The sequence below is a fragment of the Columba livia genome, chromosome Z (assembly GCF_036013475.1).
Source record: "Columba livia isolate bColLiv1 breed racing homer chromosome Z, bColLiv1.pat.W.v2, whole genome shotgun sequence".
In the NCBI taxonomy this organism is placed as follows: domain Eukaryota; kingdom Metazoa; phylum Chordata; class Aves; order Columbiformes; family Columbidae; genus Columba; species Columba livia.
Genome location: NC_088642.1, coordinates 63,072,487 through 63,138,307, shown reverse-complemented (window position 1 = coordinate 63,138,307; position 65,821 = coordinate 63,072,487). Strand labels below are relative to the sequence as shown.

The 65,821-nt window shown below is 39.6% G+C and overlaps 1 long non-coding RNA gene across 1 annotated transcript; it reads right to left on the bottom strand.

Moving 5' to 3' along the window:
• Positions 1-5,074: 5,074 nt before the first annotated feature.
• Positions 5,075-58,794, bottom strand: LOC110356870 (uncharacterized). The gene is made up of 3 exons (XR_010468989.1): positions 58,656-58,794; positions 49,441-49,499; positions 5,075-5,207 (listed from the first exon to the last, which is right to left on the bottom strand). It is a non-coding gene; the product is annotated as an uncharacterized LOC110356870 (long non-coding RNA).
• Positions 58,795-65,821: the final 7,027 nt, after the last annotated feature.

Sequence of the window (65,821 nt, the reverse complement as noted above, 5' to 3'; positions counted from 1 at the left end):
CCTTGAATGTCTCCAGGGATAGGACATCTACCACCTCTCTGGGCAACATCCCAGTACCACCCTCGCTATAAAAAATTTCTTCCTCATGTTCCAGCCTGAAGTCCCCCTCTTCTTGTTTAAAACCATTAGCCCTTGTCCTATCACAACAGGCTATGCAAAAAGGTCCGTTCCCATCTTTCTTATAGGCTCATTTTAAGCACTGAAAGGCTGCAGTAAGGTCTCCCTGGAGCCTTCTCTTCTCCAAGCTAAGGAGCATATATATACAAAGAGAAGTAATCCACTCAAATTTAGTGTTAATGTATAGTCAGAGGTTGTTCTAACCAAGTATGTGTGTTAATTACTTGACAAAAGTGTTTCTGGACGCAGTCTCCTGGTGAAGCTTTTACAGCCCCTTTGGCAACACTGAACAACAGCAGTGATTGCTTTTGTGTTAAAGTGCGTGTCTAACAAAGCCAGTGCACTAAGTATAAATCTGTCCTGGCCAGGAAGGTGAGTTGCTTGAGACAAGGTGGGAACCTCCTGGGCTGAGCTGAGCTTCCTATTATGACTAAGCACGTTCTCTTTTCAATCTGTGACTTATCTCCCTAGGAACAACTTGGCTTTTGTTCGTGTCAAATGGCAGCTGACCACTGAATTCTGTGTATATAGTCTTTTGTCCTCTGTAAAAAGGGCTTTACTTTTCCTATTGCAGTCACTAGAGCTGTAAAAAAAAACAACAAACCTAACTGGACCTTTTTCTTTAAGTGCAGATTTATAAAATATTAGCGTTTAGTAGAAGTTACTCATTAAGGGTTTACTGTTTGCTCTCATGTGACAACCTCTTCTTTCCACCTTAAGAAGTCAGAGTCTCTTCAAAGCTATTTATTTTGCAAGCAGCCAAAACATTCCTGTCTACTCTTCCCCTGCTTCCATTTATTTTGATTTGTGTGTGTGTGTTGGGGGGACCTGTTATGTGTGAGTGGAGGATGCCAAGGGCTTTGTGTGTGTGTGCATGTGAGTGCATGTGAGTATATGTGCATATATACGTGTAGTTTGGGGAACAGTACTGCTAATTATTAGCCTGCAGATATTTCCTTCCAGGCATGATTTTTTTTCCCATGGAAGAAACTATAACAGGCACCCCACATCAGTGTTTCTTGGGTATTTCAAGACCAAAAAAAAAGAAAGTGTTTATGTGGTCACCTGCTGGTTGCAACTTGGGCACTTAGCTTGGGAGCTTGGGGCTGCCCAGGTGTTGTGGGATTGGGTCTTTGTTTCCAGTACCCAGCCCCACACCTAGAGACCTAGATTTGTCCATAGATGCTGACTTTTGTGTGGCTGCATTTCTACGTATTAATAATTTTCAGTACTAGCCACTAGATAGCACTAGAGAATCAAGGTAACTCTCAAACAGTGTGGGATGCAAAGATTTAAAGGAACTCGAGTACTTCCAAACCTCACAACTACTGTATTCTGTGGTTGTTGTTCAGCTCTGATCAGCAGCCTAATGGAAACTGTTCAATCAGGAGAGAGTAATTTTAACTTCTGGCATATTTAAAATGTCCACACTAATGTATTCCTAAGGAAAAAAAAACATAGAAGTAGCATGAACAGTTATCCTACTTCAGCTCTCTTTTTAATATTTCTAGTCTTTATTGAAGGCCACAAGTTTCAACAAAACGTGCATTAAATCCACAATGTTTCATTCTGGCCATCACAAAATGAATGCTTTAAAATTGAAGGAAAATGTGCCTTCAAAAATATTCATAGGGATATATACTTTCCAAAATTGTGCCCTCCAAATCATACCCTGAACAGAACCCATTTGCAGAGAGGGTAAAAAGTCATCTGTGCTTGTAACTTTCTGGATGTTTACTCCATCCTTTGTAAAAATTTTAAGCATTTTCAGTTTTCCAAGGAGAATTTAAGGTAATGAAGTAATCATTACTGACCATCTCTCTGAGAAGCTGAGAAATAAGGTTTTCAATCTCTGCTATGCAAAGCAATACAGTTACAACTTCTGCTTGCTTACTGTTAGCCTTTCTAGAAGCCACATATGAAATTTTTTTAAGGAGTTTGGGAAACGCAAAAAGGTCATAAGAGAAAGGCATGGGTTACTGCCTGCTCATGCTGTGCATTTTCATAGGTTTTGCACTCCTCTTGCATGTAAGTACTTTCGATCTGCACATCCATAAACAGTTTTTCGGTCAGTCCTGAGGAATATACACAGGTATGCATGGTGCTCTGCAAGGTAAGAAACTTGGTAATCTCTTTTGAATACTGCATTCCTGACTTTGGTTTCAAAATACTATGTAGGTGATCACAAATTCTTCTATTATTTATTAACAGACTTTTTATATCCAAATACCCATCCTACTTTGATAACATGTGTCGTGGTTGAGATGGACAAATGACATAGACCAAGTTCTTCCAGGATGAAAGTAGTACATGGCATTTATTGCCACAAGTGCATTTTTATACAGTTTTACCAGTTCATGTGTCTCTTCACTATTGGTTACAAGTTACAGCAGTAACATCTCATTGGCTATTTTTGCTATCATCAATGTTACTCTTCTATTCCCTTCTCTCTCACAAGTACATCCTTAACATCTCTGGATACTCCATCTTTCTCATGGGTAGGCCTTCATATCTTCAAGGATAATTTCTGTTCCCATGCCCTCCGTCAGGGAATCCATGGACCCACCGTAGTCCCCCACAAACATGTCTCAAGAGATTTTGGCAAGGACCTAAAATTTTAAGGTCTTGAATTCCTAGAGTAATGGCTTCCAAATACTTGTCTTAAAGGACAGATTCATAATCAACTCAGGGCATCTGGCTCTTGTGGCTTCTTCTAAAGTACGTTAAATAGACAGAAATCTAAATATGCAACTGTAGTGTGGCTTATTTGCTATAGGCATGCTTCATTTTATGTGTGGGGACTTCAAGGATTGCAGTGTTGACTGTCACTCACAGCGGACTAGGCTGACCTTGTGCGAACTCTTTCAGCCAGGAAGCTGTTGCAGAAATGACAGCCTGTTATCAAGAGATGCATTGGGCTATCTTTGAGGCTTGCTTACACAAACAGTACATCCAGAATATCGTTACCTAGCAGCTTTCCATAGAAATTCTCCTTTTTCCATCGGTATGTGACACAGGTATGTTTAAACAAGATAGGAGATTGAACAGCACTGAAAGTTGATCATCTGTTTCTATACATTTTATGTGAAGATTTTGCAGCCCTTCTTTTTCCTCCCACGCCAGTGCCTCTGCTGTAGTTTCGAGGGCTAGCTTTTTGGTGATAAGAGTCAATGATGTGAACATAGAGCTGAGTAAGGTTTGTCAATCACACTCCCAGCCTGCTTTAGGCATCCTTCACTAGTGGACAGCTATTTGCAGTTGGCGGCCCAGGGAAGTGGTTGCCTGCAGGACTGAAAGGTGAACTAGCAATATAGTGCAGATAAAGCAAGATTAGCAACTGAAATTGTACCACAAATCCTTCCAGCCTCTTTTGGCCTTATTTATTTATTGCACATATAAAACTACACTAAGCATGTCCAGACTGCTACTATAGTTCATTCTCAAATGCAGTAGAGTTTACGAAGTTTTTTCTGTGATTTGTTTTGCTCCAAGTGCCAGTGGCAGGGGAACTGTTTTTCTAAGTGCTTTGAAAACAAGTTCTAGCAAAACTGATCTTTATCAGATCCTGTTGAAAAGGCTGCACATATTGAATAATGAAACAGGCCAGTTAAATTTTAATCTCGGTTACATAAAAGATTGTTCTCAAAGTGGCACATATTGACACTGTTCTCACACCCCTTCACTTGCAGCTGGCAAGTGAAAAGGCTGAGAGAGATGCAAAACCTCTGTGTGTGTGTCTGTGCATGTGTGTATAAACAGGTTTTAGGTAGGTTATGGCAGAATCACAGGAGCCTTTCTGCAGTACCTTGGCTGTTTGGGTGTTTCATTTTTCCCGGGTGGAATGGGCAGGCACGCTGCCCTGTATACTAAGAGTTATGTAATTCAATAGCTCTTTGGGGGGAAGAGTCCTTTTGGGGACTCACTGTCAACGCACTGAGGATCTTTTTTCACGTAAATTTAGAGGAGTAGTGAGGTTATGCCCAGGTGTCCATGTGTAGCCTGAGCTGGGAACATTCCTAAGTAAAGGAAAAGGGATAAAACACACACACTTGGGCAGAAGAATGCATTTAGCTTATTATATGTGGTAAAATTTAGTTGAGTTGCCCTAGTATGATTGTAACTGTTGTATATGTATATGCTATTGGATGCTATTCTTTGTGAAGGACCTGCAGTTACTGCAAGAGGAGAAACAAGTGAAGACACACATGCATAGATAAACCAGACCACCACTCCTGAGAGCTGTAGGATTGCACCAGTGCAGCCTAGGATAAATGAGAAGACAGTCCAATGCTTTAGTTCTTTTATTTGGATTTCTGATATAATAGTATTTCTTATCTGTAGTGAAAATTGAAGCAATTTTTCTAAGTGAGTAACCTCTGATATTTAATATTCATTCTAAAGTATTTGCAAGGTTTCTTTTCTAATTAGCTTTATTTTTGAAGGACAGGAGTTTTTGTCGGGAATTAAGAAGAGTTTCTTCTGTGTTGCAAAGTCACACCCTAGGATATTTTAAGATCTAAGAACAGGCAAATTCTATAGTATGCCAAACTTAGAGGTAATTTACATACCTGTGATGCCCGTTAACCTACATCAGAGACCTTTCATATTTACACCTGTATACCTCAGATGGTAAAATGGCCTGAGGCATTTGGCTCTCTCTTTGGTTTCAAATGCTGTTCTATTAGCATTGGGTATGACTTCACTTACATGCAAGACTGCTTTTCAAATCACCATGGAGAAAATTTTCCTTGATTCACTTTTTTGCCATGGGAATTAACTATTAATCAAAATCCCAGGAACACTGCTATAGCTAAAAGTTTAGTCAAACAGGTTGCAACGGCCAGCTGCCAGGTGAAGTGCTAAGGCCAGCTGAGAATGATACATGCACAAGCCCCAGAAGCAACAGAATACACAACAACCTCAGGAGCTGCAAGGCCAAAGTTATTAACCTATTGGCTGCTGAGTCTTCGGGAAGTATCACATCCTCCTTGTTAATTGTATTCAGTCCCCAAAGACAACTGAGGCTGTCTTTGAGGCTGTGTCCTCAATGCGGTGAACTCTCAAAATGGTGGGTAATGCAGTCTTCATCTCTGAGGAAAGAAGGGAGAAAGGGTCAGAAAGGGGGAAATGGCCCTCCCTTTTGTCACAAAAGCTGTGCCTTTTATAAAAGCTTAAGCTAGGCTCAAACCCTGGCCCAGGAACACCAACCACACAATAAAATCTTGTGGTTTGTTAACCAAAAACAATTGTCAAACCCACACTTCACACATTTTAGTAGTGGTGATTAAACCAAACTTCCTCTCCATTGTGCATGTGGTCTTAAACTTGCACCAAAATTGTGTGGATAATTGTTTGCTTCAATACACTGCCCAACATTATTTAATTACAAAAATGTGCTTGGCAGGAGGGAGATGGAAGCTGAAAAAGACAGCATCCTTGTCAGCAACCCATTTGATTCCCCAAAAAAGTGGGTTGAAAGTGTGTGAAAGGCAGATGGTAAAACACTGCATAAGTGGTGTTATGTGCACTTGCAGACAACCTAGAAAGTGAGGCTGAGCAAAGGTATGTGACTGAAAACTTCAGGAACCACATGCTATGTTATCCTGTCTCAGGAAAGGTACAAGAAGGCTGGACATTGCCTTTCTGGTGCTCTATAATCACTCTTCTAGTGCTTAGAGTGTGCCTGAGTAAGGCATGGCTCAGAGAGGTCGAGACATTTCCTGCCTAAGTATTTCTGCTGACAACAGTCTGGAAAAATCATGCTCTGTCACTTAAGAATCAGTAGGGAGATCTGCTAAGCAATCTCCTTTCTGTTTTCCTTAAACAGCAAACTTTGTCATCCACACACCTTACAGACACACCAGAGATTCAGATTTGTGCATTCTGACTAACATTAAGCAGGGACACCACCAAAATAAAACAAAGGGAGGTATCTTTCATAAAGTGCAGTTACCCCAAGCAACTGTTTTCTGGTTATAGTGTTGCATTCAGATGAGAGATGAGATGAGCTGAAAGCAAGAAGCAGACAGTCTGAAACACTGACAATGTTTAAAGCCAAACTCAGTTCTAGAGAGAAGTATTACATGCTCTGTTAATAGGATCCTAAACTAGATCATGTGGGAAAATAAATACAAATTCCAGCTGGAAAGTATTCCCTCTCGATCTATATAATTATGATTTCCCTCCTAGCTTTTTCCAAAGACCTGTAATTACTACTTTAGCAGATAAACCCTGTAACTGGAAATGAGGCAACTATAGTAAGCAGCTGTCTTTGCATTCGTGATTAAGTCAAGCAGGGCAGACCTGAATCAGATTTGCAAGGCATAAATTTACCTTGTAGCCAAATAAGCTAAAAGCAACACACCCCTTACCATCTGCTCATGAAAGTTTCCAAGCAACTGTGCTGCAAACATCCTCTGGAAGTACTGTTATGGGCAAATAATTGATAAACTGTCTGCATGCTTTAAGGCAGGGGTGTCAAACTCATTTTCACTGAGTGTCACATCAGCCTCATGCTTGCCCTCAAAGGGCCAAATGTAATTTTAGGACTGTTCAAATGTAGGAGTAGTTAGTTAGGGGAAGGCAACCACGAGGCTAATGTAGCCCCAAGTAAAAATGAGTTTGACACCCCTGCTGTAAGGGGTGGCATCAGGGCTTCCTGGCCTGGCAAGTGTCCATTTTATATCCAAATATATGTTTTTGAACCAAAGTGCAGTTGTGATGCAAATCCAGCTACACAATTCCACCTGTTAAAAGTATAAATTCATGAACTTCAAGAATAAACTTGTTCAAATGCACCTGTGGAATATAAAGAAAATCCCTACTAAATACTTGTATTTATCTGGGACAAAGAGGATGTAAATTGCCAGAAAAATCTTAACATATGTTAAGGACTGTCTGCTGCTACAGACAGCATATGTGGTGGAATTCAGGAGTTTATTTCTGTTTTGATAGAGGCTTCAGGTATAAACCTGAGGAAGTCATACAGTTAAATATAGGCACAGCTACCAGTTCAGGTTATTCCAATGGATTGACTTTGCTGATATCTACCTGTCACAATGCTGTTTATTCCAGGAGATTTGGAGAGGCATTCCAGCAGGAGATGCAGGTAAACTGGAGAATGCATTGACAAGGTACATGTTACCAAATAATTGAATTTGTAGGGTAAAACTGTTGTTTCTTATGACCTGATATCCATCTTATTTATTTTTCAGTGTCGTCATTTGGAACTAATTCTCATGTGGCTCCTTCAGCTGACTGCTCTTGTGGCACAGCTTCAGCTTTAGTCTCCACCAAAAGGTGTTCAGTTTGGGCAGTCCACTACATGAGATGAATTACTATGGTCAAAGACATACCTTAGGAGTAAACTTCTGATCCAGACTGAAGTGCTAATGGAGGGAAATCCAGACAAAAATACATCTACTTGAAATAAAGTTTTGACAACACAAGTTAGCTGTTGTTAGCATCTGAGTCATGAGATTTAACTCTGTGTTTTAGTCTTGTCCTCAACATAGATGTCTCCATGCTTTACAGCCATAAAAGAAAGGAATCCTTTTTATTTCCATGTGTCTTAGGAAGGAAATATTAGATAGTGTTCAAGAAACGCCACTGAAATATACATCTCTACAACATATACAAATCTGTCTTTCCAAGATACTACTTGGCCACTGCAGTTTCACAATTCAGTCCTCAGCTTAATGTATTAAGCCACTATGATGAATCATAAACAGCATCTGAGAAGTGGCGTTCCTGGCTCTTTGCCATAGATTAGTCACCTTCTCTTTGAACTGGAATCCAGGAAAGCTGCAGTGCTGAAGTGAGGAACAACTGGAAAATCAGCAAAGCCCAAATTTTATTTAGAGATTTGTAGGTTTAAATCTATTCTACCCAGAAAGACAGAGGTGGTAAAGGAATGAGCAAGAGGACTCAGGGGAAGCGAGCAGTTGTGTTCTGTCTACAATGGGTAGAAGCAGCGCAGACGTTGACGCTGCCAAAGACTGACACTCGGTGTGTTTCTCCAGGAGGGAATGGCACCCTGTTTCTCTCAAGCCAGAGGGCTTTCCAAGTGCTGCGCTCCAGCTTGGCCCTGCCACAGGCTGGGCTTCGCATCCTGCTCAGACCATGGGCTTTGCACTTAGGCCAAGGGCAGCATTTCACAGATTGTAACTGCAGATACACGGGACAAGGGCCAGTGGATTCTACCTGGTTCATGCAATTTTTGGCTTTTTTACCCCTCCCTTCTTTTCTGAGCTTTTCAGCAGCTGCTGAGCATGGCAGTGGTAGTTTTTTAAGGACTGTTAGCTCTGTGTGTCACTTTGTCCTGATTAGCTGTGAAGATATTACTGAGGCACTGCTGGAGCAGTTTAAGAAACATCTAGTGAAGTGGAACAATCTTCACTAGATTGCTGCCTTTGTGATCAGTATCTTCTGATGTTGCGTCTTATGCCTCATTTATTTAATGGAGACATCATAGGAAGAGACTTTCTTTTTTCTCTCTGGTCTTTCTCTGTGCCTGGTCACAAAGCCACAGGTTACTCTTTTGGTTTTCACTTCAGTATTTCCAAGGTAGTAAGATATGAATCCTGAATAAAGTTTTTGGGTCAGAGGTATGAGAGACATATGAATATATATAGTATAAATGTACACTATACATTATTATATAATACATATCATGTATTTAGTGTGCGTAAAGTATATAAATACAGTATATACTATACCACGTATATTTAGTGTACATATAGAATAAGAATGAATCAACTTATACTATATAATAGTGTATATATCCCTATATAACAACATATATAGTGCATATGCATACTATTTTATATGTCTGTATGTATATACACACTGTTTTAGTTGTTTTCAGCCTCACCTGATTGCTGTTGGATGCAATATTGAGAAACATCGAGCCATATAAAGCAGAGTGCGATGTGTTGTTATAAACTCTCTTGAGCACAAAATGGGTAAGTTAGCTCTCACAGTGCTTTAAAATCAAGTATTTCTCACACACTTTCTTGTTACAAACCTCCAAACAATTTCTCCCAACTCCAAGTGTCTTCAAAGTGTTTACTTTCATGAGGTGTCTTACTAGTTTTCTTTTCACCATCATGGGGACATATTTGTGTATTATTAAAGCTATTCCCCATCTTGTCTTATTGCCCAAGTATTATATACTCTACTCCATGCAAATCTTGTTTTTTAACACACTGTGACAATTCAAAAATTATAATGATGACTTAAACCCTAGAATCTATTTTATATACTCTTTTTGCTTTGGGGGAGTGAAAGGACCACATAATAGCCTCTGCTTGCCAGACACAATGTGTGGGCCAGTTGCTTCTCTTCAAAAGGTGCTACAGCTCTGATTGGAGAAATAGGACCACTCCAGCCCATGAGGTGGTGCATGTTTGTCATCAGCAGCATTATTTTTTGATGTCAGCAGACATCCTGTCCCGTGGTTCTCCACATCGTGTGGCACAGTGGAGCAAAGGCAGGTCAGATGCCAGCAAGACACTGACTACAGAGGGCTCAATCAGGCACACCAAGGCAGAGGAGAAGCAGTATGCAGTGTGCCACGTCACCTTGCAGGACAGCTTGTCCAGAAGGGAATTGAGAACAGAGGCATTTGACTTCAAAAAGCACCATGCAGTGACTGCTGGCATTTTGGAAATGGCCAGTGACCTGTGAGTAGAGTTAAAAAGAAAGCTGAGCTTGGTTACAGATGATCTTAGCCCCAATACTCCACTCTCCATTCTGCTCAAAGACAAGAGTGACAGAAAAACACACATCAAGGAAAAGGGAGAACTTAGCATTTGTTGTCCTTGATGTGCAGCAGGATGTCAAAAGAAGCAGACCCTTTCCATGTGGCAGTGACTACTAGAGAATACAAATGATTAAATTAGTTCAGCCAAAGTGACCAGAAAAACTCCAAAACTATCTTAGCTGTAGAAACTATCACAGTATAATGTTACCCTGAGACATTTCTCAGAGATATATGGGTGGTTTTACAGTATTCTTAAAAAATAATTTTATTTAAAATGGCACTTTCTTACCTTAGAAGAGCTATGGCTCATAGGAGTCTAAATATTTTGTTATCTGTAGGACCACTGAGATTACAAAAAGTGTCTACAAAAATATAGGAAAAATCAAACACCCGCAAATAGACCACTTACAAATAGCTTTCACATTAAGTAGCCACCCACACTAGTTAGCTGAATTGCTTTCTTAGATCTTATCCCTCACCTCACCCTTCACCCCATCTAGACTATGAACCTCAGTCTTTCCATGATCCAAAATCTTGACTATTTTCCTTAGGACAGGCATGTAATACTTTTCATTCAGGAACATGTTTTTTTCCAGCACTGTAAGGGAAAGGGCTTGACCCAAATCTGTTTAGCAACAGCACCTCTGGAGCACTTACCAGAGGAGATACCAGCTCACACTTGCCTTAATGACAAAGGGTACAATGTCCTACTTTGTGCCAAAATTTTCTTTGGGTTAGCACTTTGTAGAGTGTTGTACTGCTTGTGTGGCTTTCTAAGTGCATCACTTAACGTAAAAAAGGGAATTATGACACTATATAAGTTGTTTAGCAAATTTATACTATATGAGCTATTGTAAGATGTTCAGTGGAGGAAGGAAATGCAATTCTCCCCACTTAACAGGAAATTAATAGGAAACTAATACTAAATTTGTGGTAAATAATATGGGAAAGAATGTAATACTAGAATCAAAGTGGTTCAATAAAAGCATTCAAGTGGAAGAATATAAACGTTTGTAATGACATACTGGATATAATAAAGAGTTGACGAAGGAAATCGTATTTAGTCTTGAAAATATCACCACAAGAGAAATGTCAAAATATTCAAGGAAACGTGAAGCATGATTTAAAAATGAGGGTCCTCAAAGACTTGGCTTGTCTGGGATCCTCAAAGACTTTGGGACAACTGCTGACAAACTGAGATAGGATTTGATTTTGATATGGCTGGCATAGAAAATGGAACACAGATACAGGCTAAAAATTTCATTGTAGCTGTTCTTGAGCTTTAATCCCATGGCCTTAGGCTTCAAGTAAACACACAAATATGGGTGGTGGTGGTAGGTCTAATTTTTCTTTTATTTCTTTTATTTGGGAATTTGTCATATGTTACTCGCTATCAGTGTAGCCAAACTGTCAGCCCAAGGGGCAGCTCCAGTTTGTCAGGACCTCCGGGTTTGAAAGGAGGTGGTGGGAAATGACCATCAGCACGACACCCAAACATGTCAGTGAAAAATTTCTTTCTGTTGGCTCACAGCCCGAGGCTTAATCTGGGATTGTCCATGCAGCCTGCAAAGATGCCCCAAACTGGGCAAGGGCCTTCTGAAAGACTGAAAAAACCCCTTGGTCCAGGTTCTTCAGTTCTGAGATATACAACAGCATCTATTGCTCTGCACACACTGAACCAAGAAGGCCCAAGCTCAGCAGAATAAATCCTGACCACATTGAACCCAATTGCAACAGTCTGACTGGTTTTAAGAGGTGCAGTATTTTACCTGGGAAGACTATTTCTTAGTCTCAGAAGCAGCAGGATCTCAGCAAGAGGAAAATAAAACCTCTTCAGCTGAGACACTCCAAAGAAATAGAAAGTTGTGGCAGAATTGTTCCTATATCTGCCCTGAAGATGCAATATGTAGAGCCAGGTAAGCAGCAGTCCTCAGATAAGGTGCATTTGCAATTGCAATGTGATGGTGACTTGATTATGGTTCCTGAGAACAGTAATGATCTTTTTAATGCAGTATCTGTGATGGGTTAATAATTGAAACTCAGAACTGCTGTTGCAAGGACGTGGTTTTCAGCAGTTGATTCTTATCTAGATCTTTGGCTGCTACCTGAATCTTAGCCTGTGGGCTTGATTAACTGTGCCCTGGTATCTCTCCTGTTAAAAGGGCAGTAATTACACACTCCAGGAGAAAGAAAAAAGACAAGTCAGTGGAACAGATTGGGATAGGCTCATGATATTTTGTTTCAACTACAGAACAAAAAGCAACTCTTTAAAATTGTCTCCTGAAATAAAGATGCACTTCTGTTGTTCAGGATGGAATTATGGATATGCCTATTGCAGAGAAGCAGAATAATCAATGGGATTGTATAATGAATTTCCCTATTAGTTTCTTCATGAAGGAGTCTTAATTGCTGCTAAAATAATAGGTTATTTGTGTCCAGTGCTGTAAAGATGATGAGTTTTTTTCTATCCAATAAGTTATTTCATGCAGGAGGGAATCTTACAGACCATGTATAAAAATAACTTGATCTCTGACCTTGTTTGTTGGCAGTTATATAACTTCTCCCAGATAATTATTTTGCTGCATTGATGAAAATCTATTGAGCTGTTATTTAATGCTTAGCTACTGCAATGTGCTTTTGAAAAAGAGGTCATAAAATTATTTTCTCTCTCTCACTCTCATAAAATCGAGCACAACTTTTTGTTATGAGCCTGTTTTCCTTTCTTAACTGAAGTTCTAAGTGCTTTGGAAATTTCAAGCATAAAGAAATTGCCTTCCTCTGAATCATGGAAAAATATACTTGCCTGCAGAAAATCATGATAAAAAGGTACAGGTGAAACTGAACAGCTTAAACAGAACTGTGCAGTGGTATTTAAGATTCTTTATATGAGACATCACTTCTGGGGTGGAAGACACAATTCAGCCCAAGAAAATTTTCTGGGTTTTATCCAAGAAAGCTTTGCTGTGCCTTCCACTTAAGAGTCTGAAAGTCTTGTGAAAAGAGAACTGTTGATGCTGTCTACTCTTTTCCTTACAGGCAGAAATCTTCCTGAAAGTTGCTTTGTGAGTGTATCTGTCCTTTTCTAACTGTATTTCAGAGCAGCATCACTGGCAGGGAAAGGAAACAGGGCCTCTGATTTCACAGGCACACTGCACACACATCCAGTCTCAGTGTGCAGGGTTTGAATCTGTGTTTGCAAATCTTCCTAGTTAATAATAAACTAGCACAACAACCATTAGCCAAAAACCAGCAGCTCCCACCTGGGATCATAGTGAATGTTGAGGCCATTTTCAACATGACATCAGTTTTAGACCGCTTTCTTTGCTCAACCTGCTTTCCTTGCATAGATTTAGGGACAGAGCAATTTTGGGGGTCTGATTTCGCATTAATTCCAAGGTTAAGAAGGTGCCTAAATAAAGTCCTGAGGTTCTGGAAATTTGTCTCCAACTCATGGAAGCACTTTAGCTTCACTGAACTCTCTTTGCACATTTAGGTTTACACTGGCATGGCTTGTTGGGTTTGTTGCTCTTAAATCAGCTTTAGCAGGTGATTGATCTTCTCTCCTCGCGGCTTATTTAAGTTTCTTGTGAGTCTTGTTATAGCACCCAACACAAAATGCATGAAAAAGGATAATGTGGGCATTAAAAAAAAGAGAAAATCGTGAATCAGGAAGTTGAGAGGGTCAAATGAGTCAGCAGAAAGAAACTACAGCCACGCCTACCGTGGTCTACCTTGACTTCAGTAAAGCCTTTGACACAGTCTCCCACAGCATCCTCCCAGCTAAATTGAGGAGGTGTGGTCTAGACAATAGAGTAGTGACGTGGGTTGCAAACTGGCTTAAGAGGAGAAGCCAGTGGTAGTCAATGGTGTGGAGTCTAGTTGGAGGCCAGTATCTAGTGGAGTGCCTCAGGGGTCAGTACTGGGGCTAATATTATTCAATATGTTCATTAACGATTTAGACGAGGGAATAGAGTGTACTATCAGCAAGTTTGCTGATGACACTAAGCTGGGAGGAGTGGCTGACACGCCAGAAGGCTGTGCTGCCATCCAGCAGGACCTGGACAGGCTGGAGAGTTGGGCGGGGAATAACCTGATGAAATTTAACAAGGGAAAGTGTAGAGTCCTGCATCTGGGCAGGAACAACCCCAGGTTCCAGTATAGGTTGGGAAATTACATATTAGAGAGCAGTGTAGGGGAAAGGGACCTGGGGGTCCTGGTGGACAACAGGATGACCGTGAGCCAGCACTGTGCCCTTGTGGCCAGGAAGGCCAATGGCATCCTGGGGTGTATTACAAGGGGGGTGGTTAGTAGATCGAGAGAGGTCCTCCTTCCCCTCTACTCCGCCCTGGTGAGACACCATCTGGAATATTGTGTCCAGTTCTGGGCCCCTCAGTTCAAGAAGGACAGGGAACTGCTGGAGAGGGTCCAGTGTAGGGCAACGAAGATGGTGAAGGGAGTGGAGCACCTCCCTTATGAAGAAAGGCTGAGGGAGCTGGGTCTCTTTAGTTTGGAGAAGAGGAGACTGAGGGGTGACCTTATTAATGTTTCTAAATATATAAAGGGTGAGTGCCACGAGGATGGAGCCAGGCTCTTCTCGGTGGCAAACAATGATAGGACAAGGGGTAATGGGATCAAGCTGGAACACAAGAGGTTCCACTTAAATGTGAGAAAAAATTTCTTCTCAGTGAGGGTGACAGAGCACTGGAACAGGTTGCCCAGGGAGGTTGTGGAGTCTTCTTCTCTGGAGACATTCAAAACCCACCTGGACATGTTCCTGTGCGACCTCACCTAGGCGTTCCTGCTCTGGCAGGGGGATTGGACTAGATGATCTTTTGAGGTCCCTTCCAATCCCAAACATACGTGATACTGTGATATTGTTCCTACAGATATGAACTCCATAAAACAGCTGATTTGAATTTTTAATACAGTCTTGGTTGCCAGGTAAAGTAAACAATAACATTGTGTTATACAGAAAAACCTTATGCCTTTTATCTGCAGTGTTCATTTTGCAGTTCCTAACACCTGAATTCAAGCCCTGGGATCACCTTTAGTTTCAGCAAGAACAGTATGTGGTCCAGCCTGGTTTCTGCCACTTCATATTCCTTTAACAAGAAATTCTCCTGTTGCTCCCAAGTCTTTGACTTCCCCTGAGCTGGTGAAGAAAACTGCAGATATGATTTCTGAAAAAGAACATCTGGACATACATTCACTAACACTCATAAGAAAAGTGTGCTGAATTCTGGGGATAGATGCTCTGGATGAGGAGCCCTGGCTCACAGTCACCCTCTCCATTAAGATGGGATCCCTGGTAGACAAAGACACAGCTCTGATCCCACTCAGCTGCACAGCCCTGTCTCAGAGAAGTGAAAGCATTAAGAGGGTGCAAGGACAAGCAGAAATTCTGCAGAGATATAAGGATTATAAGATTACAGATAGACAGATGGTCGTTGAAAAAGGATCATCAGGTATGCCAGGATTCAAGAGGTAGAACATGTAAATAAGAAGCAAAAAGTCTGAAGAAAGAAAGCAGAGAGCTTAATCTAAGGACTGCCTGGTGTCACTAAGTCACCAGCGTGAGGCCTGTGGATGGAGCCGGTGGCAAAGGGCAGCTCAGCAGCACTGAGAATCTGGCCTGAGGAGCTCCAGGCACTGGCTCTTCTGCCCCAGTTCACTGATGCTTGCCTCATCAGCAAAGGATGCCTTATGAGGGTGACAAGAACATTTGAATCCTACTTCTCTCACGTGAGTCAACTGAGAAACAGCTTTTTCATATTTTTAGTTGCATTTGTCTTGTCTGCAGTTTTTTCCTATGGCTAAGGGTGCCCAATGGGACTTACCCAGAAGTGAGTGGTTTGGTTTGTTTTGTTGTTTGTTTGTTTTTTGTTAGGAATCATTATTTATTTGAAAAATTCAGTGTAAAATTCAGTATTCAGTGTACTTGAATACACTGAATGTCTGAACAGAGTGACTGCTGAAAACACTTTGCTTGAAGCAAGCTGGTAATACATGACTCCAGGGTAGAAGTGATAGCAGACATACTGGGTCAACAAAAGTACATTGGGGAGTTGTTGTCTCTGACTATGTTAATATCTAGACGCGTGTAATGAGTCAAGTGGCAATAACTGCCATTTTTACTTAAAAATTGCTCTATGGAAATGCGCTTCTCCCTATTGTTGTTGTTTCTGTTTTGTTTTGTTTTCCTTCCCCCCTCCTCCCGCCTCTTTTTGTCACATAATTCTTCAGATTTCTCTCATTCTTGTTAGTGTTTTAGCAATTATCAGCTAAGCCTTTCCCAGCTTTTTTGCTGTGACTTCAGCAGTTCCTCATGATATTTTTGAAACTTGGTGATTAACAGCTATAAATAATAACTTTTCATGCTGGCCATTTTTTTTCCCATCACTTAATTTGTAACAGTTTTCTAATGGTGGGTTTATGTCACCTGTGAGGAACATACTGCATTCATACAGACTCAGGAGTTCAGATTGTTGCACCAAGAAAGATTTCATGCTTGGATTTAAAAGGTAGATTAATTCTGGTACAGTGCTTCTTGGAATTCAGCATTACCTATTCATAATGCTGTATGTTTAACCTTTTATCTTTCATTCTTCCATGCTGAAAAAGAAGATGAAAACAAGAGCTATTGGTCTTGGGTTTAGATTCTGGAAGTTAAAGAGCAACTCAGACAGGTTGCTGTTGATTTGGAGCCATAGTCCATTAGTGTAAATGTTCAGCTCCAGATCTTTCAATCTAACTTGAATGGCCTGGCCATTCTGAGAAGCTGTTTCCCACCCCTGTGTGAAAACAGAATGTCAATTGATGTGATATATCACCAAATGCAGTTCTAATGATGGCCCTGACTCAGATCATATTGCATTCAGTGGCATTTTTAGACTCTCAAAGCATGACCTCTGCAACAAATAGGTGGCAGATGAGAGTACTTCTCAGAAAGTTCCCTGCCAGGCCCTCACATATGTGTAGCTTTTCTTTCTCAGAAAATGGGGAGGTATTTAGGATTAAATCACTGCTGGAATTCCTAACAGTGATTTCTATTAGGCAACTATTGCAATGACACTGCTTTTCTTCAAGGCTTATGGCATTGACCTACAGTGTGCATTATGCAATGTTTGTTCATGCTATTGTAGTAGGTTAATTGCTATGCTGAATGCTCATTTTAGTGTAGGCTACATACATTTTTCAAGCAATCTTCTTTTGTATTTGTATTATTGTGCTCTCTACATAGCCTGTTTCAAAATTCTGTTACCTGGGCTCGCTTTTTCCTTTCCTGTCAACAACATGGATCATTTGTAGAATCAATAGTAAATTCTCCTCAGCCTTCAACTGAATGTCAAACTGTAGCTTAGGTCTACCAGACATTTTTGAGGATTGGAAAGCACGTAAAACATTGCTTTATCTGTTTTATGGCACAAATACATTAAAATGTTTATATACATATACATACACCTATGTATTTGCCTCTCTCTGAACTAATTATTCATTACAGAATCACAGAATCACAGAATCGACTGGGTTGGAAGAGACCTCAGAGATCATCGAGTCCAACCCTTGGTCCAACTCTAGTCCGTTTACTAGATCATGGCACTAAGTGCCATGTCCAATCTCAGTTTAAAAACCTCTAGGGACGGCGAGTCCACTACCTCCCTGGGCAGGCCATTCCAATGCCTGATCACTCTCTCTGTAAAGAATTTCTTTCTAATATCCAGCCTAAATTTCCCCTGGTAGAGTTTAAGCCCATGCCCCCTTGTCCTATTGCTAACTGCCTGGGAGAAGAGACCAATCCCCACCTGGCTAGAACTTCCCTTCAGGTAGTTATAGAGAGTGATGAGGTCACCTCTAAGCCTCCTCTTCTCTAGACTAAACAACCCCAGCTCCCTCAGCCTCTCCTCATAGGTCTTATGTTCAAGTCCCTTCACCAGTCGTGTTGCTCTTCTCTGGACCCGCTCCAGCACTTCAATGTCTTTCCTGAACTGAGGGGCCCAGAACTGAACACAATACTCCAGGTGTGGCCTCACCAATGCAGAGTACAGGGGAAGGATCACTTCCCTTGTCCTGCTGACCACGCTGTTTTTGATACAGGACAGGATACCGTTGGCCTTCTTGGCCACCTGGGCACACTGTTGGCTCATGTTGAGCTTCCTGTCAATTAGCACCCCCAGGTCCCTTTCTGTCTGACTGCTCTCCAGCCACTCTGCGCCCAGCCTGTAGCGCTGCAGGGGGTTGTTGTGACCAAAGTGCAGCACCCGGCATTTGGCCTTATTGAACTTCATCCCATTGGAATCAGCCCATTTTTCCAGTCTATCCAGATCCCTCTGCAGAGCCCTCCTGCCTTCCAGCAGGTCGACACTCCCTCCCAGCTTGGTGTCATCAGCAAATTTGCTGATGATGGTCTCAATCCCCTCATCTAAATCATCAATAAAGATGTTAAACAGGACGGGACCCAACACTGACCCCTGGGGAACACCACTAGTGACTGGCCGCCAGCTGGATGCAGCCCCATTCACCAGCACTCTCTGGGCCCGGCCCTCCAGCCAGTTCTTAACCCAGCGTAGAGTACACTTGTCCAAGCCATGGGCTACCAGCTTTTGCAAGAGTATGTTATGGGAGACAGTGTCAAAGGCCTTGCTGAAGTCCAGATAGACCACATCCACAGCTTTCCCCTCATCCACCAGGTGAGTCACCTGATCATAAAAGGAGATCAGGTTGGTCAGACAGGACCTGCCCCTCCTAAACCCATGCTGGCTGGGTCTGATCCCTTGTCCATCCTGAAGGTGCTGTGTGATTCCATTCAGGATGATCTGCTCCATAACCCTGCCAGGCACCGAGGTCAGGCTGACAGGCCTGTAGTTGCCAGGGTCAGCTCTGCAGCCCTTTTTGTGGACTGGGGTAACGTTGGCCAATTTCCAATCATATGGGACCTCCCCAGTGAGCCAGGACTGTTGGAAGATGATGGAGAGCGGCTTGGCAAGTTCTTCTGCTAGCTCCCTCATCACCCTAGGATGGATCCCATCTGGTCCCATAGACTTGTGAGGATCCAGATGGCTCAGTAAATCACCAACTATTTCCTCCTGGAATACAAGGGGCCTATTTGGCTTTCTATCTCTGCCAACCACCTCCAGAGATGAGTTGTCCTGAGGGCCACCTGTATTACTGGTAAAAACTGAGGCAAAGTAGGTATTAAGTACCTCAGCTTTCTCCTCATCTTTGTTAACTATATTTCCTTCAGAGTCCAACAGAGAATGGAGGTTTTCCTTGCCCCTCCTTTTGTTATTAACATATTTGAAGAAGGACTTTTTATTATCCCTGACAGAATTGGCCAAGTTAACTTCAAATTGCACTTTTGTTTCCCTGATCTTTTTTCTGCATGATCTAGCTATTTCCATAAATTCTTCATAAGTAGCCAGCCCTTTTTTCCACAGTCGGTAAAGTCTCTTTTTATTTCTGATTTCATTCAAAATCTCCCTGTTTAGCCAAGCCGGTTGTCTTCCCCGCCGGCTAGCCTTTCGGCACACTGGTATAGCCTGTTCCTGTGCACTCAAAACCACCTGCTTGAAGCATGTCCAACCCTCCTGGCCCCCCTTGTTTTTAAGCATTGTTTCCCAGGGTATGCTCTGAACTAGACTTCTGAATAGGCAAAAATCTGCCCTCCGGAAGTCCAGCGTAGAGGTTTTGTTAATGGTTCTCCCTGCATCTCTGAGTATTGAAAATTCTATTATTTCATGGTCGCTATGCCCCAGGCGGCCTCCAACCACTACATCTCCCACCAGCCCTTCTCTGTTTGTAAACAGTAGGTCTAGCGGGGTCTTGCCCCTGGTGGGCTCATTTACCAGCTGATGAAGGAAATTGTCCTCTATACACTCTAGGAACTTCCTAGACTGCCTCTTCTGTGCAGTATTGAGCTCCCAGCAGATATCCGGCAGGTTAAAGTCACCCACAAGAACAAGGGCCGTCGATTTTGAGACATCTGCCAGCTGCTTGTAGAATAATTCATCTCCTTCATCGTCCTGGTTGGGTGGTCTGTAACAGACACCCACGAGGATGTCAGCCTTGTTGGACTTCCCCCTGATTCTGGTCCACAGGCACTCAACCTTGTCACTGCTGACCTCAAGTTTAACAGAGTCGAGTGACTCTCTAACATATAAAGCCACCCCTCCACCTCTCCTACCCTGCCTATCTTTTCTGAAGAGCTTGTAGCCACACATAGCAGCACTCCAGTCATATGAGTCATCCCACCATGTTTCTGTGATGGCAACTATGTCATAGCTTTCCTGCTGCACGATGGCTTCCAGCTCCTCTTGTTTGTTGCCCATACTGCGTGCATTAGTGTACATGCACTTCAAGTGGGCTGCTGATTTCCCTCTTAATTTGGGCTTTCCATCCATAGGCTGATTTTTGGAGAGCCCAGTTTCAATCCCTTCCCCCTTCAAACCTAGTTTAAAGCCCTCCTGATCAGCCCTGCCAACTTATGGGCTATAGTCCTCTTGCTCTCCCTAGAAGGATGAAGCCCATCTGATTTGAGGAGACTGGGTACCACGGAGCTTGGCCCATGGTCAAAAAACCCAAAATTTTGACGGTGACACCAATCCTTAAGCCACCTGTTGATGAGATGGGCTTTTCTGCTCCTCTCTTTATTTAGTTCCTCATCCATCCCAGCTAGCACAGGAACTGAGGCAAATATCACTTGTGCTCCCGTCCCATGAACTGACTGACCCAGTGCTTTAAAGTCCTTTTTAATTATCTTGATACTTCTTCTGTTGATGTCCTCGCTGCCAGCTTGGACTACTAACAGGGGATAGTAGTCTGAGGGCTGAATTAGCTCTGGAAGTCTTCTATTAATGTCCCTCACCCTGGCCCCAGGAAGGCAGCAGACCTCCCTGTGGGATGGGTCTGGGCGACATATAGGGCCCTCATGCTGGGTTCTATTCCTAAAGAAATAAATTACATCTGAGAGACATGACATGGATCTTTTGTTTAGTTTTTGGGTTTTTTTTAAGTAAAAAAATGGTTCTTGTTTGCCTTTAATTTTTCTGGAAACTTGTATATATTAAGAAATTACACCTTCCTTCTTAGATCAGTCACATATTGTAGGTCAGAGCAAGAAAACACTTTCCTCTTCTCCTGGTGAATGGGGCCAACAAAGTTATTACTGGGATCTACCAGCTTGTAGGTATTCAGGACTTGACAGAAGTACTTCTTCCATGCTTTACTGTCATATGGTTTGATCATCTGTGTGGCATGGTCCTCGGGCTGCTCAGTCCCCTGAGTCAGAGAACTATGAGTATGGAAACTGTGACTTCTCATTTGTGAACAATGAAATTGCAAGGGACCAGCTGAATCAGCTGAATGCTCACAAGTCTATGGGGCCTGATGAGATTCATCTCAGAGTGCTGAAGGAGCTAGCAGGTGTTATGACAGAACCCCTCTTGACCATCTGCTGAAGGTCTTGTGAGTCTGGGGAGGTCCCTGCTGACTGGAAGCTAGACATGGTTATTCCAAGCTACAAAAAGGGCATGAGGGAAGACCCACAGCACTACAAACCTGTTAATCTAACATCCGTTCCTGGAAAAATTGTAGAGAACATTATACTGGGTACTGTTGAAAGGCATTTAAAGAACAATTAAATCATCTGGCATAGTCAGTATGGGTTCAAAAAGGGAAAGTCCTGTTGAAATTATTTGGTATCCTTCTAAGATAAGGTCACCTACCTAGTGGGTGATTGGAAGGTGATGTATGTAGTTTTTCTAGATTTTATTAAGGCCTTTGATACTGTCCCTCACAGTATTTTTCTGGGCAAGTTGTCCAGCTGTAGGATGAGAGAGTTCACAGCACACTGGCTGAAGGACAGGGCTCAAAGGGTTGTAGTGAATGGGGCTGCATCCAGATCAACCAGTCACCAGCAACGTTCCTCAGGGCTGAATATTGGGACCAGTTCTGTTCAACATATTTATCAAAAATCTGGATGCAGGACTCGAATGCTGCATTAGCAAGTTTACTGATGATACCAAACTGGGAGGTGCTGTTGACTGTCTTGAGGGGCAAGAGGTCTTGTAGAAGGATTTAGATAGATTGGAACATTGGGTAGTGATTAATGGCATCAAATTTAGCAAGTCCAAATGCCAGATTCTGCACCTAGGACAGAGTTATACTAGGCACAATTCTAAATTGGGAAGAGTGGCTGGGGAGTAGCCCTGCAGAAAGGGATCTGGGAGTCCTGGGTGACCTTAAGCTCAGTGTGAGCCAGCAGTGTGTGCCCAGGCAGCCAGGAGGGCAAACCCCATCTTGGGGTGCATCAAACACAGCACAATCAGCCAGTCAAAAGAGGGGATTATCCCTCTGTATTCAGCATTGTCATGGCCTCAACTTGAGTGCTGTGTGCAGTTCTGGACTATACAATTTAAGAAGGTTGTGAGGGTCCTTGAATGTGTCCAGGAAAGGAGAAAAAAGGTGGTGGAAAGGCAGGAAGGAATGTCCTGTGAGGAGTGTCTAAGGACTTTGGGCTTGTCTAATTTGTAGAAAAGGAGGCTGAGGGGCAATGTCATTCCTGAGGAGGTGAAATGGGGAGAAAGATGCTGATCTCTTGTCCCTGGTATCCAGTGATAGGATGTGTGAAATGGTCCAAAGCAGCACCAAGGGAGTTTTAGACTGGACATTAGGAAGCATTTTTCACTGAGAGGTTGGTCAAATACTGGAACAGGCGTCCTAGAAAGGTGGTCAATGCCCCAATCCTGACAGTGTTTGAAAAATGCCCTTAATAATATTCTTTAACTTTTGGTCAGCCTTGAATTGGTCAGGCAGCTGGACTAGATCATCATTGTAGGTCCCTTCCAACAGAAATTTCTATTCTATTCTATTCTATTCTATTCTATTCTATTCTATTCTATTCTATTCTATTCTATTCTATTCTATTCTATTCTATTCTATTCTATTCTATTCTATTCTATTCTATTCTATTCTATTCTATTCTATTCTATTCTATTCTATTCTATTCTATTCTATTCTATTCTATCCTGCTCTGCTCCGTCCTGTTCCGTTCTGTTCCGTTTTGTTCTGTTCCAAATGATGATACCTGCATGTGAATGTGCACATGCTATACAAGGACAGTACTGTTCTTCTTCTATGAACTGAATTTATTTCCTGCAGGTACTGCATTTGAAGAATTTTGAAAGGAAGATTTATTAAGTGCCAAAGCCAACAAAGACAAAAAATAATCTTTCACAAGAAACAAGCACTTTTTAAAAATCAAGCATGTAACTGGTGGCTGTTGTACTTTAGCTTAAGGCCATCACATAAATTATATTTGACAAATTAGTTATGGAAGGTTATGCACATCTGTTTGTATCAGTGCTATGAAATATTCATTTCAATGTAGCTTCTGTTTGACTGAACACAATATCCTCTTCCCATAGTTATTTCAGGGTCTTCCTTGTGTCTAGGCATACTAATAATGGTCTGTTATCTTGGTTTACAACTAATTGAGGCAAATATACAATGTTATGGTATCTTATGGTATGGTATGGTATGGTATGGTATGGTATGTTATATGTTGATGTTATGCTATATGTTGTTATTCCTCCTTTTAAAACAATGCCAATGATCTTTATAGAGAGCTTCAGATAAACTTTCAGAAAATTCAGGTGACATTGATTTGTTATTCTACATCAATTACCTTTCATGCTGAGGTTACAGACAGAACACCATTGATTTGTTTATTTAAAATGAAGTTGCAATGAATGATTCATTTCTGTTCATTTGTTTTTTCAGATTCGTCTGCAATACCTTCAGCTGAACCCTGAGTTGAACTGTCAGAAATTTGTTAAAATATAAAAATGACAGTGATCAAGTTTGAATTTAAATACATCTGTGATAAAAAAGCTGGTAGAGTATATTACAGCATAGGCATAAACAAATAAATATTCCTAAATATAAATTACTGTAGCTGTATTGACTAGGCAATCCACCCCAACATGTCCCAGGAATTCCTTTGTATTTTAATTTATCTGCACTCCCACAAAGAATGTTAAAAATCTGGAGTTGTAAATACACTAATAAATTAGAAACAACAATGATTTATTGCAAATTCATCATAGAAACCTGTCACTGCAGATTAGTCCGGAAGAATTCAAGCTGTGCCACTTTCACCTCATCTATTTGCTGGACATTTCTCTTATATTCCCTGTTGCTTAGCAGGTCCAGTAAGATACCGGCATACTGAAATGTCTTCCCTCCACCCTCCCCCATCCACCCCATAAACCAAAAAGATACCACAATGAAAATATTTGGGTGTGCAAAGTCTGGAGTTTGCAGTTTAACACATTAATCTGTGTTCTGGTCTGTACTGTTGAGAAGATGACACTCAAGACTCTGGATTCAGGGTGTTTTTCCTTATTAGGCCAAATAAGGCAGTGACTTAGTTCAGAATATGCAGTATTTCTGTGAGGCAGAAAAATATGCCAGTCATGGCTATAGGTACTTGGAATATTTCTCAACATACAACATTTTTCAGCACAGTTTAGGGTCCCTGTGTGTTGCCCACAGCATTTGGGAGCCAGAGTCAAAGCTCAAGTCACAGGAGAAAATAAGTTCAAACTGAACTGATGAGAACTTATTTGTTATCCTTCTTTCTGTTTCACACAGATGACTTGAGAAATGTGATACCGGAACTCAGGAATCAGATCCGAATAGATCTGATCAGGAAAGAGAGTTCAGTTTCTTCCCAATGCTGGTGCAGAACATACTGCTTCTTTGCCCTTCCCTGCTGTTTGGCTTGCTGCTAATCTCATGCTTGAAGGATTTTTTAATGTTCCCCTCACTACGTAAGGCCTAAGAGATGTCTTTTCTGGCCTTTCTTGTTACTTGGAAAACTGTCCAAGTATGACACACCACAGTGTTTTCTTCCTGATTCTGCTGCTAGCCTGAAAGAACAGTAATAGTAAACAGTGAACATACTTAGCTTTGAATTTTACTGATAACTAGCGGGTGATGTTAAGTCTGGCAAGCTACAAGTGTTTTTCTATTTTACTGTGAGAGTAATTCCTTAGGAAACTGCGAAAAGCTTGAATCTTCTTGCCTTGAACTGGAATTGTGTTTAACCTGAAGTATCTTAAATCATTTTTGTCCTCTGTTTCTAAGTCATGGCCTGACTCACGATTACTGAATAAAATTGCATAAAAATACCAAACTGCACCATGATATGAATCATGGCATGGCTGTTCATTTCAAATGGTAGTCCAAACAAATATCCTTCTCCAGTATTGGCTATATTGATAAGATGACATTACTATCAGTGACAATGCTCTGTGATTTATCACTCTCTGGTAACAGTGAATGGATGCTGGCTGGAGAACTGAAAGCATCTCTAAGGTTTAGGAGGTGTTAGCAGATGCTAATTTTTGGTAAGAAACAGAAAGAATAAGATAACAAATACTGTAACACTCACTTTGTGTTTGGCCCATATCTGATGATGTTACCCTCCAAAACTTTGAAAACCTCTGAGAGAACTCTGGTTAACCGTGCTCATATGATATGTTCATGCCTGATAACTTAGGTGGGATAAAGTGCATTTAAAACTAGAAAGAAAATATTTTTACCTTGATTCTGCAGGTATAACAATGTTCTGGGTTCTCACTGTTACCACAAATGAAGTATAAAATGAAGTTTTCTTCAGTGTGAGGAAAGAGCCAAACTGTTTCATGAAGTTAACTAGCAATGATGATGGTGCTTATTTGTTTCTAGGGCTTGTAAAAACTATACCCACCCACAGGCATAGTTGACCAGCGATGACTGGCTTTTGTATTCTAACTGTTCAATATGGATTCAGTACATCTTTGGTTTGAGAAAGGTGCCAAACATTTGCAAGATGGTGAAGGTGAGTTACGAAATAGCAGGTATGGTACATCCTGCCAACACTACCTAATACAGAGTGATAGTTTTTTTTTTTTTTCTAATTTGTTCGTTATTTGCCTGCCAGCTGTCTAGCTATTGCTTCCTCAGTGTGTTTATCTGGGCAAATTCAGACTGGAGTTTCCATGATACTGTCATGTAAAGACCTAATCCAGTACATCTTATATGTGTGAGTAATGCTCAACTGTATTAACAGTGCTGCTGGCAACACTGATATCACTCATGTGAACAAATCTTGGAAGAACAGATCCAGCTTTATTCTGTTAAAAATGGAGATGTAGGTAAAAACTCACCAGGAGAGCAGATTTGCCACCTACTGTAAACTGTGAGGTGGTACAAGGAGAGAGAAACAGTCTCAGTGCCCTGTCACCAGCTGCCAGTTCTCAAAACTTGTTGTGACCTCTGTCACCTTGAAGATGGATATTCTTTTGCCTTAGACCATTTTCCTGGAAGGTGCTTAATAAATGTCACTAGATGCAAGTGATGACTCTATGATAAAGGCAGTAGTGTGATACCAAATCATCAGCAGAGGAACTCTCCCCTTAGGCTCTACCAAAAGACTTCCTAGTCCAAAACTCGGCAGTATTTGAACTTCTTTTCTCTCTCCAGCCAGCATCCACCCACCTACTTTAGATGTGATGTGCTTATCTGAAGCGTATGAGTAGTTCCCCCTTTGTGGAGAGGACTGGAGGCCTAGTTTGTCCAGATTACTAATTCTTTTTTGGAATATTTGCTCTATTTCCTAGTATCTGGGATCGCTGACTGGGAAAGAGAAGGCATGAAAGCAGCCCTTGATGAGGAACCTGCTTGACTTGTTCTTGGCAGCCTGTGTGTGAACTCACCATCCAGTCAGTGGCTCTGGGGGAGACACTCTCCGAAGTGTGTAGAAGAGTGAGGACACAGCTTCCACACTTCTCTCAAGGACTTTCTGCAGGCATCTGGCTTTCTCTATCCCAGACTCCTGAGACAATGGCACAGCCCCTTGGGCATCTGTTTTAAAGCACAAAAGCCTTTGTGTAGGAGCTTACAAAAGAATGCAGAAATCTTTGAGCCAAGAACTGAGATCACCATGTGTATTCAAAATGACAACAGAAAATGGCCATCTCTAGGGGCAATCATGACTTAAAAATACACTTGAGCAGCATAGTGTGGGAATCAGCTTTTGGCTGCAAGTATGTAGCACCCCCTAAGTGTCCTAATGCTTGGGCACTGTTCTATTAATATGGATTTTAGGCAGCTACTATCTGGTCACACACACAGGAATAAAGTAGTCGGGCTGTGAAAGTTTGCTTCATTTTGATAGAGTATCTGCCAGAACTTTTACTCTGCTCTAGACTTGATGGTCAGTCAAAACAAAATTTGTTAACTCCTTCTAATCTTGGAGTTTTATGAAACGATGGTGACTTGATTCACATGCTTAGTTCCTGCTTGTAGGTATTAACACTTCTCTGCTCCTCTTAAATTTAAACTACCATTGACATTTCTAGGAATTTGTCTGTGAGAATGCTAGAAACATTTGGTGAATGGATGCATAAGAATACTTGGACAAATTTGAGTTAGACATCCAAACATTAAGTAAATTATTAAATATATAACAAGTTGTAGTTGTCAGCGCACTAATCTGAGTCCCTAAAACGTATTAGAATGGGAGATAACAGAACTAAAAACTTTTGCAACATAGCTCCTTTCAGTCACCACAGAGAAAACAGAGCCATAAATAAGTCAGAATAAGAAAATGTATTTTTGAGTATGTTATATTTTGGATCAGTAGTGTTATCTAGTTGCTACCAATTAAAAAAATACCACTAATTAAAAAAAATCATGTGAGGAAATAAAGGGCCAAATAACCTCACAGATTTTTAAACTCAAAGCAGATGTTGGGAAGAATATGCAAATGAAAGGGGACAATTTTTCTCAAGCAGAAAAATAATTGGGAAGTAGCATTGTCTGTGATATGTTCATACAACTTCTGACAAAACCCAAATTATTCATTTAGACTACACAGACCAATTAAGGACAATGAAAGATTCCATGTGTTTTTGTCATATTCTTAATCTAGAGTGTATGGTGAAGTGGCATGTTTATGTGTGAAATGTACACATAGGACCTGCAAGGCTGCCTGCATGTTAGGGCAGATGCAAGTTTTGAGTGGAAAACTCATTAATTTTTTTAATACAGCTGCTTCTGAACATGGTTACAATAGCTTAACATTGCTTTAAAATGAGATTGGATAGGCCTTTTAGTGCTTTGAGCTATTTTATTCCACTGTATCTCAAACTCCACTGTATGTTTTCCTCCTGCTTTTCCTATTAATATTTATGTGAAGTATGAGTTCACAAAAATACTTGGATCTTGGTGATCCAAGGCTATTTAGGTATCCTTATATTAAAAATAAAAAGGTTACTCATCTGAAAATATTCTTAAGGTGATACATATATCTGTATGTATATCTACATATCTGTAGACAGACTAATGAACACACCATGTGCATCATACAATGCAGTCTGATGGATCATTTCAATACAACTTAAAATGCTTGTGAGTTGTGAGTCTAGGGTAGGTCCAAAAGTAATTCCATGGAAATGAATGCAGAAAATCTAGATTTCTGATGTGATGGCTTAAATGCAAGATATTTTCATGCAAATTATATTGCAACAGCAGTTGTTTTTTGATCTCAATAAATCTTTTGACTAATTCTGGTTTGATAATTTTATACAAACCCTCAAAAAAATCAGTGAAGGTTGGCAAGAGGTACTGCAGGAATATTTACCAGCTTTCATCAACATAAGTAAGGCTTCGTGAAAAAAGGAAGCATTTTTCAGAATAGGTTGTGCTCAGGAAAAAGACTGTTGAGATAATGAAAAGAAGAGCTTATATGGATTGGACTGAAAAATAATAGTGTCTTAAGAACAGTGGTACATGGACTTGGTGAATAAATGTGATCAAGGTCAATGATCAAGTTTCAAACATGAGCTTGTTTTGTTTTTCTTTTCGTTTCATCTTTGTGTTTGAAATTGACTTTAGACTTTTTTGAATTTACTATAGAAAGCTGACACATATTCCACAAAATGGCCTGACATTACCCAAACTGAAAGCTTCACTTGTAAATATTCACAAAAAATATTTTCATTGGAAGTATAGTGCTAAATATGTGGTATTATGGTAGGCTTTACTAATTGTACATCAGGTGATTTCTCACTTGAACCAAGGTTGTGAGGGAATGGAAGCAAAATGAACAACGGAGAGCAAAACATTGGAGGGGTATTTAAGCAATACGAATGAAGGGAAAAACATATGGTTTTTAAAGATTTATTTCAATGAATTTAGAGTTATTCCATTGAAACCAGATTTGCTTCTTAAGGGGAACCAGGTCAGGTCCTAATCAGTTTGCTGATAGAGTTCATTTAATTTCTGATATTACCAATGAAAGAATCAGAACACCGTTGTATGTATGTTAGGGATCGTCAGCAACTCAATCAACTCTAACTATTTTCTTTTCTCTCATACAAAGAAAAATTCAGTGCACCTAACATAGAAAAGGTGTGTTTTGACCTTTGGTTATTTGTATACTCTTACATAAAACTTAAAATAGATGGGTTTCTTAGTCCTGAAAACCTGTTTGGAGTCCCAGTTCTGACTTCCCTATTCAACTGAGCACTGAAGTAAATACTTTAAAAAAACAATGGTTCATTGCATGTATAGGACTTTAGGTCAGCTACGTATAAGTCTCTGCTAAATAGGACTGTATTTTAATTAGATCAATGTTGGGAATAGTTTGGATAGTTTGTTTCCATCACAAATACAATGAAAATGCTTGCGGCTCCAAGGGACAAAAGCTCTCCAATGTCTTTTGATCCTGGAATGTGTCAAGTGATGGTCTGGGGAAGATACATGCATGGGTCAAGTGAGGATGCAAATGGATGAAGTGGTCAAAATGCTCTATATCTGCCCAAAAGTGAAAGAACAAGAAGGCAACTAATTGGGGCAAGGGCCCGCACAAGCAGGGTGTGAACGGATGTTTTTTCTCTATGCTACATGTACTGCCACCAGATCAACAGCATGTCCCCTCAGGGTTTTCTTTTTTGTGTTTTGTTTTGTTGTTGTTGTTGTTTGTTTGTTTTTGGTTTTGTTTTCTTTTTTTCTCTCTCTGAAGCTGGTGTGAATGTCATTGAGTACTCCACCCCACTCATTTTGATAGTTCTGTTTGGCACCATTACCTCCTCTAAGCTGAGAAACCAGAATGCTACAATTTTTCCTATTTCTTTTTATAGGTCCTTTCTATCACTCCTTATTTCTTTTAAGATGTCTGATAGGTAAATTAGGCTTTTAAAGTTGCTTGCCCTGAATAATAAAAACATTAGGGGGCGGTTACAAGACACCAAACAGTCTCCATTACTTAGAACATGCTAAAGATTTTCTTGAATTTTATGAGGTTTTAATTTTTTTTTAATTTTATTTTTTGTTAGTGCTTTTCTGTATTACTGCATAGAAACAGACAGTTCAATAACTGCAATAGTGGGGAGATCTGTTGCCTCATTTTTTAAAATAGCTATTGACCATGAAACATTCGAACAGCAATATTACAAAGATGAGAGAACATAAGAATGAGCAACTTTCAGGTTTTTGTTATGTCACGTCAGAAAAGTTAATATATTACTACTTCCTCAATATTATTGCATTTTATGTGCATATTTTGCACATTAAGTGCACAAAATATAGACTTGTGAAATTTTTTTCTTCTCAAACTCTGATAATATATGTGGCTTATCACAATTTTGAAAAATTAAATAACACGTGGGAATACAAAGATCTGTGAAAGCCTAAAGTGTCTTAATTAGTGGTTTTGGGTTTTGGTTGGTTGTTGTTGTTGTTGGTTGGTTGGTTGGTTTGTTGTTTTTTGGTTGGTTGGTTGGTTGATTGGCGTTTGTTTGTTTGTTTGTTTGTTTTCTGGATGGAACAACCTTGTTAGCATGAATCTAAAACTTCTTACATTCACTAAGCCAGAGACAAAGGGTTAACAAACAAAACCTTCTTGTCTGGCATATTCTCACTATCATAAGCTTTCTAGCTTCCTTTAGTTTGTTTTTTTTGAGCCAGGTTGATTTACATATGGTTTTCTATTTAAATCGAGTTTTCTGTAAATTAACGTCACATGTAAATGAAGCCTAATTATTCTTAGTAGTTCTATCATGACATCTGCACCAGAGTAATGTAAGCATGCCAAGACAAATCTTCTAAAAGTGCAGAAACAAGTATAAAGTAAAAACATACTCAAATTGAAATAGATTGCTTGCAATAATATGACAAAATTTAATTGCAGTGTGACTTTACTGGGCAAAATGATAACAGATTATGTGACTATTTTTTTTTGTTGCTGTGTTTTGTTTTGTTTTGTTTTGTTTTAAATCAATGTAAGGTACTCACTGCAAATTCCATAGTGATCAGTTGAGTAGCAAGACATACAAGGAAAATTTGGCTTAAACACTATCTTCACCATAAGGTGGATTTAATTCAAACTAGGAAAAATGATATCACTGATAATTATTTTTTTTTAAAAAAAAGTAAAAAAGAAAAAAAAAAAGAGATAAAATAAAAAGGAAAAAACAAACCAAAACAAAACAAATGAAACAAATAAACAAAAACAAAAATCACCAGGGAAATTTGATTTCCCAGAGATATTTACACCAGATGAATCATTTTGGCTGCAAGGCAGTCTATATCAGGACTCCATCTCAGCTTCCTTTTCCTCATTATTGCATGCCAAAATCCAAACTCAGTTGTGCACAGATTTCATCGCCCTAGCTACCTGCAGCTGTTGGTTGTGACTGTGAGTCACTGAGGCTGCTGGCTGCAGCAATTTCTTTGTTGTGTGGCCACTGTGAGCATTGGCTGCTCAGGCTCCCATCTCACTCAGAGCACCCCAATGACAAGACAGCTGCCAAATAACTTCCTGTGTACTTTGGACAGAAATCTCAGTCTAAAAGTCCTTCTCGGTGCCTCGTTTCTGTTTGTCTTGTCACTACAGCAACAGGGAATTGTATTTTTACAGTTCTATTATGTATTGTGTCTTTTCCTGCTGATGACTTAGTGTCCTACTGATGACCTCAAGCTTGTAAATTTTTAGTTGCAGACTGGCATAATGGAACACAGTGACCTGTTTCGTTGAAAATAATTGAATATTTTCCTGACATTAAAAAAAAAAAATCAAAAATTGACGAAAAAAGAACTAAAAATGACCTCTGTATGGGAGAGAAGGGGAAAATGGAGAAATATGCTTGTATTTGCATCCGAGATCTGCTGCCTTTATCTCAAACAGAAGATTCTTAGAGGCATCTCTTGCCATGAACTACAGAATGATCAGGTTTTAAAATATTTTTAAGCAGAGCAAATAGCTAGTTACTGAATCATCTATTTTCTGAAATATCAGTTAGCAGATTGGATTTGCAGAAATGGTATTTTACTGTTAACAAGTTAAAAAGTCACTCATTGGCCAGTGTCCCATGTGCCAAGTGGGGGAGTTGTGTTGGTGTTACTCTCACTGATTTATAAAATCTCTATTACTGCAGATCTGTGGAGATTTACAGCCCTGTTATGCAAGAGGCCCTGCACTCTATGAAAGACTAGATGACAGAAAACAAAAAAAAACCAACCCTCCAGATACTATACTTAGCACATTTTTTTACACATAAAAATACAAACAAGTTACTGAAACAAATTGAAATAAGGATGGGCATTTAAGTGCTAAGCTGCAGACTGCAAAATCAAAGCAAAAGAAAAATTACGTAGATGAGCTAAACTAAATTAACTTCAGAACTTTCTGCAGGATGTTTAAAAATTTTATATGTGAAATAAGCATTTAAAATAAATACAAATTTCATGCTGCAAGGATGAAAGTGCTATGGGGGCATCTAATTTCTTCTGGCCTTTCCCGACAATGCTCTGCTGTGTGGGTGAAGAACTACAAGAGAAAAGAGTATGTGCTCCATCTGGAAGCGAGTGGGCTGCACAAAGAGCAAGGCTGTGTTACTACTGGTATTTGAGTTGCATTATTGTATGAAGCACAATGCTGCTTTGCACAGGGAGACATGTTGACAAGCTTAGAAATTAGCATCATGTAAGTCTGAATCAGGTTCTCTTCTAATACATGCATGCTCATTTCTGTAGAAGACAACAGTAACCCCTTATTTTCTTCTTTTATATATGCATGCAAATTGTATGGTGATGGAGATGATATAGCTGGGGTATTTAACATCAGGTTTTAGTGTACCAGCAAAGCAGCACTGAAACATAGCTACCATTTAATAACCATACAAATAAGCAAAAAATAGTCTGCAGCCTCTGGCTGTGGAAAATTTGGCCTGTATATTAGAAGCAATTTCACTGCTGTTAAATGTAGAACGCATGCCACACATTAGCTAATTTACTCCAATATTTAATTACTGTAAGAGGGCCCAGCTACTAAAAACATACTGCTGGCCTTGCAAATTTAAAACAAGCAATTCAACTGACTAGTATCTGCTGCTGATTCCGTGTTGCTGTGGGAAGACCTGATCTCAGTGTTTTAAGTTAATATATCTGAAATTCCAGTTTTGTTAACAGGCTAACTACAGTGTTATTGCCAATGTGCTATGGTAAAATCTGGAGCTACTGTTAGCTCTGTATTTTGTACTTCACTGTAGCAGCTATTCTACAAATAGACAACTAGAGTAAGGCTGACTGTTACATTCAATCTTGTGACATGGTAATTTTTTACATGTTTTTGTGAAACTGTTAGGCACGATACTTTCATTGTCATTTTGGCTTCACAAACTACTTGAAAAACAAAGCTAGGGTTTTGAGGTAATTAATAACAGGTCTACAGGGCGGGCTGTAGAGTACACTTGTCCTTTTCCAGCAAGCCTCTTGACACAGAGAGAAGAACAGCACAAAGTGTGCTGAGCTTACATTTGGGTTCAGAACATCGACACACTGTAAGTATCATACCATAACATCCCCGTGGAAATATATTCCCAGCCTGCAGAGGAACAGAGGACAAAAAGCAGCTCCACAGTTTTGACTGGGTTAATGCCATACATGCCAGATAGTAAGGCATGCTGAGGTGAAACATAGTGAACACAGTGGTTGCTGCCTCTCATACCTTCTGCAGAGGAGATCTGCCAGAGTTTAGTTCCCGCTTGTGAATAAGGGCAATCTGTATGAAAAGTGGTGAAAATCTTCCTATGCATTAAACTAATTTCCATGCCAATTGAAGGCAGAATTATTAGGATGTAGTTAATAGCTCTTCTCTTTTAACAAATGCTAATGTTGATTTATTGGGAGAAGTAGAATGGCAGAAAAGCATCTTTTATTTTTTTTCTGTAGATTTCCCCTGAGAAAAACCTGGTAGATAATAAATGCGCAATGTATTTTCCAGACAGATTAGACTGTGTGGTAAAGTAAGAGCTTTTCAATTTTTTTGAATGTTATTTCTTTATAACTTTTATCTCCTGCTGTGAGGGCATCAGGGACCTCTTTTAAAAAATAATAGAAATGAAGTTCGAAAATAATGATCCTTCACAGCCATGTGGCATAACCTTTGAATTAAGAGGCATTTGAGAAGAGCTGGGACTGGTATTTAGTACAGGCTGCTGAAGGAGTAGGAAATTTCAATAGTCACAGTTTAAAGACATCCTGAATGTTAAAAACGTAATGTGATATAAGATTGTATCTATTTTCTGCCACTGTCAGCTGGACTCAGGAGCTAGACTCGAGAAGAATTGTGGATCATACTGTTACGACTATGAGCAGACTCTGCGTGTCCTGTTTTCTTTATGATGAACCTCAGAATTGGGGCTTACAAAATACACTCAGCTTTTTGGCATAATGAAATAGGAACTTTAAGACTTCATTCTTAGTGTTTCAAATTTCCATCTTAATGCTTTGGGCTGACAGCCAATGCAATGACAGTTTTTATATATTGTGTAGCTTGTTCTGTAAAGTACTCAGTTGCACTCTCTTTTTTTTTAAAATCACACAATCTCCAAGCAAGGCACAAACTGTTCAATAACATCTCTTAAACACCGGTCTTTGGCAAAGAGGAGAAATACACAGCACCTCTCTTGAATGACTAGAAAACATTGAGTCAACATGAATAATTCATTCCTCACTGAGCACAAGATAAAATAAAAACCTGTACATCATACCTAGTCAAAGCAGCTTGATGGAAATCTCCCTTCTTCTGTGACTTGAGCAGGACTTACCAGGACAGCAGCAACAGACTGTGGTGAAATACACTCTGACAACCTTTTCCCTTCCAGCCTTCCTTTTATATCTAAGTCATGACAAAAGACAGCAAACAGGTATTTCTTCACATCAGTTGCTGTTAGAGAAATAACCTTATTTTCCCAACAGTGGCTAGGCTGCCCGTTAACCTGCCAGTAAGGTGCAGAGATTTCTAATGGTAGTTGTCTCCCTATTCATGGTGAGGGAACCTATCAGATGAGGAAAGTTTTCAGTGAAGACGGGAAAATTATTTTAAGCTATTGGCTATGCTGTGCTATTACTAAACAACTGTGTGATTGATGGACCTGCAGGTGACAGCACAAGCTACTGGCAGCAGCAGCAAAGGATTGAGGGGGACTGAAGAGTTCTGAATTCAGCCCAGGTTATGAAATGCAGGCCCTCATCTGAGATGCATCTGTCACCAGCACTTTCTGCTTGTCCTTATCCTCTTTGGATGCTAATGCTTTCCACAGATAGCAATTCATTCAAATGCTGGCCCTCACCCAGCTCTCTTGCTCCTCTAAATTTTGTTAAAGGTGCTGTATCTTCCTCTTCTTTGATCCTTGTATGTAAAACCACAGATAATTTTAACCACTTATTTAATCCAGAGGAACTAATTAGAGGCTCCACTTTCAGCCGTTAAAGTTGGCCTAGGTGTTTACTGGAGTTTCACACACTCTGTCCTCTAACCTAGAAAGCAGTGATGTTATTCGTATACAAAGCATTACCAGACAAAGATGACAAAATATCTATCATGTGTGAGGATGTTTCGTTTTCAGTTCCTCTAAACATATGAACTAGACTGACGAGTAAATAAGGAGTTTTGTTAGCAACAGGGATAGTTCTTGCTCTGTCTTCAGCATTGTGCTACTATACCACTGTTTAGAATTGGTATTTCCCTTTGGGTAGGAACTGAACAGCCATCAGAACCACTGCAAAAGGGAAAGCTGCAGCTGCTGGCTGAGAAATTGCAAGGTCCCTCCCACAGCAGGCACACCTCCACAAACTGCTTTGACATGAGACATTCCCATGGACTGCACCTCTTCATGAACTGCTCCAGTGTGGGTCCCCCATGGCACCACAAGACCTGTCAGCAAACCTTCTCCAGCATGGGGTTCCCTCTCCATAGGTCCACAGGTCCTGCCAGGAGCCTGCTCCAGTCTGGGCTTTCCATGGGGTCACAGACTCCTTCAGGCATCCACCTCCACTGGCATGTGGTCTTCCACGAGCTACAGATGGATCTCTGCTTCTCCATGGATGTCCATGGGCTGCAGGGGGTCAGCTGGCTGCACCATGGTCTGCACCACAGGCTACAGGGGAATCTCTGCTCCAGTGCCTGGAGTATCTCCTGCCCCTCCTGCTCCACTGACTTTGGTTGTTTCTCTCACATATTCTCACTCCTTCAACTCTCTCACTTCTTCAACTGCAGTTGCTGTCATGTAGCAACTTTTTCCTCTCCTTAAATATCTTAGTGCAGAGGCGCTACCACCGTCGCTTGCCTTGGCCTGCAGTGGGTCTGTCTTGGAACCAGCTGGAACTGGCTCTATCAGACACAGGAGAAGCTCCTATTAACTTGTCACAGAAGCCACCCTTGTAGACCCCCTACTACCAAAACTTGCCATGCAAATCCAATACAGGGTGGTATAATAGCTCCCTCTTTCTTCCACTACCCCAAGCAGGCTATGTGTCACATGAATGGGGAGAGAAGGGGAGACTGCTCCTGGTACAGTAGAGTCAGAAAAAGTGAATGAGCTCAGGCAGGATTATCAGGCTGCAGAGGGCATGCACCACCCCCTAGAATTACTGCCAATGTTAGAGAGACAAGAGGCTTCTGCTACTGGAAGAGCCCTCCATCTCCCACCACACTGTCAGCCTCCACTGCAGAAGGGCTGGCTGGATTAGGGAGGGTGAAATCAATCATTTGGGCAGCTGAGATTTCTCCACTGGTGGTTCTTTATGTCTGTCCCCAGTGCTTGTGTCTGTCCCAAGACAGGGAACTGCAGGGCCAATGCCAACTCTCTTCTCTCAACAATTTGTCACCAAGAAAAATTATCCAACTTTAAAAAACCCACAGGCTTTCCTGAGCCATCTGTGACCTTTTCCTCAGTCTAGATAACTACTATATAAAAGTTAGGGATGTAGGGGGACGTTTGACTTCAGATATAGTCCTGTGGCTGAACATGCTGACCGAAGGAGGTCAGAATATGGTGCGTTCAGGAGCACCTGCTTTGCTGACAGTGACTCCGTAAGAAGCCATGAATACTTAGGTTTGTGTTTCACCTGAAATGCTGGGTCTGTATTTGGTGTATGTGGGTTTCCATAGCAAGATGAAGAAACTCTGCAAATGCAAACTCTGTGACTGTTCACAAGGCTGAAGTATGAGGACTAGGTTGCAATCTGCAGGGTGAAGTGAGTCTGTGTTGAAATGCAGCCACAACCACAATGTACTGCTCACATCTTTTCTGCAGCTTCTAGTATTGGTTCACTTGGAAGAGTCTCACTAAAAAAGTAGTGCTGTTGACTTCATAAGACTTCTGATGAGAATGAAGGCTTGAGTTTGATCTCAGTTCACTCTTCCATCATCTGGTAGTAAACTAAGTTTAATTTATGACATCAGATGTGCAGTTTTAAAGTCTGAGTTGTCTTCAAGTGATTACCTTCAGATTACCCCTGAGCACATGACTGAGTTTGCAGTTGTCCTGAAGTGGCCCAGAGTCTGGAACTGGGGCTCTGCTTTGCAGATAATCCCTTTGCAATCATAATGACTTGGGTCACACTCTTTTAAATGCTGTTCAGTAAACTATGCCTGCATATGATGTCATAGATCCTTGGACAGCAAATCTAGAATGGTGTTAGTGCTCAGACAACCTCCCTACAATGCTAGTGAAGACTGAAAGAGGTGAAGTGAAAGGTGCTTTTTTTTCTCCTACTCTTACTCTGTAAACAGCTATGTCCTGCTATTCATGACTCCAGATGAATCCTCTGAGCACATCCCCTCCAAGTAAAGGAAAAATAACATGCATTTTCACTGTACTATTGCCCAAACAGCCAATTGATCATGACTTTTACCTTATATGACCTGACTTCCATGAATTTTGACAGTATGACTTCTCTTCACTAGTAAACAGCTACCTGGTGTTATTTTGGAGCTCAAATCCCAGAGAGCATGTTTGCTTAAAAATAGATGATCTATGCAACAACATATGGGCAGGTCATTACAAGGGGTTCCCATCATCTAAATGTGCCTTTCCGCACAGTGAATTAAGGCTTGGCTTGCAGCTTTGCTTCTCAACTCCCCTGGGAGCTTCAGTTCAAATCTGGGCTAAAACTTTAACTGACCTGAGATGACCTATTTCCAGCTAATTCTGCTTCTCAGTCCTCGAACAACTGGTGCTTCCCAAGTAACATTGAACCTTGGCTGGCTGGTTGAGGAGCATGTGAGGTTCATACCCCCTTTGCAGGTACTCCAGAGCATTCTGCTGGGCATCTATCCAACTGCAGACAAGTCTGCTGGCTGCAGAGGCAGGGAGAAAGGTAGGGACAATCGAAGGGAAGGAGGGAAGGAAGGGAGGACATGACAGGTAGCTGTCCCCAGGAGCATGAAAGTCTACCCTGTGCTGTTGATACACATCCAGCTGTACTTGCTTTCTGCAAACCATTCTATAAAATGTTTCTTCCTGGCGGTTGTGGTGGCATTGTCCCAGACAAACATACTTCAGAAACTTCTTGTGCCACGGGCAAACAGTTTTTTTGATTTTATTTTGAACAAATTGTCAGTCTTCCAATAGCAGGGAAAGTGGCTAGAACAAGATGAAGATGTTGGTACTGTACAATTTTAAATGTGGTCCTAAAGAAAGTTAAATCTAGAATTATGCTGATAAAGGATTCAGACCTGAATTTAAAAGCTCTTTCTAACATTAATGTTTTTTTAATTTGCTTTTTGAAAACCTGTCTTAGAGTTTCAGTTTTTCATAACCTTCTATTTATTATGCTTTGTCTGACTACCTGTTATACAGGACTGTAGTCTTGTAATTTAAAACTTGGAAATACTGGTTTTACGACTATATCCAACAGAGCTGAATAGGACCAAAGCTACAATAACTAAAGCCTAATCATTCAAGAGAATAAAGTCTATACTACAGGACTACTATAGTAAAACTCTCTTTCATGTCTTGGTCGTGGAAAATTTGTGTCAAGTTTTTCTTACAGCTGGACTGCAAATCTCATCTAGAAAGATGAGGAACTCAGACCTCTAAAGCTTTAAAATATTTTTGCAGAATATGTTGCTAATATTACTTACAGAATTAAAAAAACCCCACAACAACAAACAAACCAAAAAACAAACCAAAAAAACACACACAAAAAAACCCACACAAGGTTTATTTATTTTTTTACCCAAACACCAAAATAATATCATATGTCTTAAAAATGATAAACTGATATTCCTCCCAGGTTTTGAAGAAAATATATAAGGCAGTGGAAAATTCTTCACAGTTTCTCACAGTTAAAGCATCTACTTGCTCTCCATTTTTCAATATGAAGGTGCTTGTTTTCAGTGGCATATATAATGCCTACAATTTGTAAAATCTGTGAGTGCTGTTTTGTCTCTCTTTGTACAATTAAGAAACAGAATATTGCAAGATTGTCAGATTTTTTTACCCTGCCACAAGTGAGAAGTTATTTTGTTCCATAAGCATGTAAGAGATCGAGGCATCTCTCAGTGATGGGAGACAGCAATGTGAAGCATAAAGAACATGATCATGTGCGTTTATCTGAACACAGTCTATAATTTAATTGTCAGGTATTAAATTTGGATACAGTTCTCGCTGCCTGTATTTAAGCAACTACAGAGGAGCAGGTCCTTTGAACTTGGTTCTCATATCTAAGGATGGTACCATGACAGTCTCCCAGGAGCAAAACTGCTATGTGGAACAGTGATGAAAGCGTTCTCCAGCATCTTCTAGGTTACTGTTGCTATTTTAAATTAAGCCTATGCTTCAGGCATGTTATTTCTAGACAGGGATCTTTTTGTTTTATCTTTTTAACATGTTTTAGGGTGGAAAAGTAAAAGCTCATTGACAAAACTTATTACTGACCCATTTTGTAATAGCATCATAGTGTGTTATGGTATGTAAATACATTTTAAAAACATACCAAGGATTCATGCTTAAACTGGTTCAGTAGACATGTGAATCCTGAAAAATTTTTCTCCTACAGTCTGTGAACAAGTTGGTACAGCTTTTCTCAAAACATATTGCAACTTGCTAATTACTGTGTCTCATTTCCTCAAAGCAGTAGTAGCTCCCGGAAGGATGAATAGCACTGGCATTGAAGACTGAGTCATGGAGAAATCACAGACCATCTAACAGTTTCAGGTAATCTGTGCTTGCACGGACTCTCTCAAGTTCCGGCATTATTCTTTCACCAGTTGACCCAGCCAATCATGAAATAGTCTTCTGTTGGCTTTTTAAAGAATCTATGGGATGTTCTCCACTTCCTCTAGGAATGAAGAAGTGCTAGGCATACTTCTAGGACTGGACATGGCTAAGACAACTCCAGAAAGTCCACAACAATACTCCAAAATGCAGACGTATGACAGTTTTGCTCTAAAAAGCCCACTTTGGAGTCTTAGTGGTTTAGAGTTAGATAAGGGTAGTGCTATGCATGTATCCTGGAGCTATTTAATTGAAATACTAATGTATTTCAAAACTGAAACACAAATAACTCATCAGGATGCTAATATGTAGCTTGAACTGACTTGAAATAACTTGTATATGTTTTTATGCACTTTTTCCATGTCTCGACTGCTAAGATGTCAGGAGACTTATTAAACTACAAAGCCAGATGTCTCTTCTGGGTTTGTGGTAGGTGGGTTAATTAGTCTCGGAGATCAAACAAGGAGACAGTTATTTAAATATAATCTTTTCATATATTGCTTTGTATCAGTGAATGTTTCCACTAAAGGTCATATGTCTTTTTCATTCCACACACAGTAGAATTATTTTCTGGGGGAGGTTAATCAAGCTAGAATTATAATTTAGGTACAGTTAAGGTGGTATACATACTCTGTTAGCTAGCGTATGACGAAAGATGACTACTGTATACCTGAGGAAATCCAACAAGGCATTAAATATGCAAGTAGTTCTACTTGTTTCAGTGGGGTTGCTGATGTGCCTAAAGAGAGAAGCTGATGTGAATATATTACTGGCCTAAGGTTACTGTTATCACACACCCGAGACTGCAGAAAATGCTGCATGTGTATTTTCAGGTTGACAATTTTCATTTTCCAGTGTTTACCATGAAGTGGAACATTTTTTAATATAACTGGGATGGGATTAAGGGAGAGCTAAGTTTGCAGAGAGATAAATGAGATTGCACTAGTCAGCATAAGGGTCAGTATTTTCCAAGATCTTTTACTGCATATACCTAGTCTTTGAAAAAAAGGGGTCTAAAATGAATATTATGTATATCACTCCAAGGTAAGGTACAAAACAGGGAAAATGAGAAGAAACATTTTAATATTCCATTTTTTTTTTTTCTGGTCTGTTACTTAAAGATTCCTGTAATATAATAATAATCAGACTAATACGGAGTTTAGACTTCTGCCACAAGCATTCTGTGCAAGGTTATCATTACAATGTTCTGACACTGGAAACCTTCTGAAAAGACCCAATTGCTCTAAATCAAATGGTTGCTTAAACATGAGTCAGAATCTCCTTTCAGCTTAGTTTTCTTATACGAATTTTAGACACTGAGTTTTAAGTGAGTTTTTACAGCAAATATTGCTGAGAATATCACAAGAACATGAATGGAAGTAACCAGAAGACTTAAGCATCATGTATTTACTTAAGAAAGACATAAGTCCTCAGTTGTGAAAATTGTAAGATAGATTTAATTCTGTCAGTGGGAGTTAATAACTAGGTCCTGTTTATAATTATTTTCTTTTCTTCTTTGTGTGTTTAAGAGTGAAACACCAAAGCTTAGAACTAATCTCTGTCTCTGGATTCTGCAAGTTAATTGTGAAGAGTAGGTTAAAGAACCACCTGTAGGAGAAGCATTAAACTAAGCTTACAGTCTATCTCTAGTAAAAAATGCTGCACAAAGAGTAAGTGCACAAAGAGTAAGCCAGAGTATTCTTTAATTTTATTTCCTGTTTCCTATAGGAAAGCAGCTGAACACCAGTCACGCTATAGGAAACTATGATGAGAAAAAACACCCTAAATTTAAAATAGTTTCTGACTGGGAAATGTCATAATTCTTTTGACTATTCAAGATACTTCAGGTGGTTAAGTAACAACTGATATTTAAATACTCACCAGCTTTTGCAAAATAACTTCAATGACTTTAGCTTTTTGTTACCTCAATTCAGCAAGAACATCCCTACCACATACTTGGTCATCTGGTATTTGTTATGCTAAAATGAAGACATTCCTTAGAAAAGTACCTTTCTGCTCTTGGATAGTGCTCTAAAGTAAAACTGAAACAAAATAAAACAGAAAGTCACAATTGGCTTGTAAGATATTTCAGCACTAGGCTTACTGTCTTCTGGCAGGAATGGCAGAAGAAGACTAAAGGAAGATCCAGCTCAGTATGGTGATATGTTCAGTGGGAGGAGAAGCACTGGTGCAAAGGAAGATGGCATAACCATGAACCAATTTGGCAGCTTTTATCAATGCATTCTTTGTCCTAGGTGCTTATAGCTATTAATGTCGCTAATGGCATTAGGTGATGTGGATTGATGCATTCAGTGATACAGTGGAGAAAATCTTGGTTTAAAACACCAAAAGAGAGATTGAACTGCACTACACTGTTTTCCAAGTGACCTAGTTGTAGCTAAGGCCAGTAACCTTAACTAAGGCCATTGCTGAGGAAATAATACACTCATATTTTACATATGAATCCCTTATGCATTCCCTTTTTGCAAAGTTAAGGGAAGAGCAGAAGGTACAGTAAGCTGTGAACTTGTTGTCTTTTCTTGAAATATTCTCTAGGCAGAAAAATTGCTTTCCATAGCCTTTTTTTTCTTGAGCCAAAATAAAATTTATAAGTTAAAAAGTTTATTTCTTTTGTAGTTAAGTTGATCTTACAGTAGCACAAAAAAAAAAAAAAAAGAGATGATACACGCTTTTACATGGAAGTCACTAGGATAAATTGAAGTATTTGGGGAAGAATGTATTTTGCCATTGAAAGCCAAACTTCAAGATATTAGGCTTTACTCCACACTGGATGCAAACCCATGGTATTGGCAGGTATAACCATTTAAGAAGTCATCTTTATTTGTTTTCTTGACAGCCTTTACATGGGATTTTGCCAGCCATATCATGCTTAGTGAAGGATCTGGGGAAACAGCCAGAATTCAGAGGCCAAACATATCTGTTTGGCCAGGTAAACTTCACCTTCAATAAGATTTGTGTGAATTTTTATTAACTGTACTTATATGGTACGTAGTTTAAATTTACATTAATATAGCCCATGGCAGAACTTGGGTCCAAATGGCCAACATGAATAAACAAAGTGATTGTATTTTAATAGAGAAGATTTTGTCCCATGCTTACTTTAAGCAACCAGTGGATATTATATTGCCTTACATAAGTTGCTTGTCCCTTTTGTGGATGCTAATTGTCAATGTAGGGGTTATTGTAATTGTTTCAGTACATTTAACTTTCATGTAATGTCCAATGTCTGCATATTTTATTGCACAAGGGAATTTGAAATCTGTTGCTGGCTATGAGGACATAGAACATCTTGAAGTTTGAGAATGTTCATAATTTTCATGAGGCATATCTGAGAACTACAGAATGTTAGGAATTGGAAGGAACCTCAAAAGATCATCTAGTCCATTCCCTCTGCCGGAGCAGGAACACCTAGATGAGGTTACACAGGAGTGTATCTAGGTGGGTTTTGAATGTCTCCAGAGAAGGAGACTCCACAACCCCCCTGGGCAGCCTGTTCCTGTGTTCTGTCACCCTCACTGAGAAGAAGTTTCTTCTCATATTTAAGTGGAACCTCCTATGAAAGGTCTGAGGTCTATAACAAGAAAAACTTTAGAGTTCTATTTTCATTCCACTCTGGAGGTTTAATTCATGTCATGGTGACATCAGTAATGCATCAGTAATGGTGTAGGTCACTCCTCTTTACACCTCCAGTGTAAAGTTATATAAACAATACAGGTATATGTATCAACACTTTGGACGCTACTAACTCTTAGGTTTATGAGCAGGTATCTCACTGTGGTTTAATTCTCTATAAAACAAGCATGATATGTATTTCTTACAAGGAAAATAAAAATGTGTACAAAATCTAAAAGGCTGAAATAATTTTCTTGTTACAAGCCTCACTGACATAGAGTGGCTACTTATACTGCAATCCTCACCTGCTCATGACTGCATGATCCTCCTCTTATTTTCAGTAAATTTAACTGTGCTCTGGTGTTTCAGACTAGGTCTTCCTCTGAGTTCAGCTGATTACTTCCTTCTTTTTAGAGAACCGCAAGCCCAAAAATCTTCTGTCTCTAGATGTTAAGTTGAATTCTACATGCAAATTAATTTGTTCTACTTTTTTTACTAGTCTAGTCTGTGCCTTACACTACATTCAATTCATAATTAGCTCTACACATTGTAAATTATGTTTATCCTTTCCCTCACTGAGGTCCACCAGCCTGAACTATGTTTGCCCAGCTCTCACTTGTTACCCAGGTTAAGATTTGCAAAATGCATTTCTCAAGAGAACAAAACAATAGCAAACTATCAGTATATAAGGCCAGGAAAGGGTCAAGATTTTACTGTGATACTGTGAAAAGTCCACTGTTCACAGACCAATACAACGTCAGTGAAAAGCCTCAAAATGCATTTTCCCCAGTGCACTGTGTATCACAGTATTACAGTATGTTTGGGATTGGAAGGGACCTCAAAAGATCATCTAGTCCAATCCCCCTGCTGGAGCAGGAACGCCTAGGTGAGGTCGCACAGGAACATGTCCAGGTGGGTTTTGAATGTCTCCAGAGAAGGAGACTCCACAACCTCCCTGGGCAGCCTGTTCCAGTGTTCTGTCACCCTCACTGAGAAGAAGTTTTTTCTCAAATTTAAGCGGAACCTCTTGTGTTCCAGCTTGATCCCATTACCCCTTGTCCTATCATTGTTTGCCACTGAGAAGAGCCTGGCTCCATCCTCGTGGCACTCACCCTTTATATATTCAGAAACATTAATAAGGTCACCCCTCAGTCTCCTCTTCTCCAGACTAAAGAGACCCAGCTCCTCAGCCTTTCTTCATAAGGGAGATGCTCCACTCCCTTACTTATCTTTGTTGCGCTACGCTGGACCCTCTCCAGCAGTTCCCTGTCCTTCTTGAACTGAGGGGCCCAGAACTGGACACAATATTCCAGATGGGGTCTCATCAGGGCGGAGTAGAGGGGAAGGAGGACCTCTCTCGATCTACTAACCACCCCCCTTGTAATACTCCCCAGGATGCCATTGGTCTTCCTGGCCACAAGGGCACAGTGCTGGCTCACGGTCATCCTGTTGTCCACCAGGACCCCCAGGTCCCTTTCCCCTACACTGCTCTCTAATATGTAATTTCCCAACCTATACTGGAACCTGGGGTTGTTCCTGCCCAGATGCAGGACTCTACACTTGCCCTTGTTAAATTTCATTAGGTTATTCCCCGCCCAACTCTCCAGCCTGTCCAGGTCCTGCTGGATGGCAGCACAGCCTTCTGGCGTGTCAGCCACTCCTCCCAGCTTAGTGTCATCAGCAAACTTGCTGATAGTACACTCTATTCCCTCATATAAATCGTTAATGGATATATTGAATAATATTGGCCCCAGTACTGACCCCTGAGGCACTCCACTAGATACTGGCCTCCAACTAGACTCTGCACCATTGACTACCACTGGCTTCTCCTCTTAAGCCAGTTTGCAACCCACCTCACTACTCTATTGTCTAGACCACACCTCCTCAACTTAGCTGTGAGGATGCTGTGGGAGACTGTGTCAAAGGCTTTACTGAAGTCAAGGTAGACCACATCCACTGCTCTGCCATCATCCATCCACCTTCTTACCTTCTCATAAAAGGCTATGAGGTTGGTCAAGCATGACTTACCCTTGGTAAAGCCATAATGACTGCCCCTAATAACCCTCTTATCCTTGATATGCCTTGAGATGGCACCAAGGATAAGCTGTTCCATTACTTTCCCAGGGACAGAGGTGAGGCTGACCGGTCTATAATTACCCGGGTCCTCCTTCTTGCCCTTTTTGAAGACTGGAGTGACATTTGCTTTCCTCCAATACTCAGGCACCTCTCCCATTTCCCAAGACTTGGCAAAGATGATGGAGAGCAATCCAGCAATGACTTCAGTCAGCTCCCTCAGCACCCGCAGAAGCATCCCATCTGGACCCATGGATTTATGGATGTCCAGACTATTTAATTGCTCCCTAACCCAGTCCTCATTGACTAAAGCAAACTCCTCCATTGACCTGGCTTCATCCGGGGTCTCAGGGGTACAGGGCTCCCCAGGACAACCTCCGGCAGAGTAGACAGAGACGAAGAAGGCATTCAGTAATTCTGCCTTCTCTGTATCTTCTGCCACCAGGGCACCCACCCCATTCATCAGTGGGCCTACACTGCCTCTGGTATTAGTTTTATCTGCTATGTATTTGAAAAAGTTCTTTTTGCTGTCCTTGACCCCTCTCGCCAGCTGTAATTCTAAGGAGGCCTTGGCTATCCTAGCTGCCTTCCTACATCCTCTAACAGCAGCCTTATATTCTTCCCAAGTGGCCAGCCCCTGCTTCCATGACCTGTAAACTCTCCTCTTCTGCTTGAGCATACCCAACAGATCCCTATTCAACCACGCAGGCCTCCTGGCTCCCTTCCTTGACTTCCTACGCGTGGGGATGCTCTGATCCTGAGCGTGGAAGAAGCAATCTCTGAATGCAATCCAGCTATCTTGGGCCCCTTTTCCTTCAAGCAGTCTTGCCCATAGGATTTCTCCCAGCAATTGCTTGAAAAGGCCAAAGTTAGCCCTGCTAAAGTCCAGGGTTGCAATTCTATTTGCTATTCTGTTCCTGCCACCCAAGATGCTGAACTCCACCATCTCGTGGTCACTGCAACCCAGGCAGCCTTCAACCTTTACTGCTTCGACCAGACCCTCCTTGTTAGTGAGGACGAGATCCAGCAGTGCACCTCTCCTTGTCGGCTCCTCCACCATCTACATGAGGAAGTTATCATCAATGCACTGGAGGAATCTCCTGGACTGTGGCTGGCTGGCTGAATGGTCCTTCCAGCAAACATCAGGGAAGTTAAAATCACCCATGACAACCAGGGCCTGTGACTGTGAGGCCACTCTCAACTGCCCACAGAAGGCCTCATCAACTTCCTCAGCCTGATCTGGTGGCCTGTAGCAGACGCCCGCAACAGTGTCATCCCTGCCAACCTGCCCCTTGATCCTGACCCATACACTCTCAACTCGCTCGTCATCCACTCCTGGGCAGAATTTAGTACATTGTAGTTGCTCTCTCACATAGAGAGCAACTCCACCACCACGCCTGGCTGGTCTGTCTTTCCTGAAAAGGGCATAGCCATCCATGACCACATTCCAGTCATGTGAACTGTCCCACCATGTTTCTGTAATTGCCACTAGATCATAATCTCCCGACCGAACACAGGATTCTAACTCCTCCTGCTTATTCCCCATGCTGTGCGCATTGGTGTACAGGCATTTCAGGGAGCAAGCAGAGCACACCAATTTCTCCCTAGGGGCATAGGAGGCCACCCAGTCTTCATCAGTTTTAGAATGCTGCCCCACTGGGACAAGCCCATCTACAACCCCATCCCCCTTTTGGATTCTAGGAAAGCATTGGAAGGGCAAGCTCATAAAAGGAAAAGTTATTTGCAACACTTAATACTTTCTTTTGTTCCTCTCTAGAAACCACCATGTGTTTGATGTTCAAAGTCCATTTTTCTCTCTCTTCTCTGTCCAAGCTTAAGCTTTTTTAAGGGGGCATGGTAAGGAAAGGACTGTCAACTTAAGCAGAACTAAACAAAGGAATTCATGCTGATGCAATCAGTACCCAGTTATACTAGACTCAAAAGAAAAAGCATAAGTTTTATTCACATTGGACCAGCTGTTTATTCCACATGTGTTCTTCAGACTCATCTTTCAGAATAAGCTATCTTTTCTATAGTTACAATGGACTTGAGTAAAAATCATGTGATCAAACAGTTTCTTCCCAGAAAAGCATTAATTCCTCTACTCCATACCCTTTCTAGCCATCCACCACTTTTTGTCATACTGTATCTTCAAGAGATAAATTAATGTTGGATAATAGTGACTCATGACCAAAATAATGGAAGCAGAATAGAATAGCAACATAAACCTTTTTGTGCAAATCTACACGTATATGTCTTTACACATAGTCTTTGGAAGGCACGTGTTTAGCCAACTTTCCACAAATTAATGCTCTTTCTTCCCCACCACATCATCAAAATTTGAAAGAGGGAGATATTTTGTCTATCATCTGTGGCTCTATTGTTTTAAGAGGCACCTAGTGTAATGATACCTGAAGAATCAATGTCACAGAAGCACCCCAAAAATCAATTTAGACAGGTGCTGAGCTCTAAACGTATTTTATTCTTATTCTAATTCTTTAGCAGATAACCAACTAGAAATAGGGTTTATCCAAAATTATTCAGAGCTCCAACAACATTATAAAACACATATTTGGATACTGGTTAGGTTTTCAGTTTCTACACAGCCAGTTCAGACTCAAGGGTTTCCAAACTCTGGAATGATAGTTCAAAATACAGAACTTCCCACTCACAAAAAGTGAGAACTCTCAAGGGTACCCAGAAGATCACTTACCAATAAGACAAGATGTCTCAGTACTTGAGGAAATTTCCTTAGATGACACACCTGTCTAAGCAGGATGTTCTTGAACTGCAGACCCACTGCTCTGAGGAAGACCAACTCAACAGGTGTCTTTGGCAGGCTCCATTTATACTCTAGTTGACTCTGAGCTGTGGTTGTTCATGGTAGTGGTCTTGAAAATTCCCTCAATCAAGGCATTTCATTGGTCAAGAGCTTTGTCTGTTGACCAAGTGCCGTGTGCATGACCATAGTGGTCTATTGGTCTAGAAGTTTCTGGTGGTTTTGAAGGTAGAGAGTGCATCTACCACAATCAAGTACCATTAATGTTAGCAGTCTAGCCATAGGTCAGCCTTCAAGGGAGAGAATTAACCAAGGGTGTAGCCATATGGCCTGACAAATACGGACAATGACTCATTTTAGATTGAATTAAAATTGTGTACTCTGCAATGAAGAAGTGCTTTACACAGTTTCAGATTAGACCACTAATAAACACTGCAAAGCTTCCAATCTTCAAAAAAACTAACCTTTTTTTGAATTATATAGATGTACCTTGCTGGCTTTCAAGGCCTCCCAACACACAGCTCTGAAAGAAAAAGAGTTGTTATTAAGATTTAGTATAAATTTTGCTGTGGAGCATTCAGGCACTTTGAAGGCTTAAAAAAAGGCTTTACATTTGGAAGGTCAAGAGAACTATCAAGAACCATCCTCAAGTGACTTTTATGTTTTTTATATGGTGCAATTTGAGAAACAACATGAAGTGTCTTTTTCTCTGTTTTTGTGAGCCTTTCTGTGTGACAGCCTGTCTTTGGTGTATGTTCTCCATTCTTGGTGATACAGTGCTGGCATATCAAGCTTCTGAAGGGAGGGAAGGCAGTCAGCAGGCAGTTCTGGAGGGAAGAGATTTATTACACCCTGATAATGACACAAATGATTCAGAGGTCTGAAGTAATGAGAACCTGAGGGCTGATACTAAGAAACTGTGTAAGGGAAACCCTCAAGCAAAGCTTATGTTTCATGACTTCCTCACCCACTGATAAAATAAACTGCATTTCTCTCTTAGCCTGGTAGAGCAACCCTCCTGCTTCATCAACCTAGAGTTTGCTGTAGCTCTAAAAATGTCACAAGACAGTTTTATCTTTAGGGCTAAAAAAAAAAGAGGCAGATCTCAATCTAGAGACTGTTGGTGAACTCTGTCAACAAAATGACCCCAGAAGTGACCTAGCTCTCAAGTGACATGCTTCAATAACCTACATGGAAAAAAATCAAACAGAGCTTGATCATTACTTCTGTGGGGTTTTACAATACTGTTGCTACAACTAGTCTTCCATCTCAGTCAATAAGTTATAGTAGGAGTTATGAGGAAAATGGTTGTTGAAGAGATCAGTCAATCAATTTCTCACAATATTTGAGAAGTTACATATTGGGAATTTTCAGATCTTCATTCCTAAAAATGTTCTCTGGGTTATGACAGTGAATATGAAAGAGCTGCTGGAATGTCTGTCTGATAGGAGTGTCAGGACGGTTATTAGTATCTCCCCAGTGCTCCTGTTCAGTTTGGCATCTTCATATTTATACTGAGCATAAACTACATGAAGATTAAAGGAACATCATCAGATTGTCCTGAAGGATAATTCCAACTACTCAGACAGTATTCTAGATAACAATTCATGAGTCATTGACATTATTCCACACATAAGTAAACAAAACTATATTTGTTGTAGGAAAGCACTGAATGGGAGAGAACACTTCTTGGATAAATAAATTTGTATTCCTCCCTAAGCCCCATTATGCAGGTTTACCTTTTGAAGTAAATCCTGGTAAAAACTGAAGAAAAACGCATAAAAGTCACAGCAGATGATGGACCAGTTGTGATAGAGGATCGTTTACAAATAAGTTGGTAGGATGGAAGAAGGAACATTCCAGTGAGATTACAAATTAGGCTGATTATCAGAAAATTCATTTTTCATCTGAAATGTCAGTTGTTACAGTTGGCTTGTGGTATATCCTATGTGTTTTCTTTTCCAATAGCTCGGTCTGTACTACATTAGCTGACAGTATCAAAGGAAAAGTCAGCTATCAGTTTTCTTATGAGGATCCTTGAAAGAGGCAGTGACCTCCTGTCTGGTGATCTCAGAGTGAGCATCTGTTTTCTAAAACAGTTCCAATGGTAAAAGAGCTCAACAGTAAATACTGAGAAACAGCTTACTGAAAGTATATGTTTCTAAATAAATCAGAATATTGGAAGACAGTGATGTGTGGTGCTCTAGTCCTGTTAACATTTTTGTTGTGTGTTCAAGGCTGATGCTCTTGGCCAGGTGTCTCAGTGTTCAAGAAACTTCATCTGAAGACACCAGCATCATGTCTTCCATCATGATTATGTCTTTCCAGTATTTCTAGTGTATGACTTTTTAAGGCAGCCATGAAAAGATACTAATGACATTTAGTAAACTCAAATACCATTTGTCAAGCACTTGTGTGTAAACTAACATATTCAAGATTTGATCTATGAGTAACTGTTTTCTCAGTTTTTTTAATTGAGATTTTTTCATGTGTTTTGGTATTAAAAGACATTTACTTAAAATATGGAACAATTCCAGAACCCAGGGGGTTAGAGTAGTGAACCTTAGCTGGAAGAACTTGTGTCCATAGTCAACATTTTAAGTGCATAAGCCCAAATAAATGATTGTTCTTTTTACTGAGTCAACCAAAAGGCCTCTTCTCTGAATATTTTATGACTAGCAGCTACTTACAGTTTGTGTCTATTCCTTTGCATCTTGTATTCCAAAGTCCATTTGTAAGAAAAGTTTTCCTTTTCTACAAATAAAATCTCCTCAAGGTGTTTATTTACTTTTGCCTTGTAATTTTCTGGAAAATGTGTTTGCTAACCTAAAAATGTTTTAGCTGCCAATTGTCACTAGTTTTTTTTAATAAAATCTTACAAAAAATGAATAATTTTCTAAAGATTTTCAGTACATCATGCTGAAACTGTATTTTTTATATTAAAACATCTCTTCTATAAACCGGCAGAAAAAGATCATCTCCCACTCAATCTCTTCTCTGTCTGTAAACATAATTTTATAAATCTACTGGTGCTGTTCTTTCTTCTGTTTGAAATAGTATATTAAACCTCTGAATTTCATTCAATCTTTGCTGCTTTATTTTATTTCTTTACACCAAACAATCACTCTTATTATGGAAATGACAACATAATTGGCCAAAACTGATTTCACATTCATCCAGAGTTTGGAGGAAAAAATATTCAGCTCCAATGTTTAGGTGTTTTTAACTGCTGAAAACCTGAATGTTGAGTGTTACCTAAGTTATCATAGGTTACAATAAGGATAGGTGCATCACAAGGAGAAACTGTCAGACACAGGCCTTCTGATGGAGCAAAACTCCTGTGCATTGAACTTATAATGTCTCAAAGCTGAGCTGCAAAAGCACTGGAGGCCTGTGTTTGTTGCTACTTGGGAACGTTTCCAGGATGATAAGGTTTTACTGTTGTTGTTTGGAGAGAATCACTGAAATTAGCACCTCTTATGACTGATGTATCTCAGGCTGGGATGACTAGGATCCTGAGTATCGTTTTTGGCAGTGACTAAACCGGGAATCCATCAATGCCAATGACTAAACTGAATCTATCCATGTGGTTAGCTTCCTTTTACACAGCTGAAGTTGGGTAAGTTCACCTGCACCCCTAGTGTGAAGTGCGGGATCTAAGAAATCCAACTTGCTAATGTTCAGCCTCTGTAAACCTGAGCCACATGTAACTGGGATGCCACTGAGGAGAACTCAGTACTAATCTCTGAGGTGTGAGCTGCAAATTATTAGTGCACTTAAGCCCTATCTTAATATATGGTTATATTGCCATAGGAGAAAGGCAAAACCAATATGGTATTAATGCAGAGAAAAGACAGATGGGACAGTAAAAAGTAAGTCCTAAAAGGAGAAAACAGCTGGCATCAGCACTGAATACCTCAGTGCCTGCTCCTTCAATTATCTTTGCTGTTATATTCACACTGAGTCTGGAAAAGAGGCAGTCATCAGTGAAGGTATCATAGCTCAGCCTGCAGCCTGCACTCAGTGGAAAACAAATTCTTTGCCATAATTTGACAGAAAACCGGGTTTAACAGTCTGAAAAGACTGATCAACATCTCACATGATTCTGAGGCTTTATCTGTTGCCAGTTTAACTTAAAGAAGATGGGATTTAGTGCTAGATGGATGCAGGTTCTAGTATTTGGGTCAATGCTGGGGTTTGTTTGACTGTAGCTATGCAGATTCAAAATCTACGTTATTTTCAGTAATAAATGGTAGGCTGGTGATCAGCTGATTGCGGGTATCCAAAGGAACACTTCTTTGTTGATTCTGCTAGGTTTGCATTGAGTTAAAGAAATGGTGAGTTAATTTTGGACAGTCACTGTGTCCTAGTTGGGACTACTTGTCATAAACCACCCAGTGACTGTGGCCTTGACTGTCTGAAACAAAGTCCAAGAGCTTCTTATTTATTTTATTTTTGTTCATGAAGGATGAAGGCAGGTTGTAGCATTGACTTCAGGGAACCTGTTTGATCCCACACTTTTTCTTTGGAAAGGTCATCTGACCTTGTTATGTTTACATAACACTGTTGACATAATTCAGCTTTTGACTCGCTCAGAAAGGTCAGCCTTAGCTGGACCACATCAAGAGGAGCCTTTATGACCGTGGTGCTTGCTCGCAGGCACGGACATGGTGTCAGCCATGCTAGAAGGGGCCGTGCTGTAAAGCTTTTGATAGCAACTGTTCTCTCTGTAGAGGGCTGAACACTGTTACCAGACTGCAAAGAGCTGTAAATTAGTCTTACAGGACAGCAGGGCTGCTGAATTTCACTGGCTAGTCTTATCGAAGTTCATCATCAGAAAATATCATCTCTTGTCACTAGCTAGATAGAAGGCTGTAAGTGTCAGAGAGACCTACTGAAAAAGCAAAACTAGTAAGAAAGTCACTTGCTTGTAACTTGTGAGCTACAAGGAGCTCCCAGGGAAGCAATTAAACATAAATTTCCTAGGGACTCTGTGGATATGCCCAAGAGAGGATTTCTTAGGGGTGTATCGATGCCACTGACAGCAATGCTATTCTGCCTCGGCAAGGCTAATATCTGTTGAAGTTACTGTAAGAGTTCCTACACTGAACAGTACAGTTCCAAGCAGAAGCACATCAGAAAGATTCAGCACATTGCTCAATTTCACCCTGCACGTTTTATGTTCTAGCTAGAAAAGCTGATGGGCTTATTTGAGCAAAAAGACAATCCCAACATAGCAGTGAGCAAGAAGGGCAAGAGAAGGTAGTAATAGCACATGTTCAGGCTGTAATACGAATTATGATTTCTCCTTTACAGCCTTAACTCACTATGTGTCATGCATCAAAACATTTTTAGAAATAAAAACAAAACAATGTTTTGGTGTGTGTATATATATATATATATATACACATTACAAGAAAGAAAGGGACCTCAAATGAACTAGTTCCTTCCAGCATTCTGGAGAAAATATATTTCCAGACAGATAAATAACTTCTTATTAGAGTCAATGGGACTCCTTAGAAACTTATTGGTGAACCAAACTTATAAATACATTTGAAAAAGCATATGACATATAAGATATGATATATAACCTGCCCATCTAAGGAAAACTTTTCATTGCACTATAGGACACTGGCACTAGGAACCGCTGATCACAGATAATATCTCAATCTTAACTCCAGGTCTGGACACTCAAAACATGGCAACTGTACTTATTTCTTCAAAAGCTGAGGAATTCAGCAATTACACTAAAAATGAAGCAAACCACTTCATTTTTGGTGAGTCATCTAAAGGCTATGCTAGAGAATGTTATCAAAACGCTGACTACAATTCTTGCTGACTCAGGTAAACTGCTAGATCACACAACCCATCCCTCCCTCCTGCTGAATTGTTACCACTTCCTTATTTACATTTACAGATTTTTTTACTCTTAGCAGTATTCAAATGTTATGTTCAGCAAGTCTTCTCTTCACATTAAAACCTAGCTTCTTAAAAGATAAGATTATTGTAACATCACAAATTAACATGAAATTTTAAAATATCTAGTCATGCAGTATCTTAAATGATTCCATGAATGATCTTAACGGTTTCATACATAAAGGACTCAAGAATTTTCAGCTCCAAGCTGAAGGGCCATAAGTCTTCAGTAAAGAATGGCTGCCTATTGGTGCTGGCATACTGCATGATTGTGGGACAGTTTTCCTACAAAGCTAACTTCTAAAGCACCGTATGTCTAATAGCATGTGGAGAGCATCGCAGGTTATTTCGTGCAGACAGAACAAATTCAGCTGGAATGGAAAGGAAAGCACTTTACTAATCACTGTTTTTAACAACTTGCCAATCATATCTAGAAAGAGTAAATAGCTCAGGAGTCTGCCATTTAGGAAATATTGACCTTTGACATGTTTTACAAACAGCAGGTTGCCAAAAGGGTAGTAGAAAAGGGACTGAAGGACATCACCCTATCATGTCCCATCGCCCAGTCTGATCAGAAACCCTGACCTATGCTGAATTCAAACTAGGTTAGGCTTCTGAGCAAGCATGAATAAACAAGGACTTCTTCTACTTCTATGAGCAAGTTATTTGGGTATCAGCTGCCCCTTCAGCCATCATGTTGAAAGCTGTAGTGATAAGGTAAGTGGGAGGAATAACAAAAGGAATGTAGTGTAAAATTCAAGTGTTATGCCCAGGCGTGTGGACCACTGAACTATGAACCACTGAAAACATACTTTAAAAGACACCTGTTGTTCTAAGTGTCAGAGTTCAATTTTCAAATGAACCTACAATTCAAACCTTTAACAAATGAACGTCATCAGTTTCTGTATTAAATCCCTTCAAGTTTCTTCCAGCACTGGTTTTGGAGGAAATTTAGCGTGTCTGTAACTCCACACTATTTCCTACTGTCAGCCTCCCTGAGGAGTGTAGTGGGCAGCTGAGAGGAAAGGGGATATGAGAACACAGTCCCACTGTATCTGTATATGCATATATATAACCGTGTGTAGTGAATATTTAATATATTATGCACATGTACCTATCTATCTGTTTGTCTGTCATATCTCACTCTCTATATATATCTATATATTTATCTGTCCATCTCTCTATCTATCCATCTATGTTCTTTAAGTAAAAGGCAAAGAGGAATTTGGCTGCTTCAAGTAAAATCAACTATAAAGGAAGATATAGCTCATTATCTTATTTTTCCAAGCATTTCATTCTATATTGAGCTGCATATTTCCAAGGGAACGGTGATACTATTAATCATGATCTTCTACAACAGATCACCTTCAGATGTCAAATGAACTGTTGGGGTAAAAAAAGAAAAGAATATAAACTACCATTGCTTAAGTGTTTATTGATCATGCACAAACTTTCCACTTTACCTCGAAGAGTTCTAATAAATAGAGCTCCACGACAGCTGTAAAACACTGATAAATGCTAACATTAGCTCTTCTATTTCATCAGACTGTAATCTAAATAAATAGACCAAACCAGAAAGCAAGGTTGTGTCACTACTGCCAAGGGTTCTAGCATAAAGAACACTACACAACAACACATAAATACAGACACCTGAGGAACAGAATAATTATTCTGCACATACAGAACTCTGACTACTCTATGTATTTCCGTAAAAGTTTCATACTTTGGCATGGAACATGAAAACTGTAAGCTAAATAATATATATATGACTTTGAAGATCCTAAAGGCAGAATTCCTTATAAGGGGTTAAATGATAAAACTGCAAAACTGCAGTGCAACATAGATATCCAATGCATTTTCTTAGTGTACCTCCCAAACAAACAAAATAGCATACACTGGTGTCATACACATATAAAGCAGATTAAATTTAAAAAATAGATCTTGTTTTTTCTCATTCTCCAACGTGGTCAGCATAGCTATTATGCACTGCTAAATGTGGTCATAAATATCTTGATGAACAATGATGTTAATTTAGGTTCCAGATACTTCATTATCAAAGCGATACTAGCAGGCTGAATGGTAAGAGTAAAGAGGAGTTCTGGCAAAACTCATTAGAAAGCAAAGTAGACAGTTTTGTTTGTATGTATCATACTTAAGTGAAGAATACAAGGAACAGAATAGTAGTTACAGATCAAAATCTATGGCTTAGGCTACCCTTTAATTTCCAGAAAATTTAGATAACTTCTTCTTTTTTAACCCCACCTCAGCCTTCAGGTTTTTCTCTACACATCTTCCTAGCCAAATCTGGTGCTTAGAGACAATTACATTCCACACAGTTAGGACTAGGAAAATGAAAGGAGGAACAAAATATTTAAATTTATAATATTTTCTGCCCCAAAACTACAAAAAACCTCACTTATATTCAGGAGATTTTCTCTGGCCAAATTGCACTTTACATAGCTTTGACACTCTTATACTTGTCTTGGTTTGGGCTGTTAAGGATAGCTATCAGAGATAATTTGATGTACACGCTGCTAATGCTGTGCTGTGGTTCTGTGTAAGTGTATGTGACGTTGATAAAGTGAAACCAGATAAGAGTGTGTCTCAAAATCACAATACTTTCAATTTTGCATTTTTGTGACCAGAACAAAAACTCAATTAGTTTTCACTGATACTTTCTGCAGTCTTACTATGAAATACCTCAGCCTTTCACATATTATCCAGAAAAAAAAAAAAGAGAGGAGAGGAGAGAGAGGAGAGGAGAGGAGAGGAGAGGAGAGGAGAGGAGAGGAGAGGAGAGGAGAGGAGAGGAGAGGAGAGGAGAGGAGAGGAGAGGAAAAGGTTAAATATCAACAATGTTAATACGGGCAGAATTTAAAGGTGTTTTTACTCTAACTGTCTGGGATTCTAAAACAGAAACATGTCTAGGTCTTCCATCCCTTTGCATTTAAGAAGAGAGAAAACACAAACTTGCATGCATGATATACAAAGAATAAAGCTATTTAAAAAAGAATATGGCCAGATTCAATCTCTTGCTGGCTTGTTTTAATTTAACAGTTATGAGAACTGTTATTATAACAGGATTTTTTTTTTTTTTTTTTATTTTTGAAATCAGATGTCCTCATGTTGCAAGTAAAAAGATTTTTCTAGCTTTCATATATTTGACTGCTTACTTTTTTTTTTTTTTTCAGTTCTTGGATGCCAGAAACATTTTTAAAGTCATTATGAATTTGGCTGGAAACTCTGTTAGTAGAACTTCTAAAATGTAATTAAAAATATTTTTCAGAGCCTTGGTAAAAACAAACAGAAACAAGGAAGCTAGTGATTCTGATGAATATCTAATCACAGAAAGCCTATTTCTGTGATCAGAAAGGAGATTATTTCATTAGCCATCTTTGCCAAAGGTAAATGACCGAGAAAACAAAACAAAAGTATTTTTAATAGACTCCCCAGTAAAAATTGATCTGTGGCATGTCTACTAATGACAGTTGTAAATATCGGCATAAAAAGTAGTGAAAGCAATTATTGGAGTCCACTGAAAGTGCTAAATCTCTTCAACTACTAATGTAAAACAGCTTGTGCTCATTTAACAAGTATGTCCAGCAGGATGCCCAGCTAGCTTCATCTTTTATAATATTTTTGAAGGGACTGGTAATTGTTCAAAAGTCTGAATGCTTTCAGCCCTGTCACATCTTCATCTTCTCTCTCCTAACCCCAAATATAAAACACCTATCCACAAATAAAACTGATAGGTTGATCTTACCTTGTTATGATCTTTGCAGTATGCCAAAAACTAAAATGATTTATTTATCAGCAGCTTGTGGCCAAGTTAATAAGGCAGAGACTAACTCCCAAACTTACTTGCGTCTCTTTAAGCAGAACAAATATTTTTCCCAGATTTGATACTGCCTGCCATTTCCTCCAGTGTCATGTAGATACCTCAGGGACTGTAAAAAATTGCAGATACTTCGCAGCTTCACAGCTGCGTGGTATACTGATTTTGTACAAGAAGGTGTAGTCACCTACCAAAGTATAAAATCTCTGAGCAAAAAAGGAACACATCCTGTTGGGCTGAAAATCTCTCCTACACTTTTGCAATTTGCTGGCTGAAATCTTCAAAGTGTATTGGCAGAAAATTGTCTTTTACCTGTGTAGTGCAGATACACAAGTGCATGCACAGCCTAGTTTCAGCTACCGTATTTATGAAGCTGAAGCAAAATATTAAGCCTGTCTTATTCTGGTGCCCCTACAGTACTTAACACAAGATACTTTCAAATAACATCTCTTGTTTTGATTATATATTCCATGTAGCTATTTGCTCTGTTGCTCTGCTGTACATCCTTTCTGTTCTGTTTATAGCTACAGTGATGCACACTGAACTGGAAAGCATCAACAGTCAAAATACAGATTATGTAAAAGGTCAAATCTACTGTAGAACAACATCAGTGTTTGCAGACATTGTCATGGAAAACTCTATAACAAGGCAAAATGTTAAAATAATCTGATCTGTGATGAACTTGGTGACAAATAAAGCTCTAAAGTGTTCCATTAAAAAAGTAGTCACAAGTTTAGGTAAATACACAAAAAAGTTTTTGTGAGTATGTGCAGAAATCACTGCAGTTGATGGAATTGAATACAATATCTTATACCACAAAATAAATACATTAAACCAGACTGAAACATAGGAGGTTCCATCTGAATATGAGGAGAAACTTCTTTACTTTGGGGTTGACACAGCACTGGAACAGGCTGCCCAGAGAGGCTGTAGAGTCTTGTTCTCTGGAGACATTCAAAACCCTCCTGGACACATTCCTGTGTGATCTGCTCTAGGTGAACCTGCTTTAGCAGGTGGGTTGGACTAGATGATATCCAGAGGCCCCTTCCAACCCCAACCATTCTGTGATTCTTTAATATCTATTGTCATTTGCTAAACAGGTGGTGCCCGATTTCATAAGTGATGGCTTCAGCCTGTAAATATTCTGTAAATATCTCATATCATAACCTCTTTGTGTTCATTCTTAACAATAAAATCAAAGGCATCTTAACAGGATCATGTATTAAGACAGATTTTTTTACTGCTTAAGATCCTTTTATTAGACCAAGACAGCTTTGAGTGCTAATATTGGGTTAGTGCGCTTGGACTTGGTGGTTCTGTGGATGAGAAAGGGCTCCAGATGAATGGAAATTTTTTCACAGAAACTTTTTTTTTAAATCATAGAAATCTCTGGTTCACTGGGATCTGCAACCTTTTATCCAACATTAATGTTTCTTTCTACAAGGAGAATGCATAATATAAAATGGAAATATCTAGGTTAAGCAGCATTAAAATTAATTGCTTTTGTGAGCAGACAATCAAGATTTCTTCAAAGACGTTTATTGTGTAGAAACTTTACAGAGTTTATTCAGATCTTGCTTCTACCCAGACATTTGTTTCTATGTTGGTTCTTTTACTACTGGCTGATGTGGAGGCAAAGCATTTCATCCACATCAGTGCTCTTTTAGCACAGTAATTGCTGCGTCCTAGATTCTGGTTCTGCTACTTTCAATGAATGCCCCTCTTTTTTTTTTTTTTTTTTTTTTAAAGTGTATTAAAAAAAAGCTTTTTCATAACAGATGCAAAACTTGTTTTTTTTGCCTTTAGTTTTCCAGCTGTGACAGTTGAATATTCTAATCACCCCAAAGTGGAAACAGGACTCAGCCACATCACCATTTTTATCCCTTTTAAGTCACTTTTACCCTGACCTCAGTGATTAGCTTTGTGCCACTGAACAGTGAACACTACATAGATGAATAGGATATGTAGCTATAATTTTAACTATAATAATTAAAAGTCCACTTAACAATGTTTGCATTTCTTCAGCCCAGAATAGAGAAGCACATAAGAAAAGAGTTAGAGAAAACATTTAAGTATGCGAATATTAATAAAAGACTACTTATTAATGGATATTACTTGTGGAAATTAGAAAGGATCACAAAACAAGAAGGTTGTTTTTTCACACTGTATACAAAGTATGAGGTCACAATGGATGAGATTTATTCAGTACATTTATTACAGGATTAGGTGCTTCCCACATGTCCTCATCTAAGTTCACCCTAAAGTCTTTCCCTCACCAGCTGTCAGGCAGAAGAGCATGATTATTGCGCCCTTTGCTGGACCACCAAGAGCCAGGCCATTCCTAGCAGCTGCCAACTTCAGTTGCCAGTGCCTGTCCTGCTTCATGCTCTCCAACTCCAAATGAACCATCCTGCGCTTTCCCACAACATCACAGTCAGCTCTCTGAAGCCATGGCATTTCAGCTCCTTCTTCCTCGTTTCTTAAATTGAAGGGTATTTGATTGTTCCATGAGCCTCAGACGATGTTCTATGAGCCTCAGACAATCCTTTCAGCCTAGTTTCAGCTCAGTGCAATAAGAAAATACCCTGCTGTGTGCAACCACAGACTAAGCTTATTTTTTTAGACAGACAACCTTGAGTGACAAAAATGGAAGTTTGCTTTGGCTTACTCCTTTATTTCCCACTTTCTCAGACACTGGAGATTCACAAATTTAGACTAGGTTCTGAACTGTCTTGGAAGTTTTACTCTCTTTTCCATATTTTCAGCCATTAGGGAAATCGAGATCTCTGTCAAATGCTACATTATAAAAAAACCTCATAAAATTCAGGCTTCTCTTGAAGTCACAGTGATGGAGAAACTAACTATGTCACATACACATAATTTGCAGACTGCAAAAACGTCTTTCTATGTGGAAAATTCCATGTTTTCCTTCCATGTAAACTGACAAATCTGAAACTTAATCTGCTCAGGAGACATAAATGTGCCAACAAATTGGAAAAGGGAAAAAAGTGAAAAGGGTCTGATTTATTTCACACACGTCCCTACTGCTTTGACTGCTGTTTTGAGAAACCTGGCATCAAAATTGTTCTGTTTTCTTTTTATCTGGAAATCTCTTTGACAAACCAGTCAGACAGACACTGTAAAACTCAGGATGGATAAGCTTCTTCAGCAGTGGCATTTCTGGTATTTCAGTGTTTATACAGAGAGGAGTTTCAGTCCATGTGATTCAATGGAAAAAAGTACCAAGGCCATGTGCTTTTCAGACTTCCAGTTTCCCACAGTGAACTGTGAGTGTTAGGTATCTAAAAGCAGAGTATGAAGAAGGAAACAACACATTTATCCTAATGACATGAGTTTTTTTCCTGTTACCTTTCAAGCCATGAAGCTGGTGCATGCCCAAACAGTTAAACATAGTAATACTTTGAAGAAACCCTTAAAGAGTCATGTGGTGAAGATTTGCCTTGCTAACACTTGCTCAGTCCTTTTGAATATAATTTACATTACTGCATGTTTTGTGGAATAGTGTGTGGCTGTGAGGCTACTGAAAAGGGAGAAAAAAGGGGAAGAAAATATGCAAGAAGTGCATGTGAGAGCTCCTTGAAGTCACTGGTTTTGGAACACTTCATGGTGCAGTGTTAGGAAGATGGGCTTCATGAGGTTGCATAGGGAAGCTACTCAGGCATGATGCAAAACTTTGTCTTAGAGGAGGGCTTTTTTATGTATGAATCTTAAAATAGCTTCAAAATTAAAGGAAACTTTGGGTGCTTTACTCTTTCTGTCCAATTATTACTCAGTAATTAAAGGCCATGCCTACCCAGTGTTTAAATATTCAAAGATGTATCTAAGTGGATAATGATTTTTTTAAAAAATGTGTAGCCTAGCTTCAAGAAGTTGTACAAGTTTACCTTGATCTTAATGTGGTCCTTAATTTAACTCAAGTATCTTAGAAATGCATTCCAATGTGTCTCTCAAACTCTGGCTGGGGGCCTGTAAATAAATCTACTTGTTTAAAAATTACCTTTCTTTCATATTATTAAAGGTACAACTATGTGCCAGTGTACTAACATGCCAGCAGTAATCCATCTGTTTTTCCTGTGTAATGACACCAGTATCTTCTAAGAGAGCCTACAAACATGAGAATCCTATAATCTTTGCTACTGGCTCTTGAAATCATTATGGCCTACTCTGAAGAAATCCAAATAAATAGAAAAGGTTGAAAAACATTGCTGTTAATACTGAACAATGTTTGTGAAGGTTAAAGAATCAGTTTGAATTGTAGCATGAAAACTAAAACTTTTGTCATGTTTAGGTACAGCTCTGTCTCTATGTGTGTAATAATGTATTCTGAAAGAAATAACATTTTTAATAGGAGCTTAGACTTTTTTTTTTTTCCTGAATATATATTTGATTCTGAAGGGAATATTTCAGTCATTCTTGTCCAGAGGGTTCCTGGGTAGGCTCATATGTGGACATCAGCAGTAGCAACAGCAAGCATCACACGGAAGTTCACAGGTTACTGAGGAAAGAAATGTAATTCTGGAGTATTTTAAATGTAGATGTTTTGCTGGAGTTTACAGATAAAAGGTAGCTTGCCTTCTACAAGTACTGTAGTTATTAAAAGAGAGAAAACACAGTGTGCATATAAGGTAAAGATTCTTGGCAGGACTAGAAAGCAGTAAAACTATGTCTGAAACACAGCTAGTGCTTTATAACATTAGTAGTTAGGGCAGGCATCAATTTTTAGTTGTTTTGGTCAGTTTTTCTTCTATCTCTCTTCTTACCTATTACTTTCAGAATCATGATTACATTCTTCACTCCCATATCTAGTTCATCAGAGTAAATTTTATAGCATCTAAACCAGCAGGTGAGGGCTATGTTACAAGCAACTGTAAGGTGCACCATATTTTTAAATAAATATGCCATTCATCAATGATTTTAATGAGTTACTTAATCTGATACTCACTGATCACTAATGACTGTCCAGATGAGAGAAAATCTGGAAAGTGCTGTGTCAAGTTCTGTTACCTCAGAGCTGCAGTAACTTATATTACTTGACGTCCTACAGAAAATGTAGCTAACTGGTAACAGGGTCTCCTGTGCTAAAGACAGAGCCTTTCATCATGAAAAGCAGTAAAATTGTCCCTGTACATACTATTACTAATTTTAGATAGAGAAAAGGTGGAAGTGACATTTGACCAAACTTCACTGGTTACAAAAGTGAAAAACAGATAGGAAAACAGCTTGGTGCTTGCAAGTCTGAATTCTTAAAACTGTATTGCTACAATAAGTAAATAAACATCTTTTGCAGGGAAAAAAAAACAAACCAGCCTAGCAATGTTTCCTGGAGACTGAAATTACATTTTCAAGAAGCATCCTTCTCCTAACCAAGGGTTATTTATCACAGATGAAACGTAATCTGTGATTTTGCTTTTAATCACAGACCATTTGACTCAGATGGATTGCTGAAGTACAGGTCAAGGTATTCTTATTTATTCTGTAGAGAAGAACTGTGAGGCCACATCTTCATGTTATCATTGACTCATCTGAGTCTAGTGACCCAGGACTCACGATTTAAGAAACTGCAAACAGCAGAAACTGGTAAGAAAAAAAGGTTATATAAAAGCTTGGTTATCAGGAAAACAACCCCGTCTTGCCTTGAGATGGATGAATAATTCTTACTTATTTTTAAAGTCTTTCATCATGCTATTACATGATGGTCTTATGAAATGTGATGTGTACAGATATGCGTAGGAAGCAGAAGACACCTGTGGCTGTTTTTATCACTTAAAGAATCTTGTTAGTCTTGTAACTTTTAGTATTTCAAGAACTTGACTCAAAGATCTACCATGACTAGAATTTCTGACGTTGTAAAATTCTTTGAATAAGTAGCAATACATTATGCTTTAGTTTTTATACAATAGACTTATCCTTGTGCAACATTAGAAATGTATATCTTATTTGGCATTTCACAGGGCTGGAGAAATAAATACGATTTTACAGATGACAGATGGGTGACATATGAAGATTCAAATATCCAGCCTTCCAGGGGATGATCAAAACCTTTTGAGTTTTAGGAATGAAATATAAAATGTAAAATATCATATAGATGCATTCCATGTGCTCTAAAGTGAAAGATCAGTGATAACAGCAAACCCATTCCAGTTTAAAAGTTGTGCAGGAAACAACATTATTTATGTTCAGTATCACTCTTAGTTCACAAGTATGTTGTGTTACAGTTCATTGGTCTACTCAATCTATTTTTAATTAAAACTACTTGCTACTCCAGGCTTATGCTAATCCCTAAAAATTTTAGGCACAAACAGATATATAAACCAGAAGAGAGAAATTAGTTACTGACAGCTACTCAGGGAGAACAAATCTGTGCTCTTCAAGTTATCATGTATGAGTTTCGGAAGTGAGGATTAACACACAAGTGGGCACCCAAGATTTTGTTTCAACCTGTAATAAAGTAACCTCAAAGCATGATGGTATGTAATTTCTCTCTTGATTTTAATAGCTACAGCAAACCAGTATAAGTGGTTGAGGGATTTTGGGTGGCAGTGGAGGAAACAAGAAGGAAGAAAGTGAGGGAAGGGAGGACAGGACACTCAGCTGTATGTTGTCTTTGATATTCTCTCTATTAAACATTCCTAAGCACTCTTTCTCAGGGTATAAACAGTCCAGTTTCTGTTCAGAGCTGCTGTAGTTTGCATTGAGGCAGATAAAAACATAATGACCATTCTGGTGGTGTGTTTTGTGAATTTTTAAATAATAATGTTTTCAGATTTGTTCTGCTTCTTGCAGATAAAAACAAAAAAAGTCAGTAAAATATCTATGAAGTCTAAATTGCCTTTATTGCATAAATACTCTAAACGGAAATGTGTTTAAATGTCATCTGACTATGAGCATTAATCCTTTTAACCAGAGTTATACCAATTCACAACATAATACTCTCTACATTAAAAAGCCTTAGTGATTCACAAATACAGTAAGGATGAATAGAACAATACGATGCAACAAAAAAGTGGAGCAATGAACAAGCAATAAGTTTAGATAGCATTTATTATATATTTTAATATCCCAAATCCTATACC